General features: G+C 41.8%; 1 protein-coding gene and 1 pseudogene across 1 annotated transcript; both read left to right on the forward strand.

Annotated features, from left to right (window-relative positions):
• The first annotated feature begins 26,726 nt into the window (after positions 1 to 26,726).
• LOC147436336 (pentatricopeptide repeat-containing protein At5g13270, chloroplastic-like) lies at positions 26,727 to 36,514 on the forward strand. Its single transcript, XM_086487847.1, has 11 exons — positions 26,727 to 26,790; positions 26,875 to 27,021; positions 33,346 to 33,680; positions 34,194 to 34,247; positions 34,367 to 34,426; positions 34,502 to 34,678; positions 34,724 to 34,928; positions 35,114 to 35,238; positions 35,326 to 35,469; positions 36,182 to 36,356; positions 36,459 to 36,514. The coding sequence occupies exons 1-11, from the start codon at positions 26,727 to 26,729 to the stop codon at positions 36,512 to 36,514; spliced, it is 1,542 nt and encodes a 513-aa protein (XP_086343973.1).
• A 9,668-nt stretch (positions 36,515 to 46,182) lies between these two features.
• On the forward strand, positions 46,183 to 47,566 carry LOC147436337 (2,3-bisphosphoglycerate-independent phosphoglycerate mutase-like; annotated as a pseudogene).
• The last annotated feature ends 24,523 nt before the right edge of the window (positions 47,567 to 72,089 follow it).

The following is a 72,089-nucleotide window of genomic DNA, read 5'->3' on the forward strand; positions in this document are numbered from 1 at the left end:
TCTTCATCCTTGCGAGCAAACAAGTTTCTATATGGAAATCACCCATGCCCATGGACTGAAGTGACAAATGTATATGCCATAAGATGGGTGATATGGAAATTCTATAAATTTTGTGGTGAGTTCTCAGATTACTATAGCACAAATTGGTACAAAAAGAAGGTTTCTGTGGAGGTACAAACCATATCGAGGCTTATTATAGAAAGTGCAAGAGAGAAGAACCTTAGCACACTTAGATGAGGAGTTAGAAAGATTTGAAGCTCAAGTAGAACGTTGCCTACACTACCCTCTGAAATGAGTGTAGCATTTTTTTGGTGGAATTTTGATGTACTTGATGAGAAATAGAACTTTTGAGATTTGTAACTTGTATATATCTTTTGACTTTTGTGTGCCATGGATGATGGATGAGCTACTTCACCACATTTTTATATACCAATGGACATAAATTTTCTATGACCTTCCAAGTCTTGATTTGTCTCTTAAGGTTTTAGCATCGTGTCTCTTCAAATCCGTAGTTTAGGGTCATTGACACACTACTAAATCATGTACTTACATGAGAAAAAATAGAGTATGCCAATTGACGGTTGTTAAGTTTGAAAGATTTAACCAAAGTATGGTGCCCCTCAGGATATGGATGATGATAATCAAAGGGCTAAGCATGCTTTTGAGCGCCTCAGAAGCATGTGTCAAGGGGGAAAGTTAATAATACAGCTTGAATAGAAGCTCGTTGCTCCTAGTGGTCCAAGATAGTGGGCACCTAGTGGAAGGAGGTGAACTCTAAGGTTGACCACAAAATGGTCAAATCCATATGGCATGGAGTCCCAGGCGACAATAATAAAAAAGGCCGCCTCAAGCTCTCACAATGTGTCAATGCAGACATACAATGGCAAGAATATTTACTTTTAGGTCATGGGTCATCCTATGCATCACATGGATTGTCCTCTATGGTTTTCCAAGATGCTATAAATGCATTATGTCTTAGGCGAGGCGGTGGAGCTAAGTTTATCTAAAACTTATTCCGTGAGCGGTGCCCAAGATGCTCGTAATCTCCACCCATCTTAAACATTTCATACATCTTTTTGGATATCTCATATTCACATAAAGCTTAATCGTATCTAAACATAAAAAATATTCCTCTTTTGAACTAAGTTTTTTGGGTGTGTGTGTGTCTCTGCGTTGAGTGGGCAAATGGATACTCTCTCTCCTCCCACTCCATCGGTGTGTTCCCTGTCTTGGCCAGGTGGGTTGTGTAAGTCGAGTGATGCCCCATAGTGTGTGTGTATGTATCATCCCAAGAGTGTGTGTTGGGTGATTATAGAGGCGTTGTGTGTGTTTCCATCCTGCTCACATTCTTTTGGCGCCCCCACGGAGGATCCTCTTTGAGTACCTTCAGCTTTGGGATTACAGGTTATAGGTTATAGGTACAAAAACAGGTGATTCACACAGGTACAAGTAGCTGGAGTAGAGTGATATACTGGCAGGTGGAAGTCACGTGCAGTTGCCGTGGGTATGCATCATGTGGTGCCTGTTTGAGCGCATTGTCTGGTATTGTACGTTACTTGTAGATACTTCCATTGTATGACTTTGTGGAACCATACTTGGTTTTATTTGGTAGTCCCAACCATTTCTGAGACTTGTTCTGGAAGATAGTCATTTCTGAGACTTGACTATATGATATTTTCTTAAACCTTTGTGAGAGGGTCGTGGTGAGGTTTTATTGAGTTGGGGGACTATCAAATGTGAGATCCTTTTGGTAGTACAGGTGGCTGGAGCACCCTCTTCGTGATCTCATCATAGGCTATGTACTAATGATTCCTACTTGATGCTTGGGTTCCATTGTTGGCAGGTTATGCATACATATACAGTCTATATTTTGGGTTCTTATTGCTCTAGTTTTGGGGAAACTCTAACAAAAACTTTCCAAGTTGTGATGACTGGTTTTTTGGTCTTTTCAGCCATTTATGTTGTTATCCTATTGAAATGTTGACAAACTCAGAGGGTAATTAGTCAAGTGTGCTTTCTTGGGATGGCATGGTTGGCCTTTAATGGATAATCATGACACACCTCAATTCACTACTTTTCATTTTGCACAAAGAATCCAGATAAATGTTCATGTGGATAGGAAGATTTTTTACCAGTTGCACATAGTCTTTATGTTTGGGCCAAGAAGATTAAGAGAGATATTGGAATCCACTTTGCCTGTTGTAATTCCAATGATTAACTATGAAAACTCACTTGATGTGCATGTGTTCATCCTTTTCTAAAGCTTGAGCTCCATTGAAGTTTCTGGGGATTGAGTCAGCAAAAAGTTCTGGGTTCTTGCACCTATGCTAGAAGGGATTCTCAAAGCATCGAAACTTGGGTAGCCATGGCTTTCTCTTATTTGGAATTTCATGGAAGAAGTGATGAAGATGTGGAAGACTTTTTCGAAAAGATGGAGGTTGCCTGCAGCATTAGCAACTAGATTCATGACCTTGCGCAAATGTTACATCTTCTCCAGGTTTGTTTGAAGAGTGATGCACGAGTTTGGTCCAAAGCATTTGAAGAGAAGTTGCATGCGGTTGATCCACCTGTGAGATTAACTTGGGACAATCTAAGGCATGGATTGGAAGTGGAGTTTGGGAAGATAGAATATCCAACAAAGTGTGGCAAGAAGTATAGGGTTTGGTGCAAAGGGAAGATGAGCCAGTAGATGCGTACATACGTAAGTTGTCAATGGCATGGTAGCGGATGTGCAAGGCCGTAGCACCACAAGTACCCCCACTTGACATGATGAAGAAGGAAAGGTTCTTGGATGATCTTTGGGAGAATATACCGAGCTAAAGAAGCCTAGGACATATGAAGATGCCCTAGATGTAGCAAGGAACAAAGAGTGGAAGCTAAGAAGAATGAGTCAGCTAGGAGTAGAGTCTTTGCCCAGGAGGTCTGAGTTTCAACCTATGGATTCTTTGTAAGGTCGCATGCCAGGGGTTCATCATGAACCACTGGTTTCTGCTACTCCTCAGGTTATGCCAGCAGTGGTCACTACAGTAGTGCAAGATGATGGGCTAAGGAAAGACATGAGGCAAGTGGTAGATTTAATGAAGAATCTTAGCCTAAACATGCTAGGTAATGTGGGACATAATCCAGGTCAGGGGAGGTTTTCAAATCAGCCAGGAGGTGAATAAAGACCCAAGAATGGTGTTGGACAAAGCAATGGTAGAGTTTGGAGGCAGATGCCCACGTGTTATAATTGTGGAGAGTTGGGACACATTAGCCCACAATGTGATAAGCCACCAAGGATAGGGGGAGACATGTATCCATTGCCAAGATAGGTGCTAGCTAGGTCAAATGATTATGGCATTGAAATTAAGGGAGAAGAAGGAACCAGTGGATTAACCAAAGAGGAAAAGGGAAAGACAAAAGTGATAAGTGTGTCACCTTAGAGAAGGCAACAAAATTGGAGGATACATTAGTGATGCCTATTGGGAAGAGGACCACACAGGATAAGGAAGGAGGAAGTGGGGCAGGTCCTAGTAAGAAGAAGGGAAAGAGCCATGAAAACGAGGATGTCAAGGCCAAGAGAAAAAGAAGGGCTCGTTGCAAGTTTCATGTTTTAGATTTTCCACTAGGAGATGGGCAATTAAGCTATGACTTGAAGGAGGGGGACAAGCAAGAAAGCAGATGTTACTTTTGGACAGGTTATAGAGATGGTGCCTAAGCTAAAGCGACAATGGAAGAGGATGGTTAACCCAATAGAGAAAGAACCAGAGAGAGGTTCAGTGAAGGTGTTGGTGATGGATGAATCATGAGCTACTAGACATTTGCCCCAAATTTAGTAGATGTGTGGCACATAAGAATTTTTTTGGGACAAGGTTATGTTGATGGCGGAGCCCAAATATGTGTCATAACACACTCATGTATTGAAAAGATGGGTCTTATAGTGACTGGGGTGTCAGGCTTTTGAATCAAATTGGCAAACCATCAGAAAGTAAAATGTTTGGGTGTAGTAAAGAGCTTAGAAGTGGAGGCATATGATGCAAAGGTGGTGGTTGATTTCCATGTGATGCCACTGAGATTGGGAGAATATCCTATTATATTGGACATACCATGGTTACGTGCAGTGGGAGCTATTCAAGATTGGAGACGTGGTACGATTAGCCTTTATGAAAAGACAGATGCCAAGAAGCTATATAATATGAACACAAGGAAACTATTGGAGGAACTTTATGAAGATGAGGATGAGTCTAGTGATGAAGACTATTCCAGAGCGACTATCGAGGACAGTTATAGTACTACAAGCAATGATGAGGATGCTGATGTTGCATTTCTTCTGATGGACAAAGAAATCCATGAGCTTGGTTTAGTTGCATTTTCAAATGAGATTGAAGATGAAAGTGAAGTGCCTTATGAAGTGATTGAAGGGTTGATGCAAACCAAGGTAGAATTGTCAAAGAAGCAAGAATTGATGACACAAATGATCAGTGGAGACCTCTCAGCTATGGAGAAGGAGATATATTTGCACATGCTGTCCAGTTTTCCTGATTTGTTCATTACTTCATATGAAGAGATTAGAGGGTTCAAAGGAGAAGAGATGCATATAGAGCTGAAAGAAGGTGCTAAGCCAATGCACCAAAGGCTAATAAGGATGGGTCAAAGAGCAGATGGAAGCCTTGCAGGAAGAGGTGGACAAGTTATTGAAGGTAGGGTTCATAGTCCCAGTGGAGACCATAGAATGGGTGATTCCAGTAGTATTTAGCCCAAAGAAGTATGGAAAGTGGAGGATTTGTGTAGATTTTGAACCCTTAAATGTAGACACTAAGAAGAACCCATATCCTCTTCCATTCATCGATGAGATCTTGGATTCAGTGGCATGTTATGAGAGGTACAATGTGTGTGATGGTTTTTTAGGCTATTTTCAATTGAAGATTGCTCTTAAAGACCGACCAAAGACAGATTTCATTACACCATGGGGTTGTTATTGCTACACGGTATTGGCATTTGGGTTAACAAATGGACCAGCCTTCTATCAAGAGAGAGAAAATTGGGTAGAGTCTATTATTCCTCTTCCATCACCTAAGAGTACAAAGCAGTTGGCAACCTTTATACAAAAAGTGAAGTACATGGCCAGTGTATTGTGCAAGCCGAGTGAAGTTGGTAGTAGAAAGAAAATTGTTGGAAGTAGAGCTAGTGATGGCCAGAGTAATATTTGCTTGTCGACAATTTCATCATTACTTGCTACCATGACCTTTTGTTTTCTTAACGAGTTATGCCCTTTTTCTACAGTTAATTAATGGCACTAACATGTCAAATGTGGTCAAGAAATGGGTAATTGAGTTTCAAGAGTTTGAGATCTCTTTTTTGGTGGAAGACAGTACAAGAGCTACCCTAACTAATTTGTTGACTTACAAGGAGAATCCCCTTCTTGTTAAGGAAGAGGTGGTGACAAGAGTAGTTAAAGAAGTACCACAGATCAGCAATGCACATGTGTTTTTCTTTGATGGCTCATACAGAAAGAGCCATGATGCGGCTTAAGGGGGTATAACACTTAATGATCCAGAGGGGAAGCTAGTATGCAAGAGAGGGTTCAAATTGGATGCTCATAGTAACAATGAGGCTGAATATGCTACTTTGGAAGCCGGATTTCACATTTGTTTGAAGCATGGATTAGAAGGTTGAGCATAAAAGGTGATGCCTTGTTAGTTGTGAAGCAAGTGTTGGGTGTGTGGAAGAGCAAGAACACCTCATTAAAGGAAATATGTTTTAGAATTAAGGACTGTTAAAAAAGTTTGAAGCATGGAGCATCAGACACATTGAACGTGCTCTAAATAGAGAGGCACATGAAGCAACTCAAAGCATGATTGGGAAGCTATTTGTGTTGAGAACCAATTTGCCTCTTTATCATGGCCAGGAAAGTTTGGCTCAAGAAGATGAGTTTTTGCTAACAGGAATCATTCCAAAGGACATTCAGAAGTCTAAGAAGTATGGTTTTGTGCATAGAGCATCCAAGTAAAAATTGATTGGTGATGTCTTATACATGAAAGGGACTGATCTGGTGTTGAGACGTGTACCTTGGTGGGAGGAGCTTTATAGAGTGTTGGAAGAGAATCATGAAGGTGCATGTGGCAGACATTTTGCTCTAAAGATCACCTTGCATAAGATCTTGCAAGAGGGGTATGTATGGCCTAGTTTGAACAAGGATGTTCATCATTGGTGTAGGTCTTGCAATAGGTGTCAAGCATTTGGGAAAAGAGTGTTGAAGCCAGACCAAAAAAAACCATTATGGCATTTAATGTGTTTGAAAAGTGGGGGATTGATGCAATAGGCCCGTTACCTATCACAAGCAGGGGCAAAAGCTATATTTTGACTGCAGCGGACTATCTCTCTAGGTGGGCAGAGGCTATAGCAGTAAAAAAAATTACTACAAAGGATGTGGCAAAATTTGTGTACGATGAAATATGTTGCAAGTTTGGGGTGCCACTGGAGCTACTTTTGGATAAGGGGCTAGGATTTAGAGCTAAACTATTAGACTTTTTATGCACGAAGATGAAGATTAGGCACCAGTATACCACTCCTTATTATCCACAATGTAATGGCTTGCATGAAAGATTCAATGGTGAGTTGTTACAAATTCTTTTGAAAGTGACAAAGCACCAAGGAAAGAATTGGGATTTGGAATTGCCTAGTGCATTATGGGCTTACCGTACTTCGATGAAGACAGGTACAGGGTTTACTCCATTTCATTTGGTATATGGAAAGGAAGCACTATTGCATGTGGAAGTAGAGTTTCCTGTGGTCAAGATGTTAGAAAAGTTGCTTGGGCAGTCCAATAATGCATTCAAAGAGAGGCTCTTACAATTACAAGAGGTTCAGCTGGATAGGATGAGCGCATTGGAACATTATGGACAGATGCAAGATAAGGCTTTAGAAAAGATAAATGAAAAGGTCAAAAGTAAGGGTATCAAGAAACATGACTTGGTTTTGTGCTACAACAATAAGCTGGACAAGACATTCCAAAAGAAGTTTCAAATTAAGTGGGAAGGCCCTTTCAAGGTAGTGGAGTGTTTTTCGAATGGTATATATCAACTGGCTAACCTAGATGGGATTCTACATAAGTCAAGGGTAAATGGATTGCATCTTAAATTATGTCATGCTAGATTAATGATGGTGGAGGAAGATGAGTTGTTTGCAGAACAAGTAATGTATTTGAAGGATGAGGGGTCCTGTGACGCGGCAAGTCTCATATCTCTTTTTGCTGTTGCCGATCATGAATGATCTAGCAAGCTAGGGGATGGGCAAATTATGTTTGGAGCTTTTCGGAAGAAGTGATTGCGCATATGTACATACACATGCATGGTGCATCAAATAAAAATTGCCCATTTTCCAGAGCCAGGTAGTTACGTGAGGTCCACATGTGTACAGGTAGGACAACGTTTACATGGTACATCGATTTTCATTATCACCAGTATTAGTGTTTTTATAAAATAATGAGGAGCTGGTGGAGCGTAAAATTTCTCGAGAAAGCTATCAGTGGGCCGACGCCATGAGATAAGCAGGTGCGTCAGATGGCATCCAGTGGCGTCAGGAGGTCGAATGGGGTTAATACTTGCACGTGGGAAGCGGGGACACAATGGGGGTGTTTTCTTGTGATGAATTATGCAAAAAATATCATCATGAAAACTATATCTGGGGGCCACTTCATGTGATTGCGGGATGCATTATTGGAAAAAGTTGAGTGCCAGGTGTGCGGATGGATGTAGAAGGGTAACAAAAATGCACCGTGTGGCAATGTTTTGGCCTGTTCGGGGTCCGTTTGAAATCAATAAAAAGGTCAAAGGTGACCAAGGGATAAAGTGAAGTGTGGACACTGAAAAAATTGAGAAAAAAACCAGCAAAACATGGAGAGAAGAGGAGGAACAACCGCAACTTATTTTTTGTTGTTTTTGGAGCTATGTTTTGGCCATAAACTGCTCTTCCTCGGTTGGATTTGAGCACTTTGATATTGTAGACTGGGGTTTTGGGATGTTCTGGACGCAATGGTGCTGTCCATTTTGCCAAATTTCTCACTATGTTTCTACTGTTTTGGCTATGTAAGTTTCTCCTGTGAGCGAAGCCTCTGCTCAAATTTATAATTCTATCTGACAAATTTCATCCATATTGTGTGAGCTATTTGCCCCATTTGTGTTGACCTAAGCTCAATTGTATGTAAACATCATAAATCTTCCTCTTTTGAGCTGAGTTTTTGGGTGTGTGTGTGTTGAGTGGGCAAATGTATAGTCTCTCTCCTCTCACTCCATCGGTGTGTTCCCTGTCTCGGCCAGGTGGGTTGTGTAAGCCTAGTGGTGCCCCATAGTGTGTGTGTGTATCATCCCAAGAGTGTGTATCAGGTGATTATAGAAAGGCGTTGTGTGTGTTTCCATCCCGCTCACAACGTATAGATCAGAGCCGCCAAGAGCATGAAGATATTCTCACAAATTTACCACTATCAATTGGATAGTGTTTGTAATATTTGAAAACAATAAAGATTTGTTAAGGATTTATCTATTGTGAAGGTTTATTGGTGATTTGTGGTCTTGTGGGTGAAGTATTAGTTATGCGTCTATTGCAAAGATTTATTGGTGATTTGTGGTCTTGTGAATATCTATTAGTGGTTTGTTTATTGTCAAGATCTATTACTAATTTGTATCTTGTGGAGATCTATTAGTGATTTGTGTAGTGTGAAGAATTATTGATGATTTGTGGACTTGTTAAGATTTGTTAATGATTTGTCAAGAAATGCTTTTGTCAGTAAGATGGTTATATGTCAAGACAATGTAAAAACAACAAACTAAGATAGAAATGTATAAAAATTGAGAAGCAATTAACACAACCAATGCTTGAATTTATGAACAAAGTCTAGTGAATGGATATGATAATTTGAGAACTAAACAACGATCACTTGCTACGGTGGTTCAAACTTGGCTCAATTTCTAAAGTCTCTTCAATCTCCTCAAGGGTACATGTAGTTTCTACTTCATGAGATTCTTCTTGCAGCTCACTATCTTCATTTACCTCATTGTTTGTTACATCATAGGTCGATCGATGCATCTCCTTTGGGTAATTATCAGCATGAAGTCTTGCGAAGAGTCAATGGTTGCAGTACATATACATCAATTTCTCAGCTCTTGAACTTAGAAGACCGTTCCTAATGGTAGAGTGTACATATTTATGTGTACTCCAATTTCTCTCGGAGCTCAAATTGGATGCACATTGGGATAGGACTCTAACATCTAGGTGCTTGAGAGTTGGTGTACTTTCTTTCACCATTCTTCATTCACCACTTCCGTGATGGTAGCTTTGAGCAAGTTTCTGCACAAATTATGTACCAAACTTACCCTATTTAAGTTTAAACTTAGTAAGATAAGTCACAAACGATGCATGCTCATTAGGGTCAATAAAAAACCTCCCTACAACATCATAAAATCTCTCTAGCACCTCCTCATCAAGTTTGTCTACATCCATTACCCAATATTTTGGATCCAATAACAAAGCCACGCTGTGCAGTGGACAATGTGCCCCAACCCATTGAGCATGCACATACTTTCTCAAAATTTCTCTCCTCATTCTATTGAACGGTGTCTTCCAAGGCTTTGGAATGGGCTCTTGATGTTCCTTTGGATTTGCAAGGCTTGCTTGAATACTCCACGAGGCCACCCACACTTTACCTATGTTAGGACAAGTAGAATCCAATTGGCGTAAGGCAAGCATAGTTGGCATCATAACATTGTGCACATCCACCTTATCATCCTAGAATTGACGGGTAGTTAACATGTCTTGAATCACCCCTATTTTGCTTTTGATCTTCTTCCTTTGGGTGGCCTCCCATTCTAAGAACATGGCAAAAACAAATGTCTCCATCACAACATTTTTATTATTATAAAAGAGTCCACCGTGTAGAAGTTGGTACAACATCTAGTTTTGCTTGGTAGTTTTAACATGGTAGAGATCCTTTGACAATACATGTCAAGAACCCTCTGTGGCTTCGATACAAACTTGACTATTGTTCGGGCATTGTCTACTATCCATTTAAACCACTCTACATCATCGCTTTTGTACCAACCTTGCACTACTAGGTTCAGGCTGTGTGTACTGCAACCATTACTATATAAGCGAGAGAATTGATCTCAAGTATTCTAGCTGCTGTCTTGTAGTTATTGGCATTGTTCATGATCACTTGGACCACATTTCTTTTCCAAGATCTTCAATTGCATTGCCAATGATGTTAGCTATAGAACTACGAGACATTATTCTACCAGAGCTATCCACAACTTTAATAAAACATTGACCATAGTGACACACAAGCATGATGTTGATCAATGGATGCCTTTGAACATTGTACCAACCATCATTAACTATGGTGTATCTAGATAGTTTAGTTGCATTCGATATTACCCTTTGAACATCCTATTGTGTGCTTGTGTAACATTCATCTAGTAGCTGATTTCTCATATGGTGATATGTTGGAGGGGTAAAGCCAACACCATACTCTTTAATGAGTTTCCAAGATGAATTCCATGCATCACAGGTGACAATGGCCAATGATTCCCCAGTGAAATAGATGGCCTTTGCTAGTGCTAGTTGCACCTCTTCTAAGGCAAACACCTTGAAGATTGTTTCTAGGCTAACTTGTTTTGTTTTTGAAGATCCTACTTGAAACTTAAGAGATCCATGGTTTGGATCTACTCTCCTATTAGAGTGAGAGAAAGAGATACTCTCCTCATCTTGCATACAGTCCCCATGATGCCATACATCAATGACCCACAAAGTCATACATAATCTCTCCCAAGCAGCTAACTTGGCTCCATGCATAGTAGTATGGCTACTCCCTACATGATCTGAGGGCTTCTCAAGCATGTTTAAGTCACCCTCTATGCAATACTAGTCTGCCTAGGGTAGAGCCTTAGTCAAATGTGACCAACACTCACATGATTAGGCCCATAAAGGTTGAAGAAGCTAACCACGCTTCCTAGCCATTGCATGGTAAACCATTGGGCCTTGCCTAGCACAAGGATCCATAATGGCTTGCTGCTAAGAGTTTTCAAAAATCATACATACAGCTCCTTGAATGTCTCCTATCCCAAAAGAAACTGACCGGAATGTCTCAAATGTACCACACAAAATGTGTCCACGATGTCGACTCTATGTCTCTGATAAATCTACCACACAAAATGTGTCCACAAGGTCGAATATGTATGTCATAAAGGTGATTCTCTTACATCATAAGCAAGTGAATACATCCACCAACAAGTCATCTTTGTAGCTCTTATCTCAATTGACCTCTATGTTGAGATGCTTGCTAGCATTATGTCCCTCCAATTCAACCCGTTTGCAAAAAAAAAAAGCTTTTGTATTGCCCTGTGTGCATGCACCTATTGCCAGCATTAGATGAAACCTTTGCTTGCAAGGGCTAATAAAATCTAGTTGTGTTCTTTAAGAGCCTACCTAATAGTCAAGCTACCGATTTGTAGACTATGGGCTTAATAACACAAAGGGGCGTTGCCTGTGTTTCCTTATTAACCCTTTCCAAGTTTGCACGCTCAGCTTTGCTAAAGGCATGTGCTTGAATTTTTATTTTCTTCTCATGGCTACTTGTCAACATTTCAATAGCAGGATCTGTTGTTGCATGAAAAACTTGTACTACTGTTGTGATCACATGAGCCATAGCCGTTGCATACACCACTGCTAAGTGTTGGATAGTGTTGTGGCATTGTTGATCACTATTGTTGTGAAGTTAAATCAGAAATAAAATTGAAATTAAGCAAAATTTAATTGCCAATTAGCAACATAAATAATTGAGGGAGAGATTAAGAAAAAATAGATACAATGACACAGTGTTGAGATTTGTGAGGCTGACCCCCCCCTCTAAAGGAACTTGTATTAAATATGAAACTTACAAGACCTTTCTGCTTTGGAAAAGCCGTGTTTTCACACGTAGGTGATAGGGATACTACGGGGAGAGTGGATCATCCTAGAGAAAGATGAGAGTGGCGAAGTCAAGCCATTAGGGTTGGATTGAGAGCCCTAGAGAAGACCTAAGTGCAACCTTGAGAGTCCTGGAGCATTCTCACTTGATGGATCAAGAGGTATGCAACTATAGATTTTAGTAGTATCTCGATACCTGACCCCCCCCCCCCCCCCCCCCCCCCCCCCCCCCCCCCCCCCCCCCCCCTTGAAAATGAGGCTGAGCATGTGTTTAAATAGGCTCCGGGTGGTAGAGGGGTTCTCACACTACACAAAGCAATGGATCTAGAGATTCTAGACTCCTTAACCACCTCTTTTTGATCCAAAATGATTGGCATGCAAACCTTAGAGGCTAGATACATTGAATCCGGTCAGGTTTTGTGTGTGTGCATGGTGGCCCATAGATCTCATTCAAACAAAGGGGGAAAGTGGGGCTCTAGGGGTGCCTTCTCTTTGGGACCATTCATCTAGGTCAACCATCCCCATCCACACCCTTCGTACCCCTTCCCAAGACCTTGTTCCCATACCAGACCCATCACCCCCCCGCACATTTTAGTAATTTTGGCAATATTTTGACCATTCCGGGCACATTAGAACTCTGACAGAGATTTCATAATTGCCCCTTGCTCTTGGGATAGTTCCCTAGGCTCATGTGAACTCAAGGCTTCCATCTTGGCCTTGCAGAACTTTGAAATCGTGATTCTAGCCTCTTTGAAGCTTCCATCACATTAGCTTTCTGGTGGACAAATATTACTTGAGTGATCAATTCTAGAAATATTTGGCTCTGGTAAAGATAGTAATTATATCAAAATAAATTTTTGATGACATTTTCCCGTCTTAAAATCATATTTGTCCTCAACTATGCATCTATTTAAGATAGAGAGAGCCCATTTGTGCTGGTTGGATCCACATCGTAGCACGCCCTTTCCATACTAGGTGGCAAAGCTAGTAGGTGTTTAGGAGACATGGTCTGCACTAAACTGACTTGAAACATTTTTCCATTTTCTATCTTCGTGGACTCTTAATAGCACATCCTTTTTTATGTCGTGACAAACAAATAAGTGCTTAGGCGATAACATCGTTACTAAGCCTGACCATTTTTCCATTGCAATTTTTTTTAAAAATCATTTTATAGCTTGTCCTTTCCTATGACATGACAAACCCATAGGGGCTTAAGAGATAAAACTCTAAAAGCTGACCATTTTATAGTGTATACCAAAAACATAACATCTACTGTTGGGATAGGCATGTCCTTCTGTAACCATGGGAAACACTTATACACTTGTATAGCTTAGTGTTTGGCATTTAGCCTATGTGCTGTATGGCTATGTGTAAGCTAAGTAGAAAGGGAGGAGCTCCAGTCAGATACCTACTCCAAGCTTATAAATAAAGCCCTCTATGTACATACAATGCAATGTAACCTTATGCTATGAAATATAGTGCTAGTATTTTGAAGTATTGGACGCGCACTTTCGTGCAGAAAGCTCACTGTGTAACAATGGAAGCCTTCACTTTCAAGACCCCTTGAGTTCTCTCTCCCCATCATCCCCAACAACTAGTATCAGAGACAGCTTGCATTGTAATTAGCTTAACAATTCCACACACAATCCATAGAATACCCACTTATCCACTTTTCATCAGACACATAGTTTCTTTGAAGCTGATTAAGGCTACTAATAAAGCTTTTTATTCGCAAAAAATCGAATAATCCAGTACAAATTGAGTCGGTCGAAGATTATCGATCTGATTATGAAGCTAGAGCGCACCCTCTTCTTGCATCAAATCAGCCGCGGCTGAAAATCAGCCTTTTTTCATGAGAATCGACGGCTACTATCGGATTCAAGCATTCTCACTGCATGCAAGCTCGCGACGATCGGCCTCCACGGATGTTTCTACAGTTGCTAGGCGACCCCTCTTGCAATACCTGAATGCGGAATGGCTTCAAGATCAGCCCACCTTGCTTTGGATGGCAACTGCTCATCTCAGCAACTCTCATGTCTCGTTTTCTCTGTACATAATGCATTTTTTATAAAGTTATAATTGCCTTTTGAGCCTTTGATTGGCTAGTGGAGCTTCACACCAACATACTACACAACTCCAATAATTTGCAAAGCTCCCATTATAATATTTCTGTATTAAAACACGAAAGTTTATGCACACTCGAAGTGGCAGCCAAGCTCGACATCGACAACACACTCGACTTCGTCTCACCAAGATCCACATCGTCAATATTTTATGGTCAATTTGTATTCGATCAAGCTTCCAAGCTGTTCGAACTTCAAAGCATGATTCTCCAAGGCACACACACACTTCCACACACGTAATTTAACCACCACTTGTGAAGAGGGGCTTCACGCACGTGAAGAGTGACTTCACAATTTTGGCTTTCGATCATTGTGTACAGGGCAAGACACTGCCATAGAGAGAGTCTCCCTACTAGTAGGACCGAGTCCCTTCGTGTGTACAACCATTTTGCACCATGGGAGAAAAAGGGATTGAAAAATTTAATGGGGATGGTTTCCATACATGGCAGACAAAGCTATGTGGATACCTCATGAAAAAGTAGTTATGGCCTATTGTAAAACCGAAGTAAGCAAACCATCCACTTCTGTTGAAGGCACTCTCACTAGGGTCCACATCGCACCACCACAAGCTAAAGATGAACAAGCACTCAGCATAATTATCACATCGTCAACTTATATGTATTGTTGTTCTCATTCATTGTACAGGGAAAAAGATGGCACTTCGTCGAACAAAGCATAAACGAACTTTAGTCAATGGCACATGGTTACACAAATCCACATTCCCCTTGAAACATGCATATGCCATGACTGAACACAAGGCACAGGGTGCAACAATTTCTAGCTAAGTTCTTCTTATCTTCAGAGTTGCATTTGCACCGTGGCTTGCATATGTCATGTTATCGCAAATCACAAATCGTTGAAATCTCCAAATTCCAATCTACCAACTCTTGATATATTTTGACCTGTTCCACTTCATATTATACATGAAACTCAGTAGGAAAGTTTTGGTAGCCAGTTGACCATGTATTTCAATAGTTCATAAAATTTTCAAATGACTTTGTGTTTGCAGCACCTGTGCAACAAATACTCTAAAATATATAACTAATGTCTCAAGAGTTCTTTCTCTATGTTGATATTTTGAAACTGTTGTTTACACTCCACTCTTTATAACATTATCTTGTGCTCTAATTTCGTCTCAACTCTTATGACCACTTTCTCAACGGTTCTGCACAATTCTATTATTGGTTTTTTCAATATGAAATCTAATCATGTCACCATTGCAGGCAACGTAGATAACCAATAGAACAAAATGAGAAATTCAAGGGTATACTGCTCTATAAAACATATCACATTATGTTTCTTCAATGCACACAAATGCACATACTGATCACATTTGTATAACCTTGCAGAGACTTGTTACCCTTTTCAAGCAAAACTTTGCCTCAAAGAAAACCCCCAAAATTGAACCATGTCAAAAACCGACAGAGAAGCAAATGCACCTGCTAAACCTGGCAGGTTGCCGCTCTGACGCTTACATCAAGGGTTTTGCAAACTATGTAGAGTTGTGATTGTTAATAGACAGACCCATAAAACAGCTCAAACAAAACAAGAGCATGGGTATCAAATGAGCAATATGTTAGTTTTATACACACATCAACATAAGTGTAATTTTATCTTTTTTTCTTCTTGTCATTGCTTTGCTATCTACAATAAATAGTCAACATGCCTTTTTACAAGAAAAAAAAACATTTGTTTATCCCTTCTAGTACTCTTTCTTTCTAGGTCTAATGAAAGAGACCATTTACAAACTAACTATAGAAATTGACGTGCCCGAGGATCTCATGACAGTCGAGGACGGTAATTGTTTGCTTCAATTGAAGACACTAATAAAGTCCTACATTCTTGAGATGTTGCACTATGGCTATGATGTCGTGCTCGAGGACCTGTTAGATACAACAAACAATGACGCAAGTGAGATCTTGGAAAGCTTCAAGAGACATTGCAATGATGAGCCACCATCAATTACAGAGCAAAAGATGACATAACAACACAACAAGGATGTTTACAAAACACGATTTGGAAGTTTTGATCCGTATGCTTTCATCAACATCGACAACCCACCCATAGGTCACACCACCTTGAAAACATTTCAACAAATATCTCACTCGAATATATAGTCTAATATTCTCAAGTTCTAGCATGCAGTCTTGCACTAATCTTGTTTCTCTTTTTCCTGCTTTTGCTGTGCTGAATAGGACAACAAGACTCAAGTTCTGCTACTCGAGCACGACAATCAATCGAGCAAAAAACAACGGATATTGAATACATCGTCTACTCCATCACATGCCGCCAAAACGTACAAAAGTATGGATGTGTCACAAACAATTTCAAAAGACGAAAGGCAAAGCACACTCGACAACCACCTTCAAACATGTGATCCGATGTTCTTTGCTACCAGCCATTTGATGAAAACTTTAATTTTGACATACTTTAGTTCTACTAACACAACATCCTATTCCTCTCTTTTTCCAATTATTGTGCACAAAAATCATCTGCAAAATTCACATCAAGTAAACTGGTTCATTCATTATTAAAATACTCATATCAATCTCTATTATTTCACATTTAAAGCAAGTTTGTATCCTCTCATTTAAAAAAAAGAACATAATAACAATTTTTTTCTCTCTTTCCTCAACTCTCTTTCCTCAATTATTGTGCCAATAACACATTTGCAAAATTCACATTAAGTACATTGGTTTTTTCATTATTAAAATACTCATATCAATCTCCATTAATTCATTTTTAAAACAACTTTGTATGGGTGAAAGCATGAATAGGTGGAAAGCTATATATGTGATATAATTAAATAGCATAGCATGACATAGGGGGTGTGGTCACTGGTGCCATATTTCAGACGTCCAAATTTATATTCTAAAAAATGTTATACTGAAAAATTCAGCCTTCACACACCCACTTTGTTTCATGAGTAGTTGGTAGTTCCAAACACCGTGTCCCCCCCCCCCCCCCCCCCCCCCCCCCCCCCCCCCCCCCCCCCCCCCTCCTCCTCTCTCTCTCTCTCTCTCTCTCTCTCTCTCTCTCTCTCTCTCTCTCTCTCTCTCTCTCTCTCTCTCTCTCTCTCTCTCTCTCTCTCTCTCTCTCTCTCTCTCTCTCTCTCTCTCTCTCTCTCTCGCGCGCGCGCGCGCGGGCGTGCTCAAGGTCTACTGTTCTTAGAGCTTCTACTGTGCAAGCTTAGCTGCTTCAAGGACGATTGCAGTAACCGCCCTCTTCTCTTCGAGGTATGTCTCTCCCATTGAACATGTACACTCTCTACTGCTTGAGCATACGCCCCCCACCTGGGATCATTTGGCTACATTAAGCTGCATTTGGAGCTGCATGAGTGCCACACCTTGCTCATTTGCAACAAGAGGTGAGCAAAACCTAATGCTGCTGCTGCTGGCTGCATGAGAGGACATAGACTCCCGAGGTAATTTGCTAGTCCACAAGCTGCATGCAATCTTGGGGAAAATCCCATAGCACATCACCTTGAATGCCCTGCTTACAAGAGTAGGCCCATGAAGTTCTTGTTTCTTTTTAGCAGGGATGATAAGCGAGGGCACACCACGTCTCATGAGTTCATTGGATGATGTGCAGGTATATCACTTGAGACTGCATCATGGCACCTTAAAGCATCCGATTCAAGCAAGCAGCAGTCTAGTTAGGAACATCGAACCACCTATATGCTATGTGCTATATGGTATGTTATAGCAGCAGTCTAGTTATGTGCTATGTGCTATATGGTCACAACATAGCCATCATCTTGATTGAGTGGGTCGTTATATGCCGCATGTGTGGTTATGTGCTATGTGCTTTATAGTTCTATGCTATGTGCTCTGTGTGGTTATGTGCTATGTGATACATAACACAATGGACATGTGTAATATGTGCTATATAGCATACCTGTATGCTATATGCTCACAGTATAGCCCTAAAGTGTGTGTTAAATATAGATATGTGCTACATAGCACAATCTTTTTATGTGCTATGTGCTAAATAGCATATTTTGTGTTTTATATGTTCACAATATAGCCCTGGAGTGTGTGGAATAGTGAATTGTGCTATATAGCACAATCTCTATTTTTGCTATGTGTTACATATCACATCTCTAATTGTGATATGTGCTACATAGCACAATATTTGTGCTATATGCTATGTGCTATGTCTCATATAGCCCACTGCATATCATATACCCAACAAGCTTGCTCTATATAGCATATAGAGAAAATGTCTCGGCTATATCTGGTATTTTAAAAAGTCTCTCTGCTATGATCTACAGTGCATACTCTATGTAGCACTTATAGCACATTATACGTGGACTGTGCTATGTGCTATATAGCACAATGCATATCATATACCACATCAAGCTTGTGTTTATAGCATATAGAGTAAGTGCTTGTCTTATATGTGGTATTGCAAATAAAGGGATAAGATTCACACTGCATATTCTTTTCAGCAATCTGCTTTTGTTGGGTTATTGATGTTAAGTATGGAGCCTGATTTACCCTTGTAATTTTCTGTGGTAAAAGCGCACATTTGTAAGGCCCCCATTATGAGGAGAAGCCATCGTGCGTGAAGGAAAATCACTCACCGGAAACCAAAATTTTCACGGACAAGAATCAGGGGTAACTTTAAAGGAATATTCTTTTTCGCCAGAATATTATGGCCGGACGGCGGCCGGAAAGTGGTCGGAAAACAACCGGTCGGTTGGCCGGTGGTCGGTAGTCAATGGCCGATGGCCGGTGGTCGAAAGTCAATGGCCGGTGGCCGAATTCAAAAGCGGACTTGTCTTCTCAAGGGCGGCCACACATGGGCGGATTGGAGGGTCCGATTTGGACTTATTCGCAGAAGGGCGGCTACACATGGCTGTCTCTCATAAGAGAGAGCAGCCCTTTTGGCCTATAAAAGGAGGCCATTTCTACACACATTTTATAGTGTGAAGTTGATGCAACAAGGTGAGTGTGAGGTGGTGAGAGTGAAGCAAGGCGGGAGCTCCATTAAGGGTATAATCCCTTTGTAAACTACTTCTTGTTTTGAAGTACTAAAGCCATTGAGTGGCTGCTTTCCCGTGGACGTAGCCCACATTGGGTGAACCACATATATCGTGTGTACTCTCTCTCTCTCTCTCTCTCTACTCTATAATCTAGTGTATATAAATCTGTCTCTCTCCATTAAGTAATCTACTCAATTATCTATTTAGCTACGTCTTATTTCCTAACAACTGGTATCAGAGCAAGGTTTTCTCGTAGCTAAATTATCTCAAGAAAAGGATTCCTTGAATTGAGTGGGAGTTATGGCGGAGGAAGGGAAGCTCAAGATTGAGAAGTTCAACGGCAAAAACTACCAACATTGGAAGATGCAGATTGTAGACTATCTCTACCAGAAGGACCTCTATTTGCCACTAGGCGGTCTTGCGAAGAAGCCCGCAACAATGGCAGATGAAGCATGGATTGTCCTTGATCGAAAGGCACTGGGAACAATCCGGTTAAGCTTGGCGTCAACGGTGGCCTTCAATGTTTCGGAGATGAAGACCACGGAGGACTTGATGAAGTCACTTGACGACTTCTACGAGAAACCATCGGCATCCAATAAGGTATTTCTTATGAAGCGCTTGTTCAATCTAAAGATGGCAGAGAATGGTTCAGTTGCAGAACACCTAAATGACTTTAACACAAACATAAGTCAACTTCGATCAGTGAAAATCAATTTCGATGACGAAGTGCGAGCTCTCCTTATACTATCATCTCTACCGGATAGTTGGGACAGCCTTGTGATGGCTGTAAGTAATTCTATCTCTGGCACAAATACTCTTAAGTTTGATGATGTTGTGGGTGTTCTCCTAAGCGAGGAAATGCGAAGGAGAAGCACAAGAGAATCATCAAGTGCTGCACTATCAGTGGAAACAAGAGGAAGGCTTAAGGAGAGGTTCAAAAACCAAAAGGGTCGTGATCGCTCAAGGCGGAGCAAGTCACGCACAAAGTCAGTTCTTGAATGTTGGAACTGCGGCAAGAAGGGCCACGTCAAGAAGGATTGCTGGTCCAAGAAGAAGAAGGAGATAGAGTCTCAAGACAACAAGCCAACATCGGAGGCCAATGTGGCAGGTAAAGTAGAGCAAGATGCTCTAATTCTCTCATTAGACAATGTGTCTAATTCCTGGATAGTAGATTCCGGGGCTTCATTCCATGCGACACCACACAAGCAACATTTCCAAGACTACACCAAAGGTAATTTTGGGTATGTATACTTGGGAGATGATGAAGCTTGTGAGATTGTCGGCAAAGGTACAGTTTCTGTCAAAACTGCTAACGGAAATAAATGGAAGCTTAAAGATGTTAGGCATGTTCCTTCTCTTCGCAAAAATTTGATCTCTACAGGACAATTGGACGATGAATGTCACAACATTGCATTCGAAAACAAACGGTGGAAGGTCTCAAAGGGATCTTTGGTGGTTGCCAAGGGTGAAAAAGTTGGTACACTTTACTTGTGTACTGTTAGCACGCAACCTTCAGCTTGTGCAGCAACTACAGAAGTTGACAGTGCGGTGTGGCACTACCGACTTGGGCATATGAGTGCCAAAGGAATGCAAATCCTTCAAACAAAGAAGCTTCTACCAGGTTTGAAAGAAGTGGACTTAGAGTTCTGTGAAGATTGTGTTTATGGTAAACAAAAGAGGGTAAAATTTCAAAAATCACGAAATGAAAGAAAAAATAAAAAACTTGAGTTGGTTCATTTTGATGTTTGGGGTCCTGCAAGTACACCAACACTTGGTGGCTCATTGTACTATGTAACATTCATAGACGATGCGACTAGAAAAACATGGGTTTATGTCATGAAGAATAAATCCGATGTATTTTCCATATTTCAAAGGTGGAAAGCCTTTGTGGAGAATGAAACAGGTACCAAGGTTAAATGCCTCAGATCCGACAATGGAGGCGAATACTGCAGCAAAGCTTTTGAAAGATTTTGTGCTAGCAATGGCATTCGGAGGCAAAGGACAACCCCAAGGACACCTCAACAAAATGGGATTTCAGAAAGGATGAACAGGACAATCATGGAACGAGCAGGAAGCATGCGGCTACATGCAGGCCTACCGCTTGAGCTTTGGGCGGAAGCTGTAAGTACGTCTGTGTACTTAATCAATCGGTCACCCTCAACGGCATTGGATGGGGGAGTTCCAGAAGAGGCATGGACAGGTAAACCGGTGAATTATGCATTTCTCAAAGTGTTTGGGTGTGAGGCTTTCATGCACATAGATAGAAGCCTAAGATCAAAGTTAGATGCAAAGTCCAAAAAGTGTTTCTTCATTGGCTATGGAGAAGGAGACTTTGGGTATCGCCTATGGAATCCTGAAGATGGTAAAATCTTAAGGAGTAGGGATGTAATTTTTAACGAAAAAAATATGTACAAAGATTACTTGGAAAGAAAACAAACAAAAGAAACAGGTGATGAGTACATGGAGCTTGAGGACGGTGAAGACTCAAGGACTGCAAACGGTGACAATGTGCAACAACGTCAACCAAATGAGGAGCCTCAACCTATTCCCCGAAGATCTACAAGAGCAAGTAGACCTCCAGAAAGGTTTGTTCCTTCCTTCAACCATCTCTTGATCTCAGATTCTGGAGAGCCAGAATCATATGAAGAAGCTATGCAACATGAATCCAAAGAAGAATGGACGAAGAGCATGCAAGTGGAGATGGACTCACTACATCGCAACCAAACATGGGAGTTGGTTGAGTTGCCTAAAGGTAAGCGGGCACTTCAAAACAAATGGGTGTACAAGCTAAAGGAAGAAGAAGGTGGGAAGAAAAGGTACAAGTCTAGGCTTGTGGTAAAAGGTTTTTCTCAAAAGAAAGGTATTGACTTCAATGAAATGTTTTCTCGTGTTGTAAAAATGAACTCAATTAGGCTTGTCTTAAGCCTTGTGGTTGCTCATGATCTAAATCTCGAGCAAATGGATGTAAATACGGCATTCCCTCACGGTGACTTAGAGGAGGAAATCTACATGCTTCAACCAAAGGGGTATGAAGTAAAAGGTAAGGAGAAAATGGTTTGCAGATTAAAGAAGAGCTTGTATGGTTTAAAGCAAGCATCAAGACAATGGTACTTGAAGTTTGATCGATGGATGTTGGATCATGGATTCACAAGATGCAACTCGGATCACTGCCTCTACACGGAGAATTTGGGAGATGGGAAATTCATCATCCTAATGTTGTATGTTGATGACATGTTGATTGCAAGTGCTAACATGCAGGACATCAAAGACCTAAAAGAGGAGCTGTCCAAATCTTTTTCAATGAAAGATTTAGGTGCTGCAAAGAGGATACTTGGTATGAAAATATCAAGGGACAGGACGAAGAAGACAATAAAGCTATCTCAAGAAGATTACATCAAGAAGGTACTAGAAAGGTTTTCAATGCAAAATGCAAAACCAGTTTCTACACCTTTGGCTGGTCATTTTAAACTAACGAAGGATATGTGTCCAAAGACACAAGAGGAGATAGCCTATATGTCTAAAGTTCCATATGCTGCAGCGGTAGGTTCTCTAATGTATGCTATGGTCTGGACAAGGCCAGACATTGCACATGCAGTGGGAGTTGTGAGTAGGTTCATGGACAACCTAGGTAAAGAGCATTGGCAAGCTGTGAAGTGGATACTTAAGTATCTAAAAGGGACAACAACAAATGCTTTGTATTTTGGAGGAACTGATATTTTTCTAGAAGGGTATGCTGATGCAGATATGGCAGGTGACAAAGATACTCGAAGGAGCACTACTGGCTATGTGTTCACGGTTGGAGGCACAGCAGTAAGCTGGGCTTCAAAGCTGCAGAAAGTGGTTTCACTTTCTACCACGGAAGCAGAGTATGTAGCAATGACGGAGGCAAGCAAAGAAATTATGTGGCTTCACAGATTCTAAGAAGAGCTTGGATCAAAAAAGACAATTGTGTCTTGTACAGTGATAGCCAAAGCGCTATCCATCTTGCAAAGAACTCAGCCTTTCATTCAAGGACAAAGCACATTGAGGTGAGATATCACTTCATATGCACTCTTTTGGAAGAGGGATAACTAAAGCTAGGAAAGGTGCGTACAAGTGAAAATCCTGCAGACATGTTTACAAAGGTGGTCAACAAGGAGAAGTTGAGCTTTTGCTCATCTTCAATCGGCATTCAAGGATAAGAAGCCAGAATGGAAAGCAGTCACAGGTTTGGTTTGGAGATCAATCTCCAAGTGGGAGATTGTTAAGTATGGAGCCTGATTTACCCTTGTAATTTTCTATGGTAAAAGCGCACATTTGTAAGGCCCCCATTATGAGGAGAAGCCATCGTGCGTGAAGGAAAATCACTCACTGGAAACCAAAATTTTCACGGACAAGAATCGGGGGCAACTTTAAAGGAATATTCTTTTTCGCCGGAATATTATGGCCGGACGGCGGCTAGAAAGTGGTCGGAAAACAACCGGTCGGTTGGCCGGTGGTCGAAAGTCAATGGCCGGTGGCCGAATTCAAAAGCGGACTTGTCTTCTCAAGGGCGGCCACACATGGGCGGATTGGAGGGTCCGATTTGGACTTATTCGCACAAGGGCGGCTACACATGGCTGTCTCTCATAAGAGAGGGCAGCCCTTTTGGCCTATAAAAGGAGGCCATTTCTACACACATTTTATAGTGTGAAGTTGATGCAACAAGGTGAGTGTGAGGTGGTGAGAGTGAAGCAAGGCGGGAGCTCCATTAAGGGTATAATCCCTTTGTAAACTACTTCTTGTTTTGAAGTACTAAAGCCATTGAGTGGCTGCTTTCCCGTGGACGTAGCCCACATTGGGTGAACCACGTATATCGTGTGTACTCTCTCTCTCTCTCTACTCTATAATCTCGTGTATATAAATCTGTCTCTCTCCATTATGTAATCTACTCAATTATCTATTTAGCTGCGTCTTATTTCCTAACAATTGAGACTTAAATTAGATGTGTTGTCTTCTTTGTTTCACAGGCACTACTTGCAAAATTAGAGACCAACATAGCACAGGAATCAGAGCACTTTAAATTTTGTGTTACCATGGAGAGGACTTCACATAACGTGGGAGCCAGTTTGATGAAGCCTTTTCCTCCTGTTGGTTTTAAGCAGAGCATTAGCGAGGTGGCACTTAATGGGTTCTACCATTGTGTAGGATGTGGATTCCCGTTCGATGCCAGAAGCTTGGATGTATTCTCCTTGCATTGCACCCATGTGTACCATATGCTATGCTTCGCCCATGTATGTAGGGACTATGGCTATTGTGTTGCACTAGATTGCAACATGTCTATTCCCCCAAGATCTAAGCATATGATTGGTCTGAAGGTGAAGAGTGAGATGAAAGAATCAAGAGTAGGAAGTCACTATGTCAATTATTTACTACTACTATTGCAGGCCCACTTTCCATTGGTAGTTTAAACTCTTGCATTTAATGAAATCATTTGCAGGTACAGACATCGCAACAGAGACCTGTATACAAGAATCATTGAGGAAAAAAACAGAGAGAGTCTCTACGCAGGCCACTGGTAGGTACCAAAATCAGTATTTAAGTGTGTATTTTGGGATACTCCAAGTGAGACTTTGTAAATAGCTTGCTTTGTAGAACAATCATCACATGATTGCTCCAACAAGACGATGCATTCCACAAGGAAGAATGGCCTGATTACCCCAGGGATGCAGCCAGGCCTTGAAGTGGAGTCTACCCGAGAGATGCAGCCAGCCCTTGAAGCGGAGTCTGTCGTAGGGGATGCAGTACGTGGAGTAGTTGAAGACATCTTGATGGCAAAGTCTTCTGCAGTCAAATCACCTAGGCAACAACTAACTCCAAGAAGGATGTTGCGTTCTCCGTTGAGTGCCAAAGCATCACCAAGTGTGGACACTAGAGATGAAGCATCAGACGAGGCAGTTGCAGATGCGGTGAAAGCAACACCCCCTCCAGCGGGGAAGAAGACAACACCAAAGCGCAAGAAATCGACTCCCAAGAACTTAGGTGGAAGTCCCACAATGGATATACCTCTTGATTCATTTAGGAAGAGAAAGAAACCAAATGCAAAGAGCTGTGTGTGTTTTTGTTGTAACTTCATGCAATTAGAAGATGTCTTTAGAAGGCATGTGCAATCCATTGCACCCCTATTGTATCATGCTCATTGATGAATCAAGTGTTGGAATTTGTTAGTGACATGTCTCTTAATTATTTGCATCGAGTAGTTGCAAACTATTTGATTTATTTTCTGTACATGTTTAGTAATATGTTTCTACTTTCTCTTGTCGTAGATAATCAAGAAGTTGAAAAAAGAGGAACTTTCATGAGACGCACTCGCTCTTCAGGGTTTATAGATGAGGGGTCTGTAGGTTCACTGGCTCAGTCTTATCCTGTGAAGAATCCAAGAAGGGGTGCTACAGCTTCCAAGGGGGTTACAGGCAAAACAAAAGTGTCTTTTGATACAGTTGAGGGGTCTGTAGGTTCACTGGCTCAGTCTTATCCTATGAAGAATCCAAGAGGGGGTGCTACAGCTTCCAGGGGGGTAACAGGAAAAAAAAGAGAGTCTTTTGATACAGTTGATCCATGCACACCTACTAGTACTACTGAATTTGTTCCAAATGTGCCTAATGCAGTTGATGTGCAGGTTGTGCATGATGATGTGCGTACAGATGTTGACCGTGCTAAACTTGAAAAGGGTACATTACCCACCCCCACCACAGTTGAATCTGGCACAGATGCCATTGATGATGCTATGGTAGTTGATGCCTGCACAGATGCCATTGCTGATGCTACGCTAGTTGATGCCTGCACAAATGACATTGTGGATGCTATGGAAGTTGATGCTCGCACAGATTCTGTTGCTGATGGAAATGTTAATAATGGTGGAACAGAAAGTATTGTTCATGCTGTCATAGATGCCTTACTTGATGCAGTTGTGGCTATGGGTACAGATGCCACTGTTGAATCTGGCACAGATGCCATTGATGATGCTACCACAGTTGATGTCTACATAGATGCCATTGTTGATGCTACGGTAGTTGATGCCTACACAAATGGCATTGTGGATCCTATGGAAGTTGATGCTAGTACAGATGCTGCTGCTGATGGCAATGTTAATGATGGTGGAATAGAAAGTATTGTTTATGCTATCATAGATGCCCTTCTTGATACAGTTGTGGCTATGGGTATAGATGCCACTGTTGAATCTGGCACAGATGCCATTGATGATGCTACCACAGTTGATGCCTGCACAGATGCCATTGCTGATGCTACGGTAGTTGATGCCTGCACAAATGACATTGTGGATGCTATGGAAGTTGATGCTAGCACAGATGCTGCTGCTGATGGCAATGTTAATGATTGTGGAACAGAAAGTATTGTTCATGCTGTCATGGATGCCCTTCTTGATGCAGTTGTGCCTATGGGTACATATGCCACTATTGAGGATACCAGAGGCATGGGTGAGGAGGTCCTCATTGAGAGATAAGCTGGAACACGTGAGGCAATGGGTGCAAGTGATGTCACAGCCCAAGCCGAGGTGGTCTGCCCAAGTGATGCAGCTGATGACATTGTTGATGCAGAGGAGGAAAAGGGTACAGATGCCGCTGTTGAAGATATGGGAGGCTTGGGTAAGGAGGACCTCACTAAGAGAGTACCTGGAATAGGCTCAGCAGTGGGTAACGGTGATGTCGCGGCTTCTTCCGACACAGCTGAGGCATACGACAGAGCAGTTCAATCGAGAGAGGCAATGTGAGAAGTTCTCGTGGCTGCTCATGAAAGAGGCAAATACACATAATAAAACTGAGGCATGTATAGAGCAAAACAATGAGACAGGGAAAGGCACAGAGGTGCCCACTGATAGAGAAACTCAATCGGGAGAGGCAATGGGAGAACATTTCATGGCTGCTGTTGACACGAAAGAGGCAGTTGCACATGATACAACCGAGTCTTGTACAAATCCCACTGTTGGGAATACCAAAGGTAAAAGTCCAGAGGTCCCTTTGGGTCGAGCGGCTGCTACAGATACAAATGAGGCAGGTACAAAGAATGCTGATAAAGAGGCCAAAAATGGACATGAATATGAGAGGCAAGAGAGGCCGTGTCTTGTGGTAATGCCAGTACAGATTGTTGCACTGCCTTGTGTGTCTTTTGAGGACAAGAAGAGAAGGGACAATTTATGCATCATACTGGATGTGAATGGGCTTCTCATAAGGAGGTATAAGGTCTCCTTCTACAAAGGAATAGCGAGAAGCAGTATTCCTGATTGGGCAAGATCAAGGTATCAGGTAGTCACCGGGCCAAATGCTACAGGAAAGATGCAATTTGAATATGTGGTCAGGCCCAATGCATCAATCTTTTTGCATGCACTGCTGCAAAGAGCACAAGTTGCACTATGGAGTTGCATGACCCAGGACAATCTAGCACTTGCTTTGAGTGCATGCTTTCCTAGGCTGAACAAACAACATTGCCTGGATATTATCAGTCAAGAGGGGTGTAGAGAGGTGAGCTTCAATCTAAATGAAGTTCCTGGGATCCCTCCATGTAGAGATAACGCAAAGCCCATATTTTTCAAGTGTTTGAAAGAATTTTGGAAGCACCATCCTAAGTTCAACTCTGATAATACACTGGTGGTGGATGACATACTCTACAAGTGTCTGCTCAACCCTCCCGGGACTTGGGTCTGTCCTGCTTCATTTGAACCAACAGATATTTGTCAGTCCCCAATTTACCTGGTTAGCACATTGTTCCCTTGGTTAGTCAAGTGGAGAGTCTCACCTAGCCCTAATGATTATGCAAAGATGAACGAGTTTGAAAATCCTTCGGACATAGTGTCTGCTCGTGTCATCAACCACTATAGAAGTCAACGAGAAGTATGTAGGGAAGGTTGATTGTGGTTATGGAATCATGTATACAGCATTTTGCGCACTGAATGTACTTGCGATTACTATACAAAAAACTGACCTGTTCAAAGTTCTCTAAACTTAATGATTGAATGATGTAATTTTATTTTGGTGATATGATGTAATTTTATTTTGCTGATATGATGTTGTCATACTCTGATAGAGTCCTGCTACATGGCACACATAATAGCATAGACAGGACCATCGGGCTATTATTACACATAGTTATGCTATATAGCACTCATACTGCAAGAAATACTATGACATAATAGCATAGATAGGGAGATTGGCCTCTTATTACACACACTTACGCTATATGGCACACATAGTGCTCTCAATATGTAATATAGCTCTTTCACATACCACACATCATATCATAGACACAAACATTGTGCTATGTGATACACACACTTTTACTGTATAGCACACATGTTGCTATCTTACTACAATAGAGTCCTTTTATAGCATAGACAGGGACATTGGGCTATTACTACACACACTTGTACAATATAGCACACATAATAGCCTAGGTAGAGACAATGGACTTTTTTCAAGGTGCAACATGTTCACAATAGTAACCTCATTATCTGAAATGTGTGTGATTCTATGCTATGTGCTCTGTGTGGTTGTGTACTATGTGATACATAGCACAATGGACATGTGTAAGGAGGTACGAATGGTGAAGGCTATATAGAACATAATATAAGCATGTTAAATACGTATCATGCTGCTTCATAGGGCATGACATTGTAAATGGTTTCATGTAGTTCCAGAGATAAATAATATGTCTTTGAGGTAGCATCTACCAAAGGCATGTCAAACTTGATTGCCCGAACAAGGTGAGAGTACAGGTTAGTAACTCCCCTATCATCAAGTAGAGTGTAGTGATTTGGGTCCCCATCTTGCTGTTGATAATAACACCCTGTGACAACATAAGTGTTTTTATCACATTTGTTTTCCCACTTATCTCTTAAGATGAAATTTGTCATCCATTTTCTCTTTGTACATCTCAAAAGAAAGAACTCTACACCTTCTGCATTGCCAACGTCTGCATTGACTGCAAAGTTATCACCTTCAATGAGATACTCACTCAACATATCCTGGGATCCCTCAAACATTGCAGCTTCATCTTCTGGTACCTCAGTCTCTTCTGCTACCTCAGAGAGTGGTTTCAATGCCTTATGTGTCCACTTGCCTACATATGATTTACTGGAACAAGTCCTCCAATGGCCCTTCATGCAAGCATCACAAAAACAAGAAAGCTGCATGGTCCTTAATTGAGTAGGATCATGATGACAAAAGCCTGAAATGCAATGGAGTGATCGAGATCCTGGTACTCTCTCACAACCCCATAGATTAGACCTGTCCACTTCTGTCTCTTTTACTAGCCAAAATTTCCTGTTTATAGTAGGACCTGCTTTAGTGGATTGTGCATAAGAGCTACATGCAGCATTGGACATTGTTCTCGTAAAAAATGCAACCACGTCTGCAGCTTACCTAAGAACAACTCCATTACTCTTGAGTTGTTCATGTGTAAGGGCTCTCTTTATCACAGCACTAGCGCCATCATGCTCCCCCTTGCCATGGCCAGAGCCAAAAAAATTCCATGTCATCTCTGTACCTGTTAGTTGGTAATATCTAGCAACAAAGTAAAATGGCCTTACAGCCTTGAATTGCGAGGCTGCACCATCTGACCACACCCAGTGCTTCTTGAAATTCAGCCCCTGGTCTTTAAGCCACTGATCACAAAGAAGAAAACAATGCTGGAAAAATAACGTATCATGTTGCCTATCATCGGAGATGTAGAAATGCATATGCTTGATCATATTGTCATCTTCCTTGTCACGCATGTACGTTATGTGAACAAGGATGGTGCATTGATCTGTATGCCAATGCATGGATTGTACTTCATTTTGCTCTTTGAACGAGTAATTTTTAGCAAAGTCTACTACAGATATAATGGTATCTGAAGGAAACACCTTCAAACATTCTTTGTATTGATGTGCCTGCCATCTGTAAGTAAAATTGTGCTCGATGAAGATTCTGATGTCGTCTTTTATCCTCCCTGTCAGCTCACTTAAAGCCACCTGTTTGAGTGACAACATCTTTCTCTTACTTAGACCATGCTTAGTTTGAACTTTAATGTCCTCAAAGACTTGCAGTGGAACTGTCTTTGTCATCTCTGCAAGTTCTCGTGGACAAAGGCTGAGCTTTTCCACACCACAGTTTTTGCATTGGCCCATCAAGCAGGTGTGTTTATGGAACATATCCCCCTCAGCCTTTGTACATACGCATGATTCCCACAACTTCGTGATCCCTGAAAACGAGTGCTCAACAACAAGACATTCTGCATTCACCCCATCTGATTTGCAAACATTGCATTTACATGTACATGACCTCCCATGAAAACCAAAAGCAGATGAGCGCATAACATTAAATGCATCTTTGAGATACATCAGTTTGATATGATAAACACAACAGCAAGTATTTCGATCTTTCAACTTTTGCATGAACCAAGGCTTCAGCTTCTCAAAGGACCTTTGCCCAATTGTCACATGTGGGTGGCTATCTTTAAACTTCAAGAAATGCTCTGTCTGCTTGAAAAAAAAATGCATTAGAATTACATTTTGCTATATATCACACATAATAGCATAGCTACAGATGCATTGGTATAAATACATATAGCTATGCTATATAGCACAGATAATAGCATAGATAGATAGCTCAGCTTTCATTACATGCTCAATTTTGTTATATAACACATAGTAGCATAGATAGGGATTTTTAGCTGTTATTACACACACATCACACACGTCTGCTATATAGCACACATAGTGCTCTCATATTATAACACAGTTCTTTTACATAACACACAAAAGGGATATTGTGCTATTATTACACATATCACACTCTGCATAGAACACATAATAGCATATACATGGATATCATGCTACTATTACACTAACATCTGCTATGTAGCACACATAGTGCTCTCATAATATTATAAAATCTGATAGCACACATAATACCATAGATAGGTATATTGTGCTATTATACACACATGTCTGCTATATAGCAGACATGATGTTGTCATACTCTGATAGAGTCCTGCTACATGGCACACAGAATAGCATAGACAGGACCATCGGGCTATTATTACACATATTTATGCTATATAGCACTCATACTGCAAGAAATACTATGACATAATAGCATAGATAGGGACATTGGCCTCTTATTACACAAACTAACGCTATATGGCACACATAGTGCTCTCAATATGTAATATAGCTCTTTCACATACCACACATCATATCATAGACAAGAACATTGTGCTATTCTTACACACACTTTTACTGTATAGCACACATTTTGCTATCTTACTACAATAGAGTCCTTTTACATGGCACACTTATAGCATAGAAAGGGATATTGGGCTACACTTGTGCAATATAGCACACATAATAGCGTAGGTAGAGACAATGGACTATCTTAACACATCACTTGGATACATATCACATATAGTAGGATGTACACAACTCCATAACACCCAATGGGTAGCTAGTCATAAGAGTGATATGTTTCACTTGAGAGTTATTCATTGTAAGAATGAGACATGTTTACCTGAGATTCATCAAGTAAGTGTATGGGATGCTCTATCCAAAATGTACTAATTGTTTGCTTCAATTCCTCTGATAAGGACCCAACATTTGCAGACTTCCTTTTGCATAAGTCAAACCTCAATGTACTTGACATAGGATCGCTGTCAAGTCTACCCAAAGCTGAATATAAATTCCTTGGATGAACATTTAATAGCTTTTCCACTTTATGAAGAGTAACACCTCTACCTTGGCTCCCATTATCATGCAGTAATCCATTCACCAGCATGCTAAATGTGCTTCGTTTTAAAAACATCTCGTTAGCTGATTTTGGAATCTTTAATTCCTGTAAGGAGACCTTGAGTGCAGAAATAAGGCCATTTGCAGGAAGATACAAATATTCACAGAATGGCAAGATTCTATCATCATTGAAAACACCTTGAAGAATTGCATTCTTATCTTTTTTCCCGTAACTATGCAACTGTCTCACAATGTGCTGAACAATATTCTGAATAGTATGTTGCTTCTTGTCTTCCTTTGTGTGTACATCGACGTCCTCCCTATGAAAATCTTCCCTATGACAATCTTCCACTCCAATGTTGACGCTTGGCTATACTTGCTTTCTTGCACGCCATCGCTTTCTGTACTCACGTTTAGCCTGTGCTTCATACTTCCTCACTGCAATAATTTCATTCTCATTTAGACAAGCCTTTCTCTTGGAGTGCACCTGCGTATGAATGGTGTCTATTCCATGTGCCTCATCATAAAATCCGTCGTCCACCATCCTGGAACAGTCTGCAGTAGTTTGAAATGAATGAAGTTGTACAAAACTTCGTGATTGTAATAGTGAACTGAAATCCATTTGTGCTGCATTCAATTGAGTTTAAGAATCCATTGCTACTTGTGAGGAGGTATGAGCTAGAACCAAAGCAAGAGGAAGGGAGTCTCCATCATCCATATTCTGAATAGGAGAGTAGGAGAGAGAGAGAGAGATGGAGATGGGCATTGGAGGCCATCTGAGAGAGAGAGAGAGAGAGAGAGAGAGAGAGAGAGAGAGAGAGAGAGAGAGAGAGAAAGGGAGAGAGAGGGAGAGGTCCACGCGTGCTAACCGCTCCATGTCTTTCAATCCGAGTAGTGGAGTCGTGAAGTCGGTTATCTTACCTATATTCTTTTAAAAATTATTGACTTAAAAGCCCAGCTATGGTGCCATCCATAGCATCATACTTGGTGTCCATGGACACCAAGTATTTAGACACCATTCTATGCTTTCACCCGTATCCTCTCATGATAATAAAAAAAAGTAATAACTTTACAATCCTCCCTAAAGTCTCTATTGATTGAAACACTAAATTTTGTTTCCTCTAAAAAAAAGATAGCATTTCTCAAATGTATATATGTCTTTCACACAGTGTGGCCATTCAAGCCAAATTAGTGATGCTTTTGTTTCCTTTAGTGCACGATGTTAAATATCAATTTTCATATGTCGTATTGTATTCTATAGATATTATATAGCAAGGACCACCAAGCAAGACTAGCTACTTTGTAAGCTCTTCATTCTTTTTCACTTATCTGGAAGCAGAGCAAACCATGTGGGTGCTTTTGAACCCTCCGATTGAATGTCATGAAGTTGATTACTTCGTTAGCATAGTGGGCAATTCCAAATCCCTGGCCTGTCGTTAGCCCACGTGGCTCCTCTTTTAAAAAAAAAACTCCATCGATGAAAAGCTCTAAAAAAAACTACGCCGTCAAAAGCTACCAAGTGAATAAATTAACAAAGTAAAAAAAGCATTTTGCATTGCTCTTAGGAGCAATTCGATCTTCTCCACAAGTAGTTCGCAGGCTACAAAGCTTGTTGGCCAGTATGTATATTAAGTGCGGTGCACTTGTTAGGGCACAACAAGTTGTTGATGAGCTTCGCGTCGGGGATGTCTTCGGTTGGACTGCACTTATTGCAGGATATGCCCGACATGGGCAGGGTCACGAAGCTATGGGGTGTTTTCATTACTTGCAAAACGAGGGCCTCTCTCCGGATGCGGTCACCTATGCTTGTGCCTTGAAGGCACGCGGTATTATTCAACAAGTTGATCTGGGCAAACAGATTCATGCCGAGATTGTTAGTCAGAGGTTGTTGGAGAAGAATGTGTGCTTGGCAATGTGTTGGTATACATGTATGCTAATTGTGGTGTACTTTGGAAAGCACAACAAGTTCTGGACGAGCTTCCCAACCGAGATGTCATCTGGACTGCATCAATTGCAGGATATGCCCAAGAAGCTTTGAATTGTTTCCATTGTATGCGAAGTGAGGGTTTCTCTCCAGATGCAGTCACCTATGCTTGCATTTTGAAGGCATGTGGCATTATGCGAGACATTGATATGGGCAAATAAATTCACGATGAGATTGTCAATCAAGGGATGTTGAAAAGAAGTATCATGCTTGGCAATGCTTTGGTTGACATGTATGCCAAGTGTGGTGTACTCTTGAAAGCTCAACAAGTTCTTGACGAGCTTCCTGATGGAGATGCGGTCTCTTGGAATGCATTGATTGCAGGTTATGCCCGACAGGGGTAGGGCCAAGAAGCATTGTGGATGTTTCCAGTGGATGCAAAGTGTGGGCTTATCTCCAGATGCAGTCACCTATGCTTGCATTTTGAAGGCATGTGGCACTTTTAAAGACGTTGACACAGGAAAAAAATTTCCTGATGAGCTTGTTAGTCGGGGGGGCTGTTGAAAAAAATTGTCATGCTTGGTAATGCTTTGGTTGACATGTATGCCAAGTGTATTGTAATTTACAAAGAACAACAAGTTCTTGATGAGCTTTATGTTCAGGATGCAGTCTCTTGGAATGCATTGATTGTAGGATATGCCCAACAAGATCAGGGCCAGGAAGTGCTTGGCTGTTTTCATTGCATGCAAAGTGAGGGCTTCTCTCTGGATGCGGTCACCTATGCTTGTGTTTTGAAGGCATGTGTAACTATGCAAAATGCTATCATGGGCAAGCAGAGTCATGATGAGATTGTTAGGCAGGGGTTGTTACAAAAAGATGTCGTGCTTGGCAATGCTTTGCTTGACATGTTTGCCAAGTGTGGTGTACTTTTGAAAGCACAACAAGTTCTTGACCAGCTTTCTGTCCGAAATGAAGTCTCTTGTAATGCACTAATTACATGATATGCCCGACAAGGGCAGGGCCAGGAAGCTAAGGGGTGTTTTCAACGAATGCGGAGGGAGGTTTTCTCCCCAAATGTAATTTCTTGGACTACACTTATAGGAGGATATGCCCAGCAAGGGCGGGACAACGAAGCTCTGGACTGTTTTCAATGCATGCAGCAAGATGGCATTTCCCCCAATGCAATCACTTATGTCAATGTGATTTATGCATGTAGCCACTCAGGTTTAGTCGATGAGGGTCATATGCATTTTGATAATATGAGGGAAAAACATGAAATTGCACCAAACAAAGAACACTATACTTGCATGGTTGATCTCTTTGACCCCGTTGACTAGCTCTAAAAACAACTACACCGTTAAAAGCTACCAATTGAATAAAATAATGAAGTCATTTTGCGTTGCTCTCAGGAGCAATTCGATCTTCTCCACAAGCAGTTCTCAGGTTACAGAGCTTGTTGGCCAGTATGTATGTTAAGTTTGGTGCACTTGTCAGGGCACAACAAGTTGTTGACGAGCTTCCACTCTGGGATGTCGTCAGTTGGACTGCACTTATTGAAGGATATGCCCGACATGGGCAGGGTCATGAAGCCATGGGCTGTTTTCATCGCTTGTGAAGCCAGGGCCTCTCTCCGAATGCGGTCACCTATGCTTGTGCCTTGAAGGCATGTGGTATTATTCAAGACGTTGATCTTGGCAAACAAATTCATGACAATATTGTTAGTCAGAGGTTGTTGGAGAAGAAATTCATGTTTGGCAATGTGTTGGTATACATGTATGCTAATTGTGGTGTACTTTGGAAAGCACAACACCAAGATGTCATCTCTTGGACTGCATTAATTACAGGATATTCCCAAACAAGGCCAGGTCCAGGAAGCTTTGAATTGTTTCCATTATATGCGAAGTGAGGGTGTCTCTCCAGATGCAGTCACCTATGCTTGCATTTTCAAGGCATATTGCAGTATGCGAGACATTAATATGGGAAAAAAATTTCACGATAAGATTGTCAATCAGGGGATGTTAAAAAGAACTGTCATGCTTGGAAATGCTTTGGTTGACATGTATGCCAAGTGTGGTGTACTTTTGAAAGCTCAACAAGTTCTTGACGAGCTTCCTAATCGAGATGCGGTCTCTTGGAATGCATTGATTGCAGGTTATGCCCAATAGGGGCAGGGCCAAGAAGCATTCGGATGTTTCTAGCGGATGGGAAGCAAGGGCTTCTCTCTAGATGCAGTCACCTATGCTTGCATTTTGAAGGCATGTGGCACTTTGAAAGACGTTGACATAGGAAAACAAATTCATGATGAGCTTGTTAGTCGGGGGTTGTTGAAAAAAACTGTCGTGCTTGGTAATGCTTTGGTTGACATGTATGCCAAGTGTAGTGTACTTTCCAAAGAACAACAAGTTCTTGACGAGCTTTATGTCCGGGATGTAGTCTCTTGGAATGCATTGATTGCAAGATATGCCCAACAAGATTAGGGCCAGGAAGTGCTTGGCTGTTTTCATCGGATGCAAAGTAAGGGCTTCTCTCCGGATGCGGTCACCTATGCTTGTGTTTTGAAGGCATGTGGAATTATGCAAAACGCTATCATGGGCAAGCAGAGTCATGATGAGATTGTTAGGCAGGGGCTGTTACAAAAAGATGTCATGCTTGGTAATGATTTGCTTGACATGTATGCCAAGTGTGGTGTACTTTTGAAAGCACAACAATTTCTTGACCAGCTTTCTGTCCTGAATGAGGTCTCTTGGAATGCAGTGATTACAAGATATGCCGAACAGGGGCAGGGCCAGGAAGCTAAGGGGTGTTTTTAGTGAATGCGGAGGGAGGGTTTCTCCCCAAATGTAGTTTCTTGGACTGCACTTATAGGAGGATATGCCCAGCAAGGGCGGGCCAACGAAGCTTTGGACTCTTTTCAATGCATGCAACAAGATGGAATTTCCCCCAATGCAATCACTTATGTCAATGTGCTTTATGCATGTAGCCGCTCAGGTTTAGTCGATGAGGGTCAGATGCATTTTGATAACATGAGGGAAAAACATAAATAGCACCAAACAAAGAACGCTATACTTGCATGGTTGATCTTTTTGGACGTACAAGGCTCTTTGACAAAGCAATGAGAGTAAGTATGATGATGCCGTCGTCTGATCATCGTCCAGTTTGGGTCTCCCTTCTAGGTGCTTGCCGACAATGGGGAAATGTCAAGCTTGGAAAGTTTGCTTTTGAGCGTATAGTCCAACTAGACCGACATTATGGGGCAGCATATGTCTTAAAGATTAATATTTATGCAGCTACTGGGATGCAAGAGGAGGTAGAACATATTGAATGCATGAGAATAAAAAATGCATCTTGGAATAAGCCAAGATATGGCTGCTGGGTTAATGCAAGTGGAAATGCTCAATAAATTTGTTGTTGGGGATACCAAGCATCCACAAAGCAGACAAATCAAGTGACGAGAATGCAATGCTTGCACGTGCACGGAGAGGAGTGAGACATGACAGTACACAATAGTGGATGGAGCTGTGCAGCAACACACTAGACCCTTATTCTTTGATTGTGTGTATATAGATAAAATGAATATTAAGTTAAGGTTAGTGAGATGGGGGTTGGCCATTTTGGCCTGGCACAGTGGCCCTTTACGCAACGAACAAGATCTTGAAATTATATTCCCCTCACGTGCATTGGTTCCACAAAATTTGTTAGCTGATTCCAAAATGGTTTTGCATTGTCAGCATTGTGAGAAGTTGGCCAAAACTTGAGCAAAGATCAATTAGTCCACAAGGAAAATATTATGTGTCACAAAGAACATTTGCGTTGATGGGGAGAAGGGTGGCCAGATACACACTCCAACACCCACACCTGACGCCACGTTGAACACTTCTCTTGAGGTCTTCCTCGATCTGTGGGACGCCATGGAGCCCTGGGCTATTTCCAACAGATGCAAAGTGAGGGCACCTCTCCAAGTGCAATCACCTACACTTTTGTCTTGAAGGCATGTAACACTGCCTTGATGTCCGGAATGTCGTGTCTTCAAGTGAATCTCATTGCCCAACAGTGACAGGACCAAGGGGCTCTGGTTGGCTGGCTATTTTCAAGATGCAAAGTGAGGACATTTCTCTTGATGTAATCACCTATGCTTGCATCTTGAAAGCATGTGGCACTATGTAGGAGCAATTATCACGTACGCAAAATGTGTTGTTCCTGGGAAAGCACCAAAGAGTGCTTGAGGATCTTTCTATCCGGAACGTCGTCTCTTGGAATGCACTGATTGCCGGATATGCTTAACATAGAACGCTCTGGGCTGTTTTCAACAAATGCAAATTGAGCATCTCTCTTCAGATGTGCAATCACCTATGTTGCATCTTGAAGGCATGTTGCAATTTGGAAGACACTAGGACGGACAGAAGAACTCAGGATGGTATCATTAGTCAGGGGCTGTTGCAAAAAAATGTTATGGTTGGCACTGCCTTGGTCGACATGTATGCAATTACCTACACCTGTATCTTGAAGGCATGTGGCGTTACACAACTAGACACTGATATGGGCAAAAGAATTATTGATGATATTTTCAATCAAGGGTTGTTGAGAAAAGAAGTCATTCTTGTATGATTTTCGACGATGATACTAACAAGAAAAATCACAATTATATTGTTAGTGAGAGGCTCTTGGAAAAAGATGTCGTGCTTGACATTGCCTTGGTTGATATGTATGCCAAATGTGGTACACTACAGGATATACCCAACATGGCTATGGCAATAACGAAGTAATCAAATTTTTCACCAGATGCAAAAGAAAAATGCTTCTTCATGGCTAGGATGTTTTCATGAGATATGCACAATATGGCTGTGGCAACGAAGCATTGAGATGTTTTTAGTAGATGCGAAGGAAAGGCCTTCCTTCAAATGCAATCACCTATGCAATAAGGGGCTATTGTGGGGCTGCTGCAGAAACATTTTGTGCTTGGCAATGTGGCAAGCTTGATGAGTCCAAAACACTACTTGACAACATGGACGATGGTGTTAGTAGGTTATGCACATGAAGGACGAGATTGATTTGTTTTATGATGTTGTCAACTTTCCAAACTTCAATTTGGAACTAATCAGAACAAGAGTACATATAGTGCAAATGGCAAAAATAATCTGGTTTGAACTCTTTACACCAGTTGATATTGATCGCCCACTGTAATGTGCCTTTCACAATTGAGCACCATCTTTCTTGCTTCCACCAGATTTGACGTATGAAGCGACGAGTGAATTTTGATAGCCTCTGAATTCACACAAGTTGAAATATTAAATCTTCCTAAAGTTCCTCCACCCAAATAGTCACAAGCCTATCTCCTTCATCCTCCATTGTCGTCTCTTGTAGCGGGTTAAGAGCAAGAGATGCCTAGCATCGTTGATGCAAGGTGCATCGACGATAGACATTCAATCGCGCGGTGAGTAAGAATTATCATTCTATGATTTTTGAAACGAACGAAGAGATAGGATCTCCCGGCTACACAGACCGCCACATGAAACGAACGAGGAGATAGGATCTCCCGGCCACACGGACTGCCTACAGACAAGCATCGGACGAACCACTCGACCATAGCCACCATCTGGCAGCTCCCCCGTGCTGGGGCGATTGTCCAAGGACGTAGGCGTGCACCTGTAAGAACGAGCGTCCCATATCACCCGGCCTCACCTCCTTGAGGTGAACTCGCGCACTACTAGCCTCGTGGGCTAACCACTGGCACTCTGCCAGTGGGGGTCGATAACTGCAAATGAGGCCTTGGCATCCCTTTTATAAGAATGGCCAGCCACACTGGCCGTGTTCACACTACGTCCGCTTAGACACTGGACGCCTATCCCGACGGCATCTGGGCTAGATCCCCTCTCCTGTGAGCGGGACATAACATACTTCCCCCTTAAGAACCATTGATGTCCTCATCAATGAAGTGGGGATACTGAGCCTTCAAAGCTCTAACAGGTTCCCAAGTAGCAAACCTTTCGGATTGACCCTTCCATTTAATTAAGTACTCGTCAATAAGCCTTTTGGCGAAAATGACGGGTATGATATTCCAAAACTGCTTCTGGTTCTGGAGGAATATACTCAGTTTGCATATCTTGCCATACATTTTCCTCGATAGGCACAACAACATCAACTTCGCCCAATTTCACTTTAAGGCGGCTGACATGAAACACTGGATGTACACTAACATCCGAAGGAAGAGCCAGTTTGTAGGAAACTTGGCCAATTTTCTTTGTGATCAGGAACGAACCACAATATCTAGCTGAAAGCTTATAATGCTTTCCTGTTCGCATAGTCTTGGAATCCTTGGGTATCTTCAGATAGACCCATTGTACCACATCTAGAGTCCTTGGAGACCTCTTTTGATTAGCATAAGTAGTGACTCGATCACGAGCTGTTCTTATGCTATCCTTGGCCAATTCGAGCATTTCCTGCATGTCATACAGGAAATCATGAGCTTGGCGTTCCTTGACTTTCTTTAAGCCAATAGCTATTGGGGATTTAGGCTCAAATCCATACATCAGCATGAACGTGCTAAATCCAGTAGAAAAATTCTTGCTACTATTATAGGCAAACTCTAATTGTGGAAGATACCTTTCCCAGTCAGATTTCCTATGAGAGACATAAGCTCTCAACATGTCCTCTAATGTCTGATTCATCCTCTCAGTTTGTCCGTCGGACTCAGGATGGTCAGAAGACGACATACTCAACTTCGTCTGAAGATGAGTAAACACATCTCGCCAAAATCGGCCAGTGAACTTAGTATCACGATCATTGACGATATCTTCTGGGAGACCATACAGCTTATAAAGCTGATCGACAAATAAAACCACCAACTCATGGCTTTTTACTGTCGACTTCGTTGGTATAAACTTCGTCATTTTTGTTAGTCTATCGACCACAACCCAAATAGCGTCATTGCCCCGACCAATATTAGGCAAACCAACGATGAAGTCCATGGAAATACTCTGCCACTTGGCATCTAGGATTTCCAATGGATGTAACAGGACAGCTTTCCTAAATCACTCTGCCTTCTTGACCTGACACTGAGTGCATCTCTTCACATAGCTCTCTATGTAAGAGCGCATTCTTGGCCAATAGAAATATCGCTTGACCAAAGCCAAAGTTCTTTGGATGCCTGGGTGCCCAGCGCTAGGAACATCATGGCATTCGCACAAAGTCCTTTGTCAAATCTCATCGATTTCAGGCATGCAGACTTTACCATTTCTGAACAATAATCCACCTCTAATGGAATATTGTCGCTGTCTCGTCTGTCCAGCACGACTCACTTGGGTCTCCGGACCACCCAAGCCTGTATGCGAGTCATGCACCACTTCGACCTTGTACCATACCTTGCCAAAATGGCCACCGGAATGACATAGCCCTCGCAGAGAGAGATAGAAATCCTTCGAGATTTCAGCCATAGACAAGGCATTGACCTCAGGAATCCTGCTGAGCGCATCGGCAACTCGATTGCTGGATCATTTTCCATAACGGATCTCAAAGTCAAACTCTTGCATAAGCTCAACCCATCTAGCCTTCCGGCCTCTGAGATCACCCTCATCATAGATATAGCGCAAGGAGTGATGATCTGTCCATGCAACAAACTTAGAGCCATACAAGTAGTGCCGCCATTTCCTCAGGGCGTGGACTACGGCGTAAAGCTCCTTCTCATAACGCATCTTAGCGTCAGAAAGTTTCTTACTTTCAAACGCAACAGGACGTCCATCCTGGTATAATGCCGCACCAATAGCATAATCACTAGCATCCGTCTCAATCACAAATGGTTTGCTAGGATCCACAATGTGCAATATTGGTGCAGTAGTCACCAAGTGCTTTAGTGTCTGAAAGCTCTCGTCGAGACGCTCATTCCAGACAACAAGGGGATTACCTTTACGATGAGGACCCGAAGTCTTCGGCCCTTTCATCCCTTCTTTCAAAAGTTGCATAAGCGGAGCAACAACTTTAGAGTAATCCTTGATAAATTTACGAAAGAATCCAGTAAAGCCTAAAAAGGACTTTACTTGGCGCACATTCTTCAGAATGGGCCAATTTCGCACTTTATCCAACTTTTCAAGGTCGACGCGAATTCCATCGCGAGTAATGATGTGACCCAAATACAAAAGCTCTTTCTTAAAGAATTCACACTTTGAAGCTTTAGCGTAAAGCTTCTCAGTTCTCAATACTTCCAGAATAGTGCATATATGCACTAGGTGCTCAGACAAACTTCGGTTGTAGATCAAGATATCATCGAGAAATACAACAACGAAGTTTCCCAAAAATGGTCTCAACAAATCATTCATCATCTGCTGGAACGTAGCTGGAGCATTGGTCAAACCAAAAGGCAAGACCAAAAACTCATAGTGACCATAATGCGTATGGAAGCCTGTCTTAAGAATATCGTCCAGTTTGATCCGTATCTGATGATAGCCTGATCGTAGGTCTATCTTCGTAAAATACAACGCTCCATGGAGTGGATCTATCAGATCGTCCATGCGCGGGAGCGGATACTTGTTCTTGACAATGAGTTTATTCAACCCTTTGTAATCACTGCAAAAGTGCACAGTGTTATCCTTCTTTCGAGAAAGTAGCACTGGCGCTCCCCATGGGGATTTGCTAGGTCAAACAAAACCCTTGTCAAGATAATCCTTCAGCTGTCGTTGAATCTCTTCCTCCTCGGTTTTACTAAACCGATAGGGTTGCTTTGAGAAGGGCCGACTACCAGCCACCAACTCAATGCCATGATCGACTCCTCTCGAAGGCGGCAAGCCAGGAGGTAGATCATCAGGAAAAACATCCTTGAAATCAGTCATGATTTCTCGGATAAGATTGGATTCATCGGAATCCCCAAGTTCAACAGAAGAACATGAAACATTTTTACGAAATTCAGTGACAGAAGTACTAAGCACTAATGAATCAAACCAAACAGATGGTACATATTGATAAAAGTCAACATCAGAAGACTTTATTTCTTTATACATTTCCAAAGCAGTAACAACTGGTACTGCAAAACCATTATTTACAGACTTCTGATTACAAAGCGACACAGATACATGAGGCATGTTCTGCTTAACAAAAACAAGAGAGTGATGTACATAGTCTATATACAATGAGTTTTGTTTATCATAAAACCATGGAATTCCTAAAATAACACATGCTCTGTTCAAGCGTATGATGTGCAAGTCCAGGTTCTCTTTGTAATCAGCCAGCTCGAGGGACAAGTCTAAAACCATCCGATTCCATACATCCGTATCCACGCCACCATGCCATCTTCACACGATACTCATGGTCACTGTTTTGCGTCTGTAGGTTCAGTTTCTGCACCAATTTTGCATCCACAAAATTGTGTGAGCTTCCATTATCAAGGAGTACGGTCACGTCATGACCATTGATCTTCTCGAAGAAACGGAGAAGATCGTGCTTACCAAACACTTTGGTGCTAAAAGTACAATTAGTGCATGAACTGTGCGCTAAATGATGGATTTCAACTTGAACAACATTAGAGCTACCTGAGATCTTGTGAATCTAAACCGAAGGACGGCCTTGCGATTTCTGCGTCTTTTTCTTCTTAGGGCAATCCTTGATTTGGTGACCTGTCTGGCCACATCCAAAGCAAGCCCCCTTTTTCACTAGGTCAGCAATTGAAGCATTTCTGGCTTTCTTCTTTTCTTGAGAAGATCTCGGCGGTGATTTGGACTTATGCTGGAATCGCGATCGCTTCCTCGAAGCACCCTCACCGAATTGATGGTCTGCGGTTCTTTTCTTCTCATAATTTGCTCCATTTATCAAATGGAACGTCTTGGCCTTGGCCATTGCATCCTGGACATCAGTTGGGGCTTTGGCTTGATTAAGGCTCAACGGTAATCCTCATGTAACCCCAGCAAGTACATGTGTACGGCGTGCGTGGAATCCACCTTACAGAAGGTGAGCGCCTCTTTGAAAGCTGTCGTGTACTTATCAAAAGACAGAGTTTTCATCGAAACACTCTGCAGTTTGGCGTAAGCTTTCAAAGGGTCCATTTTGGCGAAATCCCTCTTGAATTTCATGCAAAAGTCAACCCACGTCGTAGGCTTCTCTGTCATGTCATGCCACCAGGTAAGCGCCTTGCTGTGCAGATAGAGAGGAATCGTCTGAATCCTCCGTTCAACATGCTCCCCATGGAGATCAAAGTATGTGGTCCACTGGTGCAACCACTTATTTACAGCCAATTCCGTACACTCCTCTTCACCTGAGAAATTTGTAGTTTTATACGGAATTGTGGCAGTCGGACCACCCTGCAAAAACGCCCAAAAGCAGCAATCTGCGTCCGCAAATGCTGGAGATGTGTTTCGCCCTCGGAAATACGTGCAATCATCGACTGAGCCATATTTTCGAGAGTAGAAAGTCGGGAATTGAGCCCTTGTACGTCCCCTTCAAGAGAGGCCAGGCGAAGGTTCGTCTGAACATTCGCGTTTTCCAGAGCGGTAACATGCTGGTCAAAGCTCTGGAAAGTGCTTGTAATCCATGTGTAGAGAGCGTGCGTGAATGGAATTTGAATGTTACCTGACGCGTCGTCACGCTGCACATCCGAGTTGGAGGAATCTATGGCAAAGTGCGTGAAAAATTGGAAAATTCACGCGGAACCGGGTCTTTTCTGCACTTTTTGATTGCAAAAAAGTGAAGTTCGAGGTGCTCCACGCGTCAGTCTGAGCGCGTGAGGGCGAGCTGGTGATAGCGGGAGCGCGGAGCGCGAGTAGGTGAGAGGGAGGAGCAACAGAAAGAAGTAGAGAGCTCAAAAATGAGTTTCTCTGCAAACTTTGAAGTCTCTGTAAGTGAGTTATTTTAATAATTCAGGTTTCAGACCATAGCTTAAAAAACTCAAAAAGTCCTGGCTATACTTTAAAATAAAAGGCCCACTTAATAAAAGTCACTTAATAAAATATAATGAAGAGAGAGAAGAGGTGCGTAAAAAAAAATTCTGGCGCTGAGAGATTCTGCCATAACCTTGGGGTGACACGTGGAAAGAAAGGGGAAGAAGCCTACGCGTGCCTGCGTGTGCCCAGCAGGCGAAGGAGGTGCTAGGTAGGAGCCAGCGCAAGGGGACTCTCCACGTTGGAAAAAAAAACCTAGCATCGCTACTCCCTCTCCCAGCCTTTTCCTCACGCTTCCTTGCAGAGTTCCAACGCAGCTCCATGCCAAGCAAGTATACAGAGAGAGGTATCTCTCTCTCTCTCTCTCTTTGTCTCTGTCTCTGTCTCTGCGTTGCATACAGAGAATGAGGTTACAAAGAGATTGAAAGAGTCACCAGATGCTGAATTTTAATACAAAACCAGCAAATTAAGGGTAAATACACTGCTTGTCATCGAAAACCAGTAAATTCATCGAAAATCTCTTAATTTCCAGCACTCTCATATGTTAAATTGCTGATTTTTATAAAAAATCAATAGTCGAACTATATTATTTACCTGCAAACATGCTTTATGAGAACAAAAGTAAGTAATTTCAGCAATTTAATCACTAAGAAATTATGCGAACACGAGGTTTTCCGACCTGAACCGTTCCGTAGGTGTGCACACGATACTTTGTGCAGCCAAGCCGGCTCTGATACCATGAAACGAACGAGGAGATAGGATCTCCCGGCCACACGGACCGCCACATGAAACGAATGAGGAGATAAGATCTCCCGGCCACACGGATTGCCTACAGACACGCGTCGGATGAACCACCTGACCATAGCCACCATTCGGCAGCTCCCCCGTGCTGGGGCTAGCGTCCGAGGACGTAGGTGTGCACCTGTAAGACCGAGCGTCCCATACCACCCGGCCTCACCTCCTCGAGGTGACCTCGCGCACTCCTAGCGTCACGGGCTAACCACTAGCACTCTGCCAGTGGGGGTCGATAACTGCAAATGAGGCCTTGTCCTCCCTTTTATAATAATGGCTAGCTACACTAGCCGTGTTCACACTACGTCCGCCCAGACACTGGACGCCCATCCCGACGGCATCTGGGCTAGATCCCCTCTCCTGTGAGAGCGGGACATAACAATTTTTGACATTTTTTACACTCTGAACGCAGTTAATGAACACACTGAGAATTGCACGCTATCGTGGGAATGGCACGTTCCCTCGTATTATAAAAATTTGGGAGGACTGTGCAAACTCCCCCGTGCAAGGAAACTGCATGGTTTGTTTTTTTTTGAAACATAAAAATGGAACAACAAACAATTAATAACATTGACATATTGTATGATTACGAACATTGAGCTTGACAAATCTCTAACCCTCCTCGTGGTTTTCTGCAAGGTACCCCTCTGAAGCACTACAATCGGTATCACATTCTTTCGCGTTACACCTCTGAACCACGAAGTCGGTGGCCTCTCTCTCTCTCTCTCTCTCTCTCTCTGAGTCTCTCTCATCCTTTCATAAAAATTTTCACTTGAGAAGTATTGAAAATTAATATGGCATATATAGTTTCCAATATTTTGCTCGAGCTACGACAACAAGGAGTGGATGCCTCATTGGCATCTGGAGGGAGACGTATGCATGTAACTATGGATCGCTGTGATTACCAAATACCGACAGTTGCCTTTTGGTTTGAAAGAGCCTTCTAAGATTTCAATATGAGTCTTAATGCATCCATGCAAACACCTTAAGAGCCAAGACAAGATCAATAGGAACTGTCGTTGTTGATTGTTTCACTTTGACTTGGGTCTGCAATGCAGTCTTGAAGAGTGACTGGAATGTGGTAAAAAGAGGCTGGGATGCGTAAGTTCTGGGAGAAGCTCCTCACAAGTTCAAGAGTGGTATAGAAGCTCTTATGCAATTGAAGGCAGATAATCCAAAATTCAATGACCAATACTGTCCTCCATTTGTGATTGTGGACAAAAATGGCAAATCTGTTGGTGAAATTGTTGATGGTGATGCAGTTGTAACCTTCAACTTTAGAGCAGACAGAATGATCATGTTGGCAAAAGCTCTCGAGTATGCAAACTTTGATAACTTTGACAGGGTGTGTGTGCCAAAAATTCACTATGCGGGTATGCTTCAATATGATGGTGAGTTGAAGCTCCCTAGCAAGTACTTGGTGAGCCCTCCCAAAATTGACCGGACATCAGGAGAATACTTTGCAAAAAAAGGACTCTGAACCTTTGCATGCAGGTATAGTTGGAAGAGGCCCGACGAGTCAACTTTCTGTTGTTAATCCTCATGCCAAGGAGGGCTATGCAGTATATTTAGAAATTAATCGTTATGGTCACTTGAGACAGCGAGACAGTGAAGTTTGGACATGTTACATTCTTCTGGAATGGGAATCGGTCAAGCTTATCTGATAGCAAGCTAGAGACCTATGTGGAGATACAGAGTGACCAAGATATCACTTTTAATGAAAAGCGTGGCATGAAAACCCTCAAAATTGGTGAGAGAGCTAGGGATGCAATTTTAAGTGGGAAGTATGATCAGGTAGACTTCAATAACATTTACAAGTTCATGGTCAAGAATTTTCTTCTTGATTGATGTGGCATCAGGCTATTTGTGCTTGTAGTGCGGGTGAATATTCCAAATGGGGACATGGTGGGTCATACAAGTGACATGAAGGCCACAATTGTGGGGTGTGAAGCTGCTGATAAGGCTATTAAGGTGAGTTAAGCAGCTATTGTGGTCTCTCTCTTTAATTATCACCCAAGTTAATCTTGAATAACATTGTCAATTTGAGAAATAAGTCTCTCAACATTGGCAATTTGTCCGACCATCTTGGCATCTACAACTCTACTGTCGATTATCATTCGTTTGACTCTATCGTGCTCATTGTTGATATTGTAGAGTTGACACTTCTTGAGCTTCAACTTGTCTGCAAGTTTAAACCAGAAAAAACTTTGGTAAGCTTGCTTAAACAATCTGCTGCATCTCTCCCTCCAAAAGATGATTTATGGAATTCCCTAAGACTAACCGACTCCAAGAGGGAACAAAGCCCAAAGAGGGAATACAGCCCAAACCTTTGAACAGATGAGGAATGTCATCTTCCTGCCATTGACACCTAGGGCATTTTCCATTTGAGACACCGATACTCTCAGATTTTTGACCTGTCCAAATGGATTTTGATCTCTCTCTCTTAATACAAATTCTGATGCTTTTATTGGGAAAAAAAAAGAGCATAGTTCATACTAAACTTCCATAATTGCAAACTTGATGGTTTGTAGTGCTTGGTACAGGAGCATCATGAACACATTCATATTTGTGATGAATTAGATTGGAAATAATTCACCTTCGAATTTTGAAACTTCTTCTCACATTTTCAGCCATGACCTATATCTACATACATTCCGCTCAAGCCACAGCGTGGGCTCTCCAGTGTCTCATCACATAATCCTTGAGCATTGAGAGTCACTTATCCATATAGTTCATCACATGTATCTTTTGGTCCCATACATCATATTTGACCACCCAAAACGATAGTAAAAAATCACATGTATCTTTGGTCCTACAAGTCATATTTGTCCATCCAGGACGATAATAAAAAATATACATCTCTCTCTCTCTCTCTCCCCCCCCCCTCCGACCCCCAAGTTTTTGTCTTCTAGATGTTCTTGTTTTCTCTTACCCTCGGAAGGGGGGGGGGGGGGGGGGGGGGGGGGGGGGGGTTTGGTTTGTGCTAAAGGAGCACTCTAGTTGCTATTGTTGCCTGCAAAGTGAACTTTGGAGCGTCGGCCAAACTTATAATACATGCGGCATTGCTTTTATATATTATCAGGGCTAGCAAGTTACAGATTGTATCGGCATGGTGGGAGGGCAGGTGTAGGTGCAAGTGCAGGTGGCGAGGGTGGTTAAGAGAGAGGCGCTGGGACTTGGCTAATTCTGTGGCAAGCTTCTTGAGTCTCTTCTTGCGTCACAATTAGCATCCTGCGCAACAATGGAAGGCCAATAGAGAGGAGCTTCTTCGTGAGATTCAAAAGCTCTACAATGATAGAGTCCATCTTCATCAACAACGACTGCAAGGCCATGTTGGCGAGATTCTGGCTCGTGCAATGGAAGCTTAGCAGTTCAAGCTTGAGGTTCAAGAACAGGCGAAGCTTCAAAGATTATAAGTAGATGAGCTCCAACGGGAGCTTTCAAGGCTCCGCAGAAAATTAAACTCACTACAACTTCAGGACGTGGCCAAACACACACACACACACACACGCCCCTTTAGAACCTGGCGATGAGCAAGGATGTACAAAGCAGGCTTATGAAGCTTTGAGGAGAAGCTGCATAGTTCCCTCCGGAAAACATATATGTAATCCTCCCCCTTGCTCTTGTGTCTTAACATTGTAGGAAGATTCCTAAAAGGCCAATTTGAGTCAATGAATGGGTATTCAGCTTATGGAGGTGGTACTTGGTCACATGAGAACATTTGACATGGGTTCCACAATCTTAATAGGTTGACCCTTATAATTTGACAGGCCTCAAGTAAAGACCTTTTCCTTGAGAGAGAAGTGGGGTAATAAATACAAAAAATTGGGGCCATGATGCTTTATTTGTGACAAGTTCTTAGCTTTATATTTTGCTATTACCTTAGGACATGAGACACAAAGAGACATGTGTTTGAATGTCATGTTTGCATACTAGTATACTTTACGCACCTTAGGCTATGAGCCCACCCTTGGCATGCCACAGTCCACTTCTACCAAGAATGGCTGTCTGATTCAAAAATACACAAAACCTATCGACTAATTATCAGTTGATTAGCCTAAGCTCCTCTTGCAAAGGCTTGATTCTAGTGATAGCCGCTTGGCACATTCCCCACCATCTGAAAGCATTAATAATAGCCATAAAGCACTTCAAGACAGAACTGTGTTAAAATAACTACTTGCTTTTACCAATGCCACTTATAAAATGTACCCACTACTAAGCTGTCACCCGTAGAAAATAATTAAATGCAATAAATCTCGGGCTATGAGAGGCCATTTAACTGGATGCTAATTTTAGACGAATAGACAATCTACTTACATCACGATCTCCACAAAGCTGAGAAATCAATCAACGGAAGTGATGAATGTTGAAGTCAAGTTCAACAAAACAATTTGTACTTTTGTTTTAAAGATTAATGAACTCACCTACATACATACATATATATACACACACATATATACTCTCTCCTAATGTATACTCTCCATATGTATTTATGTAGATTCCACATAATTCATATTTCTTAAAATTGGCACTCATCTACTCGCTGGTTTGCAATATCTAACTCTTGTGATTTGACCTGCAGGACATATACAACTTGACAACTCCATATGTACTACAAATACGAACACATTTCCAATAAGTTACTATTTTCAGGCAACAAAGTCTGCCAAAATCCCTAGAATATAAATTATATTACAATATTTACAATAACGGTAGCAAAAAGTTGGTTTTCAAATTAAGGATGCGGAGCATCACGACATCCACCCCCTCTAAACCTACACATCCTTCGGCATGTGCAAAATCTCTCAATCTTCAATTGCTCCTCTTCATTCGGCCACGCCTCATCCTATTCTGCTCAATCTTCTTTTTGATTATCAGCATCTGTATCATCCAACTCAATTTTGGAATGGTGTTTCTTGAACAATTTAATCCTCTTTCTTGCAACCAATACCCTGAGTAATGTCCCATCCAACTCACATAGCTTGTAGGTCACATTATCATTAACATTGCTAACAATATATGGTCCAAACCATTGTTTTGCCATCTTCCTCAAAGATTTTATTGATTCTCCAAGATACTGTCATAAATGAGCACCCAATATCCCTCTTTAATTGTCTTAAATCTCAATCTGTTCTTCTTGTCAAACACTACTTTTTTCTTCAGCCTAGCTTCTCGCAGTGTGTTCTTTGCAATCTCTATGTCCTCCCTATGTCTTTCCAGCTATTGAATACTCAGTGCTAGCAAATCCTCTCTCTCCATCTTTGTATTCCAAGGTAAACTGCTTCAAGATAACACTGTCTCCTCTATCAGCATAATTGGCTTTTGCCTGAACATCAACTCTACTAGCATATATCTTGTTAGTAACTTTGTGTAGTCCGATGAATCCATAAAGCATAAGGTAGCAGTCTTGGCCAATCACCAATATGGCCATCACAAGCCTTAGCCAAAACTTTCACAATCAATGGATGACCTCTGTCACTTTTTCCATTGCCCTCAAGATTATAGGCAATAGTAAGGGCTAATTTAACCCCTATATGACCAAAAACTCTCTTTCTTCATTTGCATCTAACTCTCCTCTATTTGCTATGATCTTTCCAATACATTCATACCTGCAAATAGCATCCTCAAGAAAAAACTTATATACTGCACTTGTTGGCTTGTTCCTTAATGCTCTTCCTTCCACCTAGTTGGCCAAATCCTCTTTGGCTAGCACAATATATATCATTTGCGAAAGTCCAACTAGCATAGCCACCAGATATACAACCCACTTATAGTGCATCACCAATGGATAAGCTGGGTGTAAACCATTTTGATGTCGTACACTATAAATACAATTGAGAGGTAGCGAAACTCTCCACAAACTATGATACATCTTTTTACATCCCTTTCCACCAATATCTCTCTTTGATCTTTGCAAATGTTGCCCAAAATCCATTGTGTCCTACCCATAATCTCTCATGAAACTCTTTGATATTCTTCTACTGAGTCTCTTTATCGCACTTTGTGGATCTCTTTTTCTATGCTTTGGATGCTTCCATAAATGCCCATCTTTAAGAAAGTAGCTATATGATTACTTCCTTACCCGTTTGTACTCTTGATCACTCCAGTCATCTGGCTAGTTTAAAGTGCTTAGATAGCATGCAATAAGAATCCACTCTCCACTATATTCCTCCTCTGAAAAGACTACAAACAAATGCACAACTGATCGTGTATATGCATCCACATGTGAAGACTTGTCCCGGGGCGTCCACTTAGAGAAAACACCATATATCATGTGTGAACGAGAGGCCGGCCATTTAATAAACCCTATGTAAGTTTTTAGGTGCATTAAGTTCTCCCAGCTTATATAGATTTTAGGTCTAATTAAAAAAACCCCTGCATATAAAGAAATACAATTGATAAGCACTTTTAAGAAGATCCTAATGTAAAAAGTATAAGTTCCAACTATAAGCAAATAATATGTTTAAATTTGTTAGTATGTTATTCAAATATAAATTATTTAAGCAAAGTAGCCTAAATTGTGATCAAGCATGTTTATTGAGACTTAAGACTCCTATTAAACCTTCGTCATCTTGTTGTGAAACCACATTAGCTCTAAGTGCAAAATCTAACATCAAATCATTCTACTCAAATTGCTATGAGACCCAATGTCTGTTTCTTGTGATGCTAGTTGGTCTGAGGTTTCAAGAGAATCAATGCTTATACAAAACATGCTACAAAAGCAGCCCATATATGGACCAAAAGAGCGAACCGTGATACTTAAACTACTTACTGCAATTTAACAATGTACATGTGCTGAATTATAGAGGAAGAGCTTGTCATTAGATTAAATGCAAACGAGTCACAATTCGCAAATGCAACAAGCTTAATAGCTGAATGACAGTGAACATTGTCAATATGTTAAATGTAAAAGAGAAGCTAAACTCCTTCAAAGTGAATCCAAGGCAATGCAAACAAATGATTGAAAAGATTAAATTTAGGTAAGAATGACACAACTATGTAACAAGCATCTAAGGTAGGCAAGCTAGATATCATCTAAAGAGGGTAATAGAACCACATATATAGGCCGTAACTTAAAGGTAGAAGGAAAGCCTACATAAATCAAAGCACGCAGAATGGTGTCTCAGAAGCCAAGATTAGCAATTGGCATGATCCTCCTCACAAGGAAGAGTGCAAAGGAGACACAACCTAGTCCAAAGGATAAGCTCATCATCAACACCATCCTTTTGAAAAAACACTAATTTTAATTTGAACTAAATTATTTACTACTACTACTACTACTACTCGGTCTACTCCCAAAACCCATTAATTTTCTTGCAAGATTCCTTGGGAATCTTGCTATTCTAAAGAAAAGAGTAAATTGCTGTCACTATCGGCTCTCTGCGCAACACTGAGCCCTTGCATTGCCCCGCCGTGCTTGCACCATGACCTCCACTGGGTTTATTCTCCTTCTTTGCACCCCATGTGAAACATCAGAGATGATCAAAATGCCAGACCCCGCCAATCCCCCCTCTGTTCATACCGCCTCCACTGACATGCGATGGTACTGCACTCATATTTCCCTATGGTTCTCACACTAAGGTTGCTAATTAACACTATTAATTTCTCTCTCAGATACTCAAAAACTACCCCCACCCTCCTTGTCGTCATGGGCTCTGCAAACAGAGCCACCCTCGCTATCATCGCCTCTGCGCTCCACTCCCTGCCTATGCTACCCTTGGCATGGCATAGACAATCAAAGAGGGATTGCCCCTCGGATTGCACCCATGGCCTGAGCGCGAGGAAGCATGTTCTCTCTCTCTCTCTCTCTCTAGTCAATAGCATGCCTACAGACAAACGATAGAGAGAGAGAGAGAATTATGAAAAAGAAATGCAGCTTCAACTCCAACACGACCGCAAATGAGAGAGATTTTGTGTGCACAGACAAACGAGAAAGACATAAATTCTATGCTTGCATCCAGATTCCAGAGGCTCCTCGAGCCCTCACCATCACTAGTTGTGTGTAGAGCTCACTGCCTCTGTCTCACCGCGTACCATCTCCCTCTCGGCTCTGCTATTTGCTGACAATACACACACTAAAGCTAATTCCCTCCTTCTCGCGGCACAATAGCATTTGACCAGCTCTGAACTCATTGTTGATTCATGAGGGCACACACACTTCAACCGCTTTGGTCCTCCTCGTAGTGCACTTCGCTCTTTGCAACCTCATCCATGCACCAAGCAATCTCAGCCAACCTACCATCCCTCACACAGTTCACCTGCAAGACTGCAGAGGGAGGCCCTGGCAATGAAAACACAACAAAAAGAAAAAGTCTGTCTCTCTCTCTCTCTCTCGCCTTGTTCTATGGTTCAGGAAAAAAATCAATCCCCCTCTGCGGGCTCCTACTTCGACTGACACATGGCAAGTCTCTCTCTCTCTCTCTCTCTCTCTCTCTCTCTCTCTATGTCTCATATCCCCAATTTTTTCTCTGCAAACCTCTCCAAGCATCTAGGTACAACCACGTGCAGCCAACTCCTCTCATTTTTACCTTGAACCTTTGGGAGCATCTTTCCAGATTCTCCTTAATTCATCTGCTTTCCAAAATTAGCACGGCCTACTTAAGCAAGACTAATAGTTTTCTTTAACCTCCATATACAAAACATAAGATAACGAGCTCAACCAACTTACAAGTTGCACTATTCATACCAATTGGTATTATTTAAAAAGTATTCATCTAGAAATCTAAACTCTTCAAACAAAGATACAACAGACTACCAAGGACCACCTTAACACTGCGTCTACATGCATATCCAATCATGACACAAGATTCCAATTCATAGGCATGTGTACAATAGGTGAGGCACCTTCATGAATAAAAATGAAGTTATCATACCATTAGACAACATTGTTGTGGTCAGTATTGTTGGGGTATAAAGCCCAATGTGGTCGCCCAGGTAAGTGGGCGGGCTGCCAGGTATGTATACATATTCTTTTGTAAAAACCTAATAAGAACTCACTATGCTCTACACATTACAGCAGAGCGAGTTCACCATATCATCGTGCTCTTCTTCTCGCACTCTCTCTCGCGTCGCACTTCCGCTCGTACTCCTTCAACTGGTATCAGAGCTCAGATCGAGGCTCGGGGCAACACTGCAGGAGGCTAGAGTCACCAACTCAGATTGGAGTGAAATTCGACAGGCGAAGACACGGCTCTAAAGCTCGTTGTCAGAATTTCATTCTGAGGTCATCTCGGCCACCGTTCGGCTTCGACAAAGGTCTGCGCAGGCCATTTTCGACTACGTGGTCTCGACGGGTGCAGATCCGACTCTGCAAATTTGGGGTTTTCGGCCCACGACTGCAGGTGCTGAGGATATCGACACTCCTAGAGTGTTGATTTGTGGCTGTCTACACATCGAAGGACGGCTCACAGTTCTTGGAGACGTGTCACATACGACACGGGCGTATCTACACACAGACTGTAGGCGACATCCACTAGTTCATCAGGTAGCTTGTGTTTGCTGCTTGATATTTCAGATTTCATCCTGACATTGCAGGTACTTCCACATGGGATGTATTGTCAGAGATGATGTATGTCTATTGAGGGTTTGCTGGCTGTGAGTCACGCAGCAAACAACCGCCGCAGCGGTTACAACATACAGTGGGAAATTTGTGGATGTATGACTTTGTGGGAAGTCTATGTACTGTCAGATTTACTGCAGCCTTTGTTGAGGGTTGAGTGAGGTTTTATTGAGCTGGGGGATTCTCGAATGTTGAGATCCTTTCGGTGATACAGGTCTTGGAGTGATCCCTCGAGCACCCTTAGATAGGTAGCTAGGATGTATTGACTATGATTTAGACAGTTGGGATTGCATCTTTGCTTTACTGCCGTTGAGGCATTGTCACAGTTTATGCTTACAGGACAGTGACAGGACAGTGAGAGACAGTACATGTGCAAGACAGGTTTACCCACAGCTTACAGTGTCAGAGAGACAGTGTTTTTTGAGCTGTTTTTGAGTACACCAGAGCCATTTTACAAAGGAGACTCTGCCGAAATTTATGCAGAATCTAAAGCTTTCTTGGTTCATTTGACAGGTTGATATTGGTTCAGAAGTCAGTTTACAGGGGAAACTCTGCCGAATTTTTCCCAGGAAAGTAAACTACTGTGAAGCGTAGCTATGGCTGGATCACATGACACTGCTCTTTACAATATCAAGAAGCTGGATGGAACCAATTTCCCATTGTGGAAGAAGCAGATTTGGCACGTGTTGGTACAAAAGAAGCAGATAAAACCTATAAAGCTCAAGGGGATAAAACCAGAAGATATGGACGAAGATGAATGGAGCGAAATGGATGAATTGGCACTTTCTACCATCATGTTGACTTTGGCAGAAAGCGTTTACTTCAATGTAGCAAACGAGATGTCGTCTTATCAAGCATGGTTAAAGCTGAGTGATCTTTATGAGAAGCAAAGTGTAGCTTCACAGGTATACTGGCTTAAGAAGCTTGTTGACTTGAAGATGAAAGAAGGGACACCTATGTCCAATCATCTGAATGAATTCAACACAATCTATAGTCAGTTGTCAGCTCAAGGTGTCAAGTTTGATGAACCTGTTAGAGCTATGTTCCTGTTGATCACATTGCCGAAAAGTTGGGACACTTTTCGCACAGCTTTGAGTAATTCTGCACCTCCAGATGGTTTGAACATAGCAGGTGTAGAAGGAAGTCTTCTTACTGAAGAAACCAATAGAAAGACAATGGACAAAGGCAAAGGAACAGCCTTAGTTGTCAGGGGAGGGACCAAAGAAAAGTACAAAGGTGGAAAGAGGAATCAGTCTCGTAGCAAGTCCCGCAATGCTAAAGGCAAGAGTGACATAGAATGCTACCATTGTGGCAAGAAGGGTCACATGAAAAGAGACTGCAGAGAATGGAAAGCAGAAAAAGGCAAAGAGAAAGCTGAAGACCATGGTGAGAAGAACAAGTCCTCAGTGAAGATTAAAGAAATAAATGTGACAAACACTGTTGCAGAGGATGACAGTCTAGTGTTAGGAGACATCTACTTCTTGAAGAATACAATGGACTCAGCTCTTCTTACAGCATCTGATGGAAATGCACTGAGTGACTGGATTATAGACTCAGGGGCATCACTTCATGTGTCTCCAAACAAGGAGTGGTTTACCTCTTATGTGACCACTAAAGATCATGTTCGGCTAGGCAATGGGCAGACATGTGAGATCTTAGGTGTTGGAGATGTTCAATTGAAGTTTCAGAATGGCTCTTCTTTCACGCTGAAGAATGTGAGACATGTTCCCGGAATTACAAAGAGCTTGATCAGCACATGTTTACTTGATGATGCTGGCTACGTCACCACTTTTGGACAGAACATGTCGAAGATATCCAAGGGTTCTATGACAGTAGCACATGGAGTAAAGTCTGGAGGACTTTACATGATTTATGTATCAAATGTCTCTAAAAATGTAATCAATGTAACCGAGCAGCCGAACGTTTCTTTGTGGCATAGCCGGTTAGGACATATGTCCAAGAAGGGAATGGAAATCTTGTCTCGTTCTGGTTATTTGCCTGGCTTTTCATTTAATGATTTTGAATTCTGTGAACATTGTCTGTATGGTAAGAAAACACAGCAGCCACATAAGCATAGAAGCAGTAGAAGAGATACACAGTTGGCACTTGTTCATAGTGATTTGTGTGGACCTATGCCTAACCTATCTCTAGGGGGAGCTTCTTACTTTATGACATTTATAGATGATTACTCGAGGAAAGTATGGGTTTACTTTCTCAAGCACAAGGATGAAGCGTTTAGTGTTTTCAAAACGTTTGTGACACTTGTGGAGAATCAGAGTGGCAAGAAGCTTAAATGCTTACGCAATGACAATGGTGGAGAGTATGTTGCAAAGGCCTTTCAGGACTTTTGTGAGTCAAAAGGTATAAAACGCGAACTTACTGCTCCTTACAATCCTCCTCAAAATGGTGTTGCTTAGAGGATGAATAGGACCATACAAGAGAAGGTCAGAAGTATGTTGTCTAATGCACAGCTGCCAAATGGGTTTTGGGCTGAAGCTGTATCAACAGCTGTTCATCTTGTAAATAGATCTCCTAGCAAGGTTTTGCAGAAGGATTCAGTGCCAGAGATGGTATGGTCAGGCAAAATGCCCTCATACAAGCATCTCAGAGTCTTTGGCTGTGAGGCATATACTCACGTTCCAAAGGAATTTAGGAACAAACTTGAGCCAAAGAGTAGAAAGTGCATCTTTCTAGGCTATGGTAATTCTGGTGAGATGGGGTACAGACTTTGGGATCCCGAATCCAGAAAGGTTGTCCGCAGCACTGATGTTCACTTTAATGAATCCAAATATCATTCTAAACCAGAGAGGGTTGAGGAGATTAGAAGAGTTGTCTTCCAAGAAGATGGACCTGCACGTGCAAGACAAAATGTCAGGGCTCAAGAGGAGCAAGGACAGGATAGAGTGGAACCATAGGTTGTGGCTGAGCCTGAGCCACCTATTGTGCGTAGATCTGGACGTGTCACGCGACCTCCTGATAGGTTTGTTCCATCTATGAACTATGTCATGTTGACTGATTGCAATGAGCCTTCATGTTACAAGGAAGAAGTGCAAATGAAGGACTCCGGGAATTGGCAATTGGCCATGCAGTAAGAGATGACAGCTCTGCATAAAAACAAGACATGGAAGCTAGTTAAATTACCACAGGGCAAAAAGGCTCTACCTTGTAAATGGGTTTACAGGTATAAGATCACCACTCATGATAGTCAACCAAAGTACAAAGCAAGGCTTGTTGCCAAGGGCTTTAAGCGAGAACAAGGCATTGACTTTGATGAAGTCTTCTCTCCAGTGGTCAAGATGACTACATTGAGATGCTTTCTTGCATTGGTTGCCATATTAGATTTGGTGTTGCACCAAATGGATGTCAAGACAACGTTCTTGCATGGTGATTTAGATGTGGAAATTTACATGCAGCAGCCAGAAGGGTTTGTTGAGAAAGGCAAGGAAGATTGGGTATGCCAGTTGTTAAAGAGTCTTTATGGCTTAAAACAATCACCGAGGGCATGGTACCATAAATTCCACAAGTTTATGCTTTCTCAAGGCTACAAACGTAGTGAGTTCGATCACTGTCTATATACAAAGAAGGCTAAGGATGGTAGTTGGCTGATCCTTATTTTGTATGTGGATGACATGTTGATTGCTGGCAAGCACTTGGAAGAAATTTCAGCTTTGAAGTCAAAGATGGCAAAATCGTTTGACATGAAAGACATGGGTGAGGCAAGTCATATACTTTGTATGCGCATTGAGAGAGACATATCAAAGAAGTTGATTTGGTTATCTCAAACAGAGTATATTGACAAGGTTTTGCAACATTTCAATATGGAGAAGGGAAAGGCACTGAGTGTTCCATTGCCACCACATGTGAAACTTAGCAAACAAGATTGTCTTGTGTCTGAGGAAGAACAGGCTGAAATGGATAAGATTCCATATGCGTCTGCAGTGGGTAGTTTGATGTATGCAATGATTGCTACTCGCCTAGACATTGCATTTGCAGTGGGAGTAGTAAGTCGATACATGTCAAACCCAGGCAAGAAACATTGGGAGGCAGTGAAAAGAATATTGAGATACCTGAAAGCTACAAAGAGTATGCGTATATGCTATGGGAGTCAGGAGCTAAGTGTAAAGGGTTTTACAGTCTCAGATTATGTAGGTGACTTAGACAACCGAAGGTCTACGTCAGGGTATGTCTTTACATTGGCTGGTGGAGCAGTATCATGGCGTTCTAGATTACAAGATTGTGTTACTCAGTCTACTACAGAGGCTGAATATGTTGCAGCATCAGAGGCATGCAAAGAATCAATTTGGCTTAATCGACTAGTAACAGATTAGGGAATCAAAGAAGAGATGCATGTGTGATATTGTGATAGTCAAAGTGCTATACAATTGGCTCGCAATCCAGTTTATCACTCAAAGACAAAGCATGTGGATGTGAAGTATCATTTCATCAGGGAAATGCTCGAGGATAAGCAACTTTAGCTTGTCAAAGTTCACACCACAGAAAATCCTGCTGATCTACTTACAAAAGGACTTCCCTCAGAGAGCTTTGTGCATTTTCGCAAGCAGTTAGGTGTAGGGTAGTACATCACTTCTCTACATCTCTTGTATATTAGCTTGTATAGTAGCTTCTCTCACACTTAAAGTACCACATTGGACTTTAAGTGGGAGGTTTTTGGGGTATAAATCCCAATGTGGTCGCCCAGGTAAGTGGGCGGGCCGCCAGGTATGTACACATATTCTTTTGTAAAAACATAATAAGAACTCACTATGCTCTACACATTACAGTAGAGAGAGTTCACCATATCGTCGTGCTCTTCTTCTCGCACTCTCTCTCGCGTCGCACTTCCGCTCGTACTCCTTCAAGTATGGCCCCTATCCTAGAATATCATATATAACAAACCACATTGAGAACCCATGGTACCGAGTAGCACACGGTACAAAAGGACAAAAAGACAGCTGTGAGATGCAACTCATATTGAGGATGCTTCTTCCCCTAAAATCAGTCATTGAAATTTTCAACAATGACAAGATATGTATAAAATCCTTTCTTAATACATAATTCCAAAAGAAACTATATTTGACATTACCCTAGAGAAAATAGAGAAAGTTAAATATACACTATATACTTTGGGGTCGCACTACACTTTTGACAGCCCTTGATGACCTTGTTTATAGCCTCTAGGAAATCTTTCTTTGTTAATCTTCTTCTTGCACAAATAGAAAACATGCCAGCCTTGGTAAAAACACTTCTAGTATCAGCACCTGAAAAAGGGGGGGAAAGACAAAAATAAAAATTATGGTGACCATTCAACACATGAAATTGAACTTAGGGTCTGATCATATGCACTTGTTGAATTGGGGCAAAGACGAGCAAGAGATTCAAAGCAAATGTCTCTTGCAATTCATTGTTCTAGTGTGAATCTTGAAAATCTAGGTTCTACTTTCAAGATTTGACAAAGACAAAATCAACTTTCCTCTCCTATCGGCGTGGTCTTAGCATTGCGAAGTTAAGGATATTAGGTCTATTAAGCAACAAATAGCAGCATTAGAATCACAAAGCACAACAATGATCACTGGTAGAGATTAGGAAGAAAAAATTAGAGAGCCATTTATGGTGTTAGTATGCTAATGACAATGTTGACTGCACAATAGGAATAGAGTAGAGTGTAGATGAAACTAGATTGATTGATTCAACATAGAAGTGTGTACAAGAGAGCTCATTATATAGAGCTAGGCTAGGATTCTCCTCAGACATTATTGATGCTTCATACAAAGTTTCAAAATCAGACTTACAATCTCGGACCTTCACTTTTAGGGGGTTTTTCTAGGCTCATATCTCGTTCAAAAGCCTTTACTATGTCTAGAAACATTCCTCATGGGGTATACTATGACTTGGGCCACTTTTGGCCATGTTACACATGTCATATGCCGCTTAGGATTCCCAATAGACAAGGGGGGATTCTCATGGATAGAAATCATCATGCTTCCAAGGGAAGGTTCACAAAGAAGGCTAGGATCATAGGCCGGAGCCCATTCCCAACAACCCTCCCGTTGGGCTAAGGACTATGGTAGACACTCATTTATTCATTCATTCATTAATTCATATGCCACATAGGCTCTATGCATAAAAGGCTCACTACAACACGCCGTGCAAAAACTGGCGCAGATACCGATGAGACAAAGCTTGTTTTAAAAGTAAAATGCGATGGAATAGGCATCAGAATAGTCGTCGATATCATGTCCTTGGTATATGCTGGAAAATGTACACTATCAGAAAAGCCTATGAAATAATCGTCGGAACACACACTCTAAGATGCACCGGTATTTATTTTAAATATAGCAATGCCTGTTCCGAGGTCGCTACCGACACCTATACCGAATTTTGTACGACGACCAAACCTGTAATTTTTTTTTGGGCAGAGAAGGCTGGGAACTAATGCTGCATGTACTGCAGCAAAAGAATACAGCCCTCTCTGCCCAACGGAAGAGTGCACAAGCAACCACACTCCACCTACAAGTTGATGCTAAAGAGCGAGTGTATACACATTAGCAAAATTGTAAGAAGAACAAAACCACAAAATCAAAATCTTAATCATGACAAGTTCTCAAAAGCATAACCATAACACCGATTCCCAAACCTCTGGCGGCACAACGGCATACAGATTTTATAACCATAATTAAAACGTGATTCAAAAATTGCAAAACCATAAACATAACCAACTTCCCATACCATAACGATTACCGTAACTTGCTTGTCATACCATAACCATAACAACCATACCATCATTGCAAAACCATAACCATAACCATAATCTGATTGCCAAACCATAACCATCACATGATTGCCATACCATCATTGCAAAACCATAACCATAACTTGATTTCCAAACCCTAACCATACCATGATTGCCATACCATCATTGCAAAACCATAACCATAACTTGATTGCCAAATCATGACCAAAAACTCTGTGCCATACCAACCATAACCTCCCATACCATAATTGCAAAACCATAACCATAATCTATTTGTTATACCACAATCATAATTGAAAACGGAATGCAAAACCATAAACATAAGCGTGAAACTGGACATGTATACAATCACCGAGTAAGACTGTATCAAGAAGACCACAGCTACAAAAAAGACTATACCAAGAAGACTATATAAAGATGACCGAGTAAGACTGTATTAAGAAGACGCTCATGGTAAGGCCTCACAGTCAACATCCTCTCCCTTCTCCTGCAAATGGGTCAAAAGGGCCACAAGTCCATGATGATACCCATACTTCTCCTCTCGGTGTGTCAGAAGGCGCTTCACGGTAACTTCCTTCAAAATTATGGTTTAATCATGAGATAAATCTTCAATTAACATATATATTTTCAATGTAAAGCATACATATAATACATACAAACTCATGTCAAAGTGTGTTGTAGCCTCCACTCCCAAGATGTGACGCTTCGCAGACTCCAAATGTGCTTTGGCTGCATCTCTCTGCTCTTGAAATTTGTCAGGATTGTCTCGTGTCTTGTGCAATCCCCACCCACTCCTCTGCGTCCAACCACTCCGGCTTTGGACTGCCGACATTGTACTCGTCTCTTGCCTTTGACCGACAATGTGACATTGTGGCCTTTGCCACACCCAAAATACAGTCATTCAAGACTGCATTGTACCCCTCTGCTGGCATGTACTCTTTGTGAATGGTCTCGACGATGTAACTCTTTATTTCATCGTCAAGATTATCCCAAATTTCTATCATAGAGTGACCAAACTGAACTGTATAGAGCTGCCAAATCCTTTGTTGCATGGCCTTTTTGATCCTATCTACCCCAATAACCCCCATCCCTGCTCTCGTACACCTTTCTAGGATCATGCTCATGTGATCCCCAAGGTGTACGTGGTGTGCCAATTGATGAAATATCTACTGAAGAGAGTGGTGGATGATCTCTCAGTGGTGTGGACGCATCAGTAGAACCACTACCACAACAACCACCACCTCCAGAATGACGCCTACCTCGTCTCGAGGATGAACAACCCATCGGTGTAGGGGGCACACTAGTCCTAGGCGTAGTGGGCACTCGACTGAGGTGTGGGTCCGGTCAGTGTAGGGGCCACACTAGTCCTGGGCGTAGGGTCAACCATAGTAGGTCTAGAGGAACCTGCTGTCCAAAGGTTCTGTGCCATCACGATCTGGTCTTGTGTGAACCGTGTCAAAGAGGAGCCCATTTGATCGGGTGACATGCCGGTCGGAGTGATAGGAAAACTAAAACTAAGAGAGTATGTATCATCGTCATCAGCCATGGATACAGATACACAAATAACACCCACAAAATACGTTAGTTTACAAAAGAAACACTTAATCAATACAAATAACAAATAAATGAAGCTGCAACACAAATGAATGAATCTAAAGTGTATTGTAGACTAATAAAAAGAGTTTTACAAAAGAGTTCCTAGAAAAAATCATTAGGTAATCTCTCATCTTCTATGTAATATATAATGCACCAAGATGTCTATCTCAATCTGTACTTCTGTATCCATCATCAAACTCTACTTCTTTGTTGCTCTCTGCATCAGCTTCAATATTTGACACCTCATCTCTAGATTCAGGCATATGCTCACCACTAACCTCCACATCAAAATCCAAACTTATATCATCCATCGGCCCTGCACTGTGTTCATGAATCACCTCTTTGACCATCCAATCCTTCACACACTTGCTTGCTCCATGGAGCAACTTGGACAACATAGAGATAGCACGGTTTAGACAGATCATTCTCATCATTTTCTCTCCATAGTGGATCTAGTGTGAAGACAACTTGTTCACAATGATGTGGAAGTACGAATGTATCCCGCACATCTATCTACACCCGCCTAGAGTTCACTTGAATCAATCCATTCTTGTCTTTGCACACAGTTGCATTAGGGACGCTGGTAGTAACTTTGAACCACTTCACATCAAAGATAAAAATATCAAACTTTTAAAAGCTAATCTTCAAGATGTCTTGGATGTAGCCAAATTATTCAAGGTGGCTATAAGTCTCTATGTTCTCATCCCTGGTACTACTCCTACTTTCTTGGATGAAGCTTTCCCTAACACCACTGTCGAAAGTGACCCTTTGTTCGTCAATCCGTTGCACTTTGAAGTGTTTCCCATGCAACCACAAAGCTCTATATTTGTGATATTGCAACCACAAAATTAAAACAGACTTAAATTTATTCAAGTAATGTGATCACGTGGAGCTCAAAAATGAAGTTGTGAAAATATATATGCCAATCACAACCCCTTGACATCTCCTCATCCCCTTCAGTAATCAAAAATCCATTCCTCTTTTCCTCTGGGGTTGTCGCATCTAACCACCACCCAGTTGGAAAGTCAGGCAATTTTTGAAGATGATCTAGAAAAGGAAGGTTTCTAGTGGCACGGTTGTGCTTGAATTGCAGGCGATCTGTTAAGCATTGTTGCTTTTCCCCTTGGTACCTCTCTAGACACTTTTCCATCATGTCTGAGTTGAGAAGGAAAAATCTCATCACCTTTCCTCGGATTGTAATGTCCATCTTCTTAATGATGCCTTGTACCTGCGGCTCTCCCCTGTCACCTTGATGTTGACCTTAGTAGTCCACATTCGGGGCATCTTTGGATCAATTCAACCCAAAATTTCATTGATGAGGAAAAGAGACTCTTGTACATGCCATCCTTTAGCCATGCTACCATCAGGGAGAGCCCTTTGATGAACAAACCCTTTTAAAGTCTTCATAAATCTCTCCAAGAAGAACATCTACCTACTATGGACTACCCCAGCAACTGCAACTTCATTGAACACATGCACAAGTACATGCATTTGGATGGTAAGAATGTTTGTTGGAAAGTACGTCTCCACCATGCACACTCCTTCAATAGCATTTAAATGTGCTGCATCGATGTTGTCTTCTCTTATCTCTTTTGAACTGATCCAACGTATCAACTCACTGATTTTGTAGATTGTTCTTCTAATGTCATTTTTCAAACAATCCTTTATGGCAATTGGTAAGATAAATTGTAAAATTTGTGCCAATCATGGGACTTAAGAGCACTAAGATTGTCATATCTCTTAAAAGCTGTTTTCAAACATCACATGCACCCAGTAGGAGTCTTGAATGAAAATATAAACTTCTTCACTTGTTGACCTTTTGCACGACTCAAAATGGACCTTTTGGTATAGCAAACTTTCCATCGGGTTTAAGTTGAGGCCACATCTCTGGCATTCGACCCACAACCTGCAGGTCATCTCTTTGGGCCTTGATCTCCCTTTTTTCAGTGATGGTTTTCCATATGTATCCCCCACATTCTTGAAGATGTACATTGGGTTGAGTAGATGATTAATTAGCAGGTCACTCCAGTACGGGAGCTCATGGAAAATAGAAAGTCTTTTCATTCCAAGTGGCATGAAATCTCCCCTCTCTAACCACATGTTTTTCCAATCACTTGCTTTTAGTGGATGCATGTCATGTTTTCGGATGTTTGGTCCATGTAGCTCATGTCCTTCAGGCAAAAATCTACCATGCTCCTCGTAAACTGTCTTGCTCAAATTCTCAGAGCGGTGGAAGCCAAGTCGAGGACCACATTTTGGACATGCATGATTACTCGAGTAACTCAAGCCCGAAAAATCACAAAATTAAAATATATAAGAGTTGGCAATAGCCAGGAATAACATGTGTGTGAGGGTTTCAAAGGCACTTACCTGAACACTCATCACTGAAGCCTGGCCAATCATGCATGGTCCAAATGAGAATTCCTTGCATATGTACTTTTCCATCGTCCGATTGGTTGGGACATATCAAACACATCGGTTCCTGTCCACAAGATTTAGAGCTATTCTATAAGTGGTGCCAGATAGAAGTTCATGTTCTTTGCTTTGTACTTTCTTGGGATGATCAGTGACAACAACAGATGGCCCTTATTGAAAGCTAGACATGGTGGAAGATTATACTTAACCAGACAAATAGGCCACGTGCTCCATGAGGTACTCCCTAATCCGAATGGGTTTACTCCGTCCATTGCGAGACCAAAGCGGATACATCGAGGCTCATTCTTAAATGTAAGCCATATTTACTCTATGTGCTTCCATGCACGAGAGTCAGCAGCAGGTACCCGTATCACATCATCTATCTATCTAGTATTAGAGTGCCATGTCATCAAAGCGGCTATAGACTTGCACCTGAACATGCTCTTTATTCTTGGAATGACACGAAAGTGTCGAAGGACCTTTGCAGGGATAATTTTTCCTTGTGTGTCCTCTCTATACCTGTTTAATCCACAATTGGGACACTGCTCCAAATTTTCATACTCATTGCAAAAAAGTATACAATCATTAGGACATGCATGTATTTTGTGATAATCCAAGCCCAAATTAGTAAGAAGCTTTTTAACGGCTAGACGGGTAGAGGGTATGTGATTCCCTTCTAGCAAGATTTGCTCATTGTCTCTTCTTCGTTAATAGGCCCATACCTTGCCTTGTACCGTGCCAACTTTCTTTCTAGATCTGCAGCATGGCTGGGGTCTCTTCTTGACTTGCCAAATCCACGCCTTGGGTTGCAAGCTGCTCAATGACTGCGGTTTCTTCGGACAAATATGTGTAACCTCTCTTGCGAGGAGGATCTTCTTAATTGGCCAACATTATGGGCTCCATTCAAACAAAGTCTTAAATCCCATATTTTAGGTCTATCTAAGGGTTTGGAGAATTTTCCACTGGCAAGATGTTTGTTTACATTTCACAAAAATTTGCGCTTGAGAACCTCGGATGGCTCTAGAATACACACAACCAAGAGTTAAAGAATATATAAGAGATTATATATATCAAGCTTTGGTGAAAGGAGGAGGATTGGTGCTAACATTTTCAGGAGTAGTCCATGGATAATCTCTCTCAGATTGAGCTCTAGTTTGAGGGGTGAGATTTGGTAGCTTGGGAAATGTTGCCAAAGTGTTTGCTGGTGTATGCAATGCCGAAATACACTCCTCGCTTGCCAAAATGTAGTAGAATATTTCTAGTGTGTAAATCATTGTGAATGAAGTCGTGACTATGCATGAATTTCATCGTCTGTATAACAGCATTGCAAATCGGTAAAATGTTGTTTGTGAACTATTGTACAGTTCCAGATGTGTGTTGAAACTCTTTGATTGCAAGCTTGCTTCCATCATGATGACATGCCTGAATCCACTGCTCAAGGTGGCCTTCATTCCAAAGCTTGAAGATAACATAGGCCTTTTGCCATAACGAACAAGAGCATGGGGCAATATCATGCCACAATGCTAAATATTTATAGCAGTTGCCTCCTCTAGCACAACTTTGTAATGTCGGCTTGCTTACTACCTGGTCCTTGTAGATCTTTGCCGCATAGACAGGATCTTTGAAAAGAGGATGGGCCACTGAAAAATATTTCACATTTGCATACGTCCCTCACCTAATTGATATGCTTGCAAGTGAAAGATAGAACGCTCCCCAAGTAAGTGTAGGACAGGAGGACATGTAGCATCATCTAGGTGTACAGCTAAGGGCTTAGCACCCGAAGGAGGAGGTACATCCTCTTCTATCCTAGGACGTTTTAAAGAGCCTTCGATCTTATCCTTGCTCTTTGATTCTGAATGTAGTTGTGCCACAAACTGCATTCGCTCTTTGATTCCAGGTTTGGTTTTGATTTTTGGATGAACCATACTCTCAAAGCTTCGTGTGACCTAGCCTAATAATTGCTTTACTATGTTATGCATCACTCCATTAGTGCACAAAGATGGGTCAAATAAAATAGTAAATGCACTACATATCTTCAGTCAGCACTCTTTCACAAGTTCTATCATAATAACTAATATCTAATTCTCCTAAATGATTGTCTCATGTTGAATTGATCATTTAATATGGGAAAGTACCAAGGGAGAAAAAGCTAGAATATTGGTTAAGATGGCGAACCGCGGCCACAGTAGGGATCAAAGGACGGAAAATAGGGATCCAAAGGGGGGGCCATCTGCAAAAGTGAAATGTGCAACAATGGGCTTCAAAGATCCTAAGGTTCAGCCCATTAAGACTTCCAAAATGCTAAGGTTCCAAAATTCAAAGGTTATGTCCAATGGTCTAACCCTAGGTAAATTGGATGCTTGTGGGAAGACTCAAAAGTCTTCCCACATCCCTATCTTGATGGGGGCAAGCCCTTTTAGTAGGGGATGCGAGATAAACACACACACACACACACACACACACACACACACACACACACACACACACACACACACACACACACACACACACACACACACACACACACACACACACACACACACACACACACACACACACACACACACTCTAGCAAGCTCCCTTTACACAAAGGTAGTAGGGGACACATGTCAGCTCCCTAGCCCAGTTGCCCCCAAGGTGCATTCAATTCCTATTAGATGGCCATAGAGGTGGACCAATGAGAATTATGCTAGAGTACATTTAGTTTAATTCATTTAAAAAACACTTGATAAAAGGACCAATAGAAATTAAGCTCTCTGGAAGACTATTGGACAGTCTCCCAAGGGGTCTAATGAGCATTCAACACCCCAATGGCTTGCCTGATTCCTATTGGCCAGAAGACTAAGGGGTCCAATGAGAGTTTAATTGCATCAATTAAATACCTAAATCTCTCACAAAAGGGGGAAGGGGGACACATGTCACAAGGCTATCACTTATCCTTATCAATTATCATTGGCTAAGCTTTGCAGGGTCCAATGGGATGCTAGCATGAGTAAATTGCAAGAGGGGTTGACCAAGAGAGAGAGGGGGGGCTGATTTTGGCAAGGCATTATCCCACACACACTCACACTAGCTCATGTGTGAAGTCAAGAAAGTCTATCTCCTTCTCAAGCTTTAATGGAAATCTCATCATCTACTCCAAGCTTGTGAGAAGGGAGGCCTACACAAACAACTCTTGGCTTTGTGATGCAAATCCAACCAAGAGCCAAGCTCCAATGCATGATCATATCCTCTACCATGCTAATTACTAAGCTATTCTAAACTTTTATGAGTGATTATGTGAGGAGATAGACTTCTTTCTCGTACGACTACTCCTTCCTCTCAATCTACTCTCATACCCTGCTAGCTCTCACCATCTTCGAAGGTGTGTGAGGTCTTGGGTCTGAGACCGTGAGGGAATTGATGTTGTGTTTTATAAATGGGTGCATGGTGCTTGAAGCTTAGGACCGGCTCCATGTAAATCCGGTGCTCAACTGTTGTCAATAGCTTAATTTCTCTCTCTTTTGAAATATTGTTCATGCGTATCTAACTAGGTGTTATACTTTTTTATGCTCTCTCCATCCAAGCACTCTTGATATGCTCATTAGGAATCTATTCTAATGAAATGTTCACTATGTTTATGCTATTTTCTGCTACACATAAGTTACTAGGCCATTAAAAGTTACAAGTTCAATCACAAAACCATCAAAATTTGCCTGTAGTGGATCAAATGCCGGTTGCAAATGATTGTCTGAAGCTCCATATAGAGACAAAACTAGAGCATCACAGATGATTTTGCGATGCTGACACGTTAAATTTGTCTCTACCATGATTGAAGCCTAAAAATACATGAAACAAATATAAGTAAGGTAAATCTAGAATAGATATAAATTTGACATATATGATTGTAAATAGTTCTAAACAAAAACATTTTATGGACAATAATAACAACCAGTAACAAAAGATCTAAATAGCTGTCAAGGATGAACTATCTAGCCTCTCTCTACAGTGCGACACGGTGGTCAGCACAACAACTAGAGATGATAAATTTATTGAATCCAATTAACCTGTAGTGCGATGCGATGGTCAAAGCATTCAACATTGAAGGATGTAAAATATATATTCCCTCCTTGCAACGCAACACGGTGGTCAGCAACAACCAGAGATGAAGAATCCATTAAATCCTATCTCCTTGTAATGCGACGTGATGGTCAGCAACAACCAAGAATGATGGATTTAAAAACCCTAAACCCCTCCCTGCAGTGCGACATGGTGGTCAGCAACAATCAAGGACGAGGAATCTATTAAATCCAATCTTCTTGCGGTGCGACACGATGGTCAGCAAAATGAAAGAACAAAGGATTTGACAACCCTAAACCCCTTCTTGTAGTGCAACACAATGGTCAACAACAATCAAAGATAAGGAATCTATTAAATCCAATCTTCTTGCGGTGCGCCACGATGGTCAACAACATGCAAGAATGCAGGATTTGACAACCCTAAACCCCTCCCTGTAGTGCCACATGGTGGTCAACAACAAACAGAGAAAAGAATCTATTAAATCCAATCTTCTTGTGGTGCAACAAGATGGTCATCAACAGTCAAGAACAAAGGATTAGGCAACCCTAAACTCCTCTCTATAGGGTGACACAATGGTCAACAACAGACAAAGACGAAGAATCTATTTTTTTTAAAATCCGATCTTCCAACAGTGTGACGCAATGGTCAGCAATAGCTAGGAAGAAAATATGTAAGATATCTAACTCCTCCCTGTAGTGCGACTCGGTGGTCAGCAACAACCAGAGACAAAAATTCTAATTGTACAACCTAAGCTACTCCTTGCAATGCAACACGATGGTCAGCAGCAGTCAAGGACAAAGTGATGCAACTTAGAGCTCCACCACTTGTCCAAGCTAGCTCTATTGGAGCTAGCATAGAAGATAAACTCCACCACATACTCCATCTATGCTTCTTTGAAACATGGAGAGAAGCAAGCTTCACCACTTGGCCAAGCTTCACTCCATTGAGACTGAGACAAAAGAAATCCTTACCATCTGCCCAAAGTGGGCTCTATTAAAACATGGAGAACATTCAGATTTTGGTATGAGGTCCACCACTCGTCCAAGCTATACACTTAATAAATAGTATACAATTTAGTCTAGTAGTCCACAATGTGGGTAGCCTTAGGAAAACAATGTATACCACTTTTCTAAGATAGGCGTGGGGAAATAGTAATAGGTCCACCACTTGTCCATCCTAGGTGCCAGGTCCACACCCAACCTCTAAGACTATATCTTGAATGGTGTTGTCTCACCAGTTGGGTAACCCATGATATGTTGTTAATAAGCGGTTTTGTTTGAAGGTCCACCACTTGTCCAAGCTAGCTCTATTGGACCTAGCATCGAAGAAAAACACCATCACCTATTCTATCCGTGCTTCATTGAAACAGAAAAACACCATCACCTATTCTATCCGTGCTTCATTGAAACATGGAAAGAAACAAGCTCCACCACTTAGCCAAGCTCAAATCAATTGAGATTGGGAAAAAAGTAAGCTTTACCATATGTCCAAATTGGGCTCCGTTAGAACATGGAGAATTTAAGCTATGTCATACATTGAGTTTTTTGCATCAAGGTCCACCACTTGTTCAAGGTACACTTTATAGATAGTAGACGGTTTACTCTAGTAGTCCACATTTTCAACATGCTGATAGCCGATTTTCAAAAATCAAAGAAAAAAAAAGAAAAAAGTTTATTTTTCCTCTACCGGAGCCTTGGCGACAGCGTCGGACGGCTCAACAATGCCTCATCAACCTCACGACCCTGGCTTTTACTGGCATGGCCTCGTCACATGCCCCCCCCCCCCCCCCCCCCCCCCCCCCCCCCCCCCTCTCGATTGGCCGGCCTTATCACCCTCATGCCCTAGCTCGTCCATACCCTCGGTTTCACCTCACCCCACCCTCTCTCTCTCCCTCTTGTTTTACACCCCTAGCGGGCCGCCAGTTCTGTAATATCCCCTCTCCCTCTCTTCCATTATTCTCTCTCTCTCTCTCTCTCTCTCTCTCTCTTCTCTCTCTCTCTCTCTCTCTCTCTCCTCTCTCTCTCCTCTCTCTCTCTCTCTCTCTCTCTCTCTCAGATATTCTCCCTCTCTCCCTTTGCTCGTCCACACCCTAACCCTGGCGGACCACCCTAATATATTCCTCTCCCTCTCATCCACATTCCCTTTGGCCTTATATCCCCCCCCTGTTTCCTCCCCAACTCTAGTGGACCATTTCTTCCCCCCCCTATCTTCACCTAGCCCTAACTCTAGCTCTCTCTCACCCTCTCTTAGGAGTGGCCCCGCAGACCTTTAAAAAAAAAACTCTCTCTCTCTCTCTCTCTCTCTCTCTCTCTCTCTCTCTCTCTCTATTCTCTAAACTCCCACCCCTATCCTCTCAC

Source organism: Adiantum capillus-veneris, chromosome 18 (genome assembly GCF_014529385.1).
Source record: "Adiantum capillus-veneris isolate H3 chromosome 18, ASM1452938v2, whole genome shotgun sequence".
Classification (NCBI taxonomy): Eukaryota; Viridiplantae; Streptophyta; class Polypodiopsida; order Polypodiales; family Pteridaceae; genus Adiantum; species Adiantum capillus-veneris.

Coding starts and splice junctions, on each gene's coding strand:
- LOC147436336 (XM_086487847.1), top strand. CDS start 26,727: ATGTCGCGGCTTCTTCCGACACAGCTGAGGCATACGACAGAGCAGTTC. Junction 34,248..34,366: donor AAAAATTTCCTGATGAGCTT/GTTAGTCGGGGG, acceptor CTTTATGTTCAG/GATGCAGTCTCTTGGAATGC. Junction 34,679..34,723: donor AGCTTTCTGTCCGAAATGAA/GTCTCTTGTAAT, acceptor CGACAAGGGCAG/GGCCAGGAAGCTAAGGGGTG.